This window comes from Talpa occidentalis, unplaced genomic scaffold, assembly GCF_014898055.3.
Source record: "Talpa occidentalis isolate TD23 unplaced genomic scaffold, MPIMG_talOcc4v2.1 talOcc4.14, whole genome shotgun sequence".
NCBI classification, from domain to species: Eukaryota; Metazoa; Chordata; class Mammalia; order Eulipotyphla; family Talpidae; genus Talpa; species Talpa occidentalis.
In genome coordinates, this window is record NW_023601433.1 from 26,049,385 (window position 1) to 26,116,684 (window position 67,300).

The window sequence follows — 67,300 nt, forward strand, 5'->3', positions numbered from 1 at the left end:
GTAAGACTGGTCCATTGAGAGCTTAAACATGATTGGTCCACCTCAATCTCAGTGTCATATTCAAAAAGTGCAACTGTGGCTGCTTGTCCAGACCTGACAAGCAAGCTCATTGGTGGTGGGCTCTGCAGAACCAGCTTTAGTGGGCTGGAGGTTTGATGAGTTAGCATGCTTCAGTGGGGCTGGTGAGGTCGTGCATGTGGCTCTGCAGAAGAACTGTTTGATGAGTCTGAGCTGTTGGAGAGCTGGCCACTGCTCAGAGCCTGCCGTGATGGCCATGTGCACAGTCTGTAGGCCTCTTCCCTCCAGCTCACTCTGGGCCTGGGCGAGCCTCACTGCCAGAGCCCCAGGACCAGCTGGTGAGGGGTAGAGCAAGGAAACCACCATTGCCACTGCAGTTGGGGCCTGCCAGGCTGGGGGCTGAGGGAGCATGGATGAGGTGTAGAGTGGGGAAAGGGCTGCCCCATGTGGCAGCATGCTGAGGCAGAAAGCCCCCCAAACCAGCATGCCTTATGGCATTTAGGTGCCATGGGGCTCCTGTATTCAATCCTCCTTATACAGTTTGCTAAGATTTTTATTGGGAATTTTTGCATCTATGTTCATCAGAAGTATTGTCAGACACAATACTTTGGATGTATTTTTCTAGTTTTGAGAAAAGTAACTTTTTTTTTTCTCTTTAATAGCAACTATGTCCATATAAGGAGTTTTAGAAATGATATGCCATAATATATACTCAGTGACAATTTATCAATAATTATGTTATTTCCACAAATTCTGCAGTGGTTTTCTATTTCACATTTATTACTATTTTAAACATTTTGAAGAAGAAATAAAACTAATTGCACCAGGGAATAATCTCATGATTTTTAAAGAGAGCATATAAATTTCACCTTACTTACCTTTAGTGCTTTGAAACAGAAGACTTCTTTTGTATCAATATATTTACTCCAAGGAAGCAGATGCAGTTTGGTACACTAGCGCTAGTAGAGTCAGAAGACCTGGGGAAATCCTGTAGCTTGCCTGTATTTTTAACTTCTCCCTTCCTGAGTTGACATCTAAATGAGTTCATTCATATGTGTAGCTTAGAACTTCAGGCATACTACCATGCCTGGGTTTACCAGTTAACAATAGATTGAATCCTTATAACTGACCTTAAAAATGCTAGAAAAGTACAATATAAATGGAAGCCCAGGGAAAAAGAAAACTTTCAGGAAAATTAATCAGTCCAAAGATATACACTAATCTTTTATGCCTTCTGCATTTGATGTAATTCATAGCTAGTCTCTTTCCCATTCTGAGATTCTTAATTTTCTCATGTTTCCTTTTTATCGTCGTCGACTCAGTCTTCAGGTAATTCCTGAACTTTGGGGCAGTTATGCTTATGTAAATTCTGATGTCCAACTGATTTTTTGTTGGATAGGCTCAGTTGCTATCTTTACATTTATAAGCATATCATTTGCTTTTTAATTTCAGAGAAATTGTAATTTCATTGACTGCTAACAAAATCTGTATTTTACTTAGGCTTCTGAGAGAAATGAAAGAGAGAAAGATCGAGTACATAAAAGCCACACTTTGCAGGATGAAATCAGTATGCTGAAACTGGAAATAAATACAATGAAAAATCAAAACCAGGAAAAAGAAAGACCATTGAAATTATAAAGAAATGAATGATTTTCTGCGAAAAACAATACGACAGAGTGAGGAAGGACTTGCAAAAACAATATCCCAACATTGTGAACAACTTCTTGTTCTAAAGAGTGAAAATAACTCGCTGAGCACTCAACTGGAACATGAAAAACAAAATCAGAAACGCTGAAAGCAGAAGTTGAATCCTGCCGTCGTAGACTGGATGCTGATGTACAAGATCGTGGTCAAGGTCACAAGTCTGAGAGAGACCTAGAACATCATTTCCAAGAGACAAGAGAGGAGCGGCTACATTTAGAGGAGACATTATCTCAACTACAGAGGGAAAACATGTTGCTTCAACAGCACCTGAATGAGGCTCACAACAAAGCTGACAATAAAGAGGAGACAGTAATGAATATGCGAGGCCAGTTTCAGGACACTATAAGAAGGCTTCGAACTGAAAATGAGAAACAAAAACGAAACAAACGATGAGTTAATTGATGAATGTAATTGTTTTAAAAAAAGAATATATAATTATGAAAAGAAGAAAGCGGCAAGAGAAGTAAGTATTCTATTCAGAAATATATTTTTCAAGCTTCCTGAAGGAAAACTCAAAGTAATAATTGGTTAGGGCTAAAGATTGACTCTAGTGAATGTGAGAAATATATAGATTCTAATCATATTTGCTTTGTCAGCTTAGAACCATCTATTGTGTCCAGTAAATAAAAATTAGGCCTGAGAGGTGCATTACACTATGTAAAGACGTAGAGTCACCTATGAAATTTTAAAAGGGCAAATAATAAGTTGTCAATAGGTACAGACTGATATTAATAACTTAGTCATACTGCTAAAATAAAAATATGAATCTTTAAACCCCAATTTTGTACTATGATGAGGCAGCTAGGTAAAAGTGCTCAATACCTAAAATGAATATTTTGGAATTAATAGTCAAGTAAGTGTATTACCTTGACAGTCAACTCCAGATTTTCCAGATGAACTAAAATGTAGAGGCTGCATCTCATAGAACTTTTCTTTCAGGAGACTTTACTATTTTTTTTTTTTAGTTATTTTAGATAACAGTTGATATAGCTTTATTTTTACTCATGTCAGTTTGAATTGAATTTGAAAATATTTTGGTCTCCAATTATGTGTTCTAAAGACCTGCTCAGCACTTTAAAGGCATCTATTTTTTCATGAAATTATAATTTGAGACAAATGTTGGTTTCAGCAAAATTCTGATTTAATCTTCTTACTGTGATTTATACTTTACTTTGAACACTTTTATAAATAATTTTCTCACAATTCTCATTTCAAGGCTCAATTATTATCATTTGGACCTAGATTATCCAACACTAACAGAATTGGATATCTCTGTGATGTGTTACTTTGGCCTTAGACCCTCATTTTCAGACAAATGAGGGGTGGCAGGATGCATGTGTAGCGGGCAGGGAGTGAGGAGGGAAAATTTGTAAGGGTTGAGGTCAGGAAGGTAGGTGGAGGCAGAGTCCTTAGGGTCTTGAAGGCCATTGGAATGATTTCACTTTTATTCTGAGACAGAAGGATTTGAGCCGAGAATTGAAGTTAATGTAAGGATCTAATACAGAGAGGAAAATGTTCCCCAGTGTGAAATTTGCCACCACTAGTCTTGCCTCCATCTCCACTTCCCTTTGAGACTTTCAGGGGATTGTCAAGTTTTGCAAATTGGTCAGGGAAGAATGGTTAAGGGGTTGAATCTGTTGTCTAAGCTACATAGCAGTTTAGGCAAGAGGATAACAACTTCTCTTTCTTCAACTGAATTCAGTAAACAGGAAGTTGTATGTTAAAGAAGGTCAATGGATGATATTTTTCAAAGTACATATGTTAGCATTGTATATTATTAACATAATAATGTGATATTGATATAAAATCAGGAACAGAAATATCTTATTTAGGTAGCTATGAGAAAATATGATGATTTAAAAGTAGTACCATGCTCTTAGGCTATTCTTAATTTATATTTTTTCAATTACCAACTTTTAAAAGGGATTTTGTTATTTGGACTATCAGACTACATGAGTACAGATACTGGAATGATTCAATTTTATTTTTATAATTCACAATAAACTTAGTTGATATTGATAGTTTTAAACTAACTTTCTCACATTTGAATTTTTTTTTAATTTTCAAATTTTAAATTAATGTTTGCTTCGAAGAACTGGAGTGTAGGGCAGAGGTGCAATTGGACGGGGCGGGCAGGGGGGTGATGGTTTAAGAGGACATTTAACAGAGTTGGGAGCAGAACAGGTGGATTTACTGAAATACATTGCTAAGGGGAACAGCAGGTGAGACAGGTAAGGTCTGTTGGGGCATGTGTGGGTTATCTTCCTGGCCGGGGATCGAACTCAGGTCACAGTGATAGCACTGAGACTTAACCCCTAGGCCACCAGGGAGGCCCTTCATGGTTGAAATTGCTCTCTGAATCACTGACTCAGAAAGATACCTGTATAATTATTCAGATTATAAGCATTAAAATGTATTTTAATTTTCTTTAGGCACAAATAACACCTCAAGACAATTTGAAACTGTTCAGAGGTACTCAGACTACTTCAATAAGTCAAATGGAAGTCAGATATAAAAATTTGGAAACTGAAAATTGCAGACTGCAAACTGAATTAGAGTCACAGAGAATAAAATTGGGAAAATACATGCAGCTCTACCTAGAAGAATCAAAAATGAGACAATCACTGCAAAATAACGTAAACACGTAAGCTGAAAAAACAGGAATCATAGAAAATAAACTTAGTTCATTTATTTACCTCTAAAGCATAATTGTTATAGATCCAGGTTCATGTAATTAGTAAGAAGTCATTATTTGGAAAATAATGTTAATAAGTGAATATTTTTTTTAAGATTCATTTTTTATTTATGCATACAAGAGCTGGGGCACAGGCCAGCGATGTGGGGGTGAGAAGATCCACCAGAGACAGAGTGGGGAACAGAACAGGCAGAAAGAATGAAATACACTGTTAAGGGGAGCTGGGGGCTAGTCAGGAGAGGTCTAATGTGCCATGTGGGTTTCTCCCTGGCCAGCTGGGGATCAAACCCATGCCTCAGAGGCTGTCGGTTGCTTCACAGTGCGATGCCCAAGCCCTTGCGCCACCAGGGAGGCCCAGTGAATATATCTTTAAAATGTTATTCCAGGACAGTTTGAATCTCCTCTCTTTTTTGTTTTTTGTTAAAGACTGATTTATTTATTTATACAATCACTGGGTATAGTCAGAAGCGCAGGACGGTAAGAGAATTCACCAGAGCCAGAGGGAGAGCAGAGTAGGCAGACAGACGAAATACACTGCTGAGGGGAGCAGCGGGCAGCAGGAGAGGTCTTCGCACCATGTGGGACCCTAGCCTGGCAGCTGGGGATCAAAGCAGCGCTGCAGAGGCTGAGGGCAGCTTCACAACCCAGCGCTCAACCACTGCGCTACCGCGCGGGGGAACTGAATCTCCTCTCTTTTGTTGATTTTACATGACTTAATTTTTAGCCCTAAATAATTTCATCTAGTTAACCTGATCGAATAGACTTTAAGATAAGGATATTTGAAACTTGTAACTTAGTGTTATTGTTATAAAATTGCTTGTCATAATTCCCCCAGTAGAAATATTAATGAGTTTATTTTTTTTTGAAGATTACAATTTCAATTCAAGTGGTCTTCAAGTATCACTACACTTAGCACAGTTTGGCTACTGGTGAATTAATTTTCTTGACATGGTCTCTGACACTATTGCTGGAGGGCACCCTGAGACAAACTGTCCTTCACAGTTTTAGATTTTCTGCTCTCCAGAAAGGCCTACAAGTGAAATGAGGAAAGCTGCAGGAGGTGAAGGGTAGTATCATTCACAGACTGACTACAAATAAATATTGGGTTCTGCTTCTGCTTGAGAAGGTGTGTGGAAGCCCACATGGGTAGATCTTAACACCAGTGCCTTTGTAACAGTGTTAGGGGCTTTCTTTTCCCTGGAGCTATTAAGTTCTCTTTAGTCACGCACCAGGCACCTCTCCTGTTCTCCCCTAGAAGTTGTTGCTCCAAGTAAATCTTCAGTGCCAAAGGTTTAACTCTCAGAGGTACTGAGTGAAATGTGTAAGGATAGTGAAAGGAAATGCTTGACATTATCCCTGAAGCCGCCTCCATCACTGCCCGCCCTCCCTGCTTTGAATTACTTATTAGGAACCTTCCCAGAAACATGGGCTTCTTTACCACAATTTTAAACCCCTAATTATAACAGTAAGTATGCGCCAACACATTTTGAGTGTTAAAACATTGTTTTATGGGAAATTCATGTTATGGCAACATTTGTTTTTAAAGTGCAAATTATTCAGGCCAAAATGAAATATTAAGGATTTGGGTTTGGCAGTCTTCACAGGACCATTGAGAAGCTAACAGAAGTCAATACTGAACGTCTTATGGGGGAAACACATCCCGAACATGTATTCAACGCTCCTCCTCTGAGGCCATGCCTACCGCTATCTTCTGCAACAAGCCCACTCAATAGTCCTAATAATCGTTTCATGCTTGATAGTTATCTTACTAGACAAAATTCAACAACTTTTCCTACCTTCAACCCACGACCTTAAAATGAAAGCATAGACACTTAACTATGACAAGGTTAGTTATATTACCTTTCTTTTTTTAAGATTTATTTATTTATTTATACAAGCACTGGGTACAGTCAGAAGTGTGGGAAGGTGAGAGAATTCACCAGAGCCAGAGAAGGGAACAAAACAGGCAGACTGACGAAATACACTGCTGAGGGGAGCAGCAGGTGCGGCAGGAGAGGTCTGTCATGCCATGTGGGACCCTCGTCGGTGGCGGGTGATTTAATCAGTGCTGCAGAGGCTGTGGGCAGCTTCACAGCCCAGTGCTCAACCACTGTGCCACTGGGGAGGCCCTACATTACTTTTTGACAAATTTTATATCACCTTGGTTTCAAATTTCTGATGCGATATTCATTTATACTTTGACAAAATTCTTAGTCATTCACTAACTTATTTATACATGCTAAGTAAATGTCAGTTACTTGTGCTAATAAAGTAGACAGAAAATTTAAAATTATAAGTCCCTGGCTCTCGCATTTTCAGAATCACTGATATAATTGAATTAGATGTAACTAAATCAACACATTTAAAATTTCTTGAAAATCTGTGTTTAATCAGATGTTAGAAATTAAATATTATTGCTTGATAACCAGAAGTATACTTTGAGATACTTTGGCTTACTTTATGATTGATTTCAGTTTGACTGTGGTTCATAAGAATTTTAAAGTTTCTCTGTACATTACCTGCCTCATTTTTCCACCATGTGCTAAGTTTATGACTGACATCCAAACAGATGTTTATCATTTACAGTAACTCCTCTTTATGAATTAAGCATAAATTAATTACTAAAAATTAATTTCCATTGTCACTATCTTATATACCCTGCTGAGGGGAGCAGATGGTGAGTCAGGAGAGGTTTGCCGCAACATGTGGGTAGCTCCCTGGCTGGGGTTCAAACTCATGCTGCAGTGGCTGCAGATAGCTTCATAGGTTGCATCTTAACTCCTTATGCCAACCAGGGAAGCCCTGACAAAGTATTTTCGATAAAGAATGCAATTCTTTGTTTTTCTTTCCAGCTGCTGCTGAAGTTGAATCTGGATCATATTGAGCTTTTGTAGGAATTTACAGATACATCTCATGAAATCAAGATGCACTTTTGAGGTCAAGGACCAGGAAAATGCATGCCACACAACTTCCAGAGCAAAGGGAATATATAAAGTGAAGGGTGAAGAACTAGGCCAATAATTTAATAAACCATAGATATGAAGATGGCAGCGCCAATTGAAACAGACACTTTGGTCACTTCGTGAATCTTCTGAGCCCTACAGAATTCCATTAAGAAGAGTCAGCTCTCAAGTCTTCTCTCTAGAAGGTGAGATAGGAATTTGGTCTGTCCTTTTCAATCAAATGTTCTATCCCAAATCAGCCATGACTCTCCAAAATCTTAATAAGAATCCTATATAAGCGGGAACCCACTGCCAGTGCTGACCAGGCGTGCAGGAAGTGCGTCCATGCATTGCCACTTTAGAACAGGGACATTTCTTCAGTAAAGACTGCTTGAAACCGGGAGAAGGCTTCCAGAGGAGCCAGAGGTGAGCTGGGAAGTTCGCCCAAACCAGGCCCCTTCTGGCCTGCAGTCCAAGCCCAGAGGGGGAGCGGGAACCCACCGCCAGGGCAGACAGGGCGCGCAGGGAGTATGTCCCCGCATCGCCACTTTAGAAAAGGGATGTTTCTTCAGTAAAAATTGCTTGAAACCGGCAGAGGGCTTCTGGAGGAACCAGAGGTGAGCTGGGAAGTTCGCCCATGCCAGGCCCCTTCTGTCCTGCAGTCCCAGCCCAGAGGGGGCAGCAGAGGAGTGTGAACCCACATTGCCTTTTTAGAACAGGGACCTTTCTTCAGTAAAACCTGCTTGAAACCGGCAGATGGCTCTTCGAAGAGCCAGAGGTGAGCTGGGAAGTTCGCCCAAGATGCTGGCCAAGTATCAGCAACACAGTATCCCAATGCATACAGCAAATTAGAAAACAGACAGTAGGGCCTCCCTGGTGGCGCAGTGGTTGAGCGCTGGGTTGTGAAGCTGCCCGTGGCCTCTGCGGCACTGGTTCAATCCCCGGCTGCTCCCCACCCACTGGAGGAGGGTACCACATGGCGCACAGACCTCTCCTGCCGCCTGCTGCTCCCCTCAGCAGTGTACTTCAGTTTCTGCCTGCTCTGCTCCCTGCTCTGGCTCTGGTGAATTCTCTCACCCTCCCGCGCTTCTGACTGTACCCAGTGCTTGATAAACAAACAAACAAACAAACAAATAAATAAAACATGCCTTAAGAAAAAAAAAAAAAAGGAAAACAGACAGTAGGGAGTAGAAAACCCCACGCAACCCATCAACTCCTCAGGAAAAAGCACACCACAAAAAGAAAACCACCCCCAGATTACAACGACCGTAACTTGGAAGAACTTCTGAGTCTTCCAGAAAGAGAATTTAAAATTGCCATGATTAAAAAAACTGACAGAAATCATAAAGGAAAACAATGATAAGGGAAAAATGATCAATGATCAGAAGAATGAAATTGAGTCCCTAGAGAGGGAAGTAAAAGAAATGCAGATCAAAGAATTAATGGAGGTGCTAAAGAACTGGAAAAACAATGAAAGCAGAATAGATGAAATGGAAGAACGAATATGTACTCTTGAAGACACAGAAATAAAAAGAACCAAAACAGAAAGGAAAGAGAAGAACAAAGGAAAAAGACCAAAGAGAGACTTCAGGAACTATCTGACTCCATGAGGAAAGGAAATATAAGAGTTATAGGAATCCCAGAAGGAGAGGAGATAGATGTAGGAACAGAGAAAATATTCCAGGAGATAATTGAAGAGAACTTCCCAAACATGAAGAAGGAGCTGAAAATTGATATACAAGAAGCAAGAAGAACACCAAACTTCTACGACGAAAGGAAAAATACAGCAAGACACATAATAGTAAAGCTCCCAAGAACCCAGGACAAGGAAAAAATAATGAAGCAGACAAGAGGGAAGAAACAGGTAACATTCAAAGGAAAACCAATCAGACTGACATCAGACTTCTCCAAAGAAACACTACGGGCAAGGAGGGAGTGGAGGGATAGTCAATAGACTCCAAGAAAACAGATGCCAACCAAGAATACTCTATCATGCAAAGCTCTCCTTCCTCTGTGAAGAAAGAATAAGGACCGTCCCAGACAAACAGAAACTCTGGAATTTCATTACGACTAAACCCCCACTCCAAAAAATACTACAAGGTATCCTAAAGCCAGAACCTCAGAGAGATGAATAACAACTAAAGAAGGCCAAAAAATAGTTATTAAAAGAATAAATAAAATCAAAGGAAAGACAAACACAATGGCAAATACAGATGCTAACATCATTATTAACTCTAAATGTAAATGGACTAAACTCTTTAATAAAAAGACACAGAGTTGCAGGCTGGATTAAGAAACAAAATCCAACCTTTGCTGTCTCCAGGAAACACATTTAGCTACAAAAGATAAAAATAGACTCAAAGTTAAAGGATAGAAAACAATCCTACAAGCATATGGACCAAAAAAGTAAGCAGGAACAGCTATACTTTTATCAGATAAAACAGATTTCAAACTCAAAAAGATAAAAAGAGACCCTAATGGTCACTACATTATAATCAAGGGGACAATACTTAAAGAAGAAATAACACTCATTAACATATACTCACCATACGAAGGAGCACCAAAATATATTAGACAACTATTGTCATCTCTGAAAACAGACATCAGAGAAAACACATATGTAGTGGGGGACTTTAACACACCACTATCAACAATGGATAGATCAATAAGACAAAAAATAAGTAAAGACACTAAAGCTCTAAATAAGGATCTAGAGCGCTTGGGCTTAACAGACATCTATAGAACACTAAATCCAAAAAAATCTGAGTACATATATTTCTCAAGCTCACACGGATCATTCTCCAGGATCGATCACATCCTGGGACACAATACAAACATCAACAGATACACCAAGATTGAAATCATTCTAACCATCTTTTCTGGCCATGAAGGCATCAAACTAGAAATAAACCATAAAAAGAAGGCAAGGAACTCTCCTACCTCATGGAGATTGAAAACCACACTTCTGGAAGACCACTGGACTAACGAGGAGATCAAAGAAGAAATTAAAAAATTCTTTGAGTTGAATGACAAAGAGGACACCAATTTCCTAAATGTATGGGATGCAGCAAAAGCAGTAATAAGAGGAAAATATATAGCAATAGAGGCTCACATCAAGAAATAAGAAAGAACTCAAAGAAACAACTTAATCTCGAAGCTCAAAGATCTAGAAAAGGAACAATAAAAAAAAAAAACCCAAAACCAGTAGAAGAAAAGAAATAATAAAAACCGAAGCAGAAATAAATGAAATTGAAACTAAAAAAACAATCCAAAAGATCAATGAAACCAAGAGCTGGTTCTTCAAAAAAATCAATAAAATAGACAAACCCCTAGCCAAGGAAAAAAAGGGAGAAAGCACAAATAAACAGGATCTTTCATTTATGATCCTATTTATCTGTGCTTTCTCCCAACGGACACAGCAGAATTCAAATATTTCAGTAACTACTATGAACAGTTATATGGAAACAAGTTCAACAATCTAGAGGAGATGGACAAATTCCTACAACTCTACAATCACCCAAAGCTAGATAAAGAAGAAATAGAACACCTAAACATGTCAGGCCAGCCGGGCAAATCAAGGGGGTACCCGGGGGAGGAAGCAGGGGCTTGGTATGGAACAGGGGTACGCGAGGAGTGGAGACAAAGCCAGGATCATCGCCAGTCTCATTTATTCAGGAATGTGTACAATGTTATATAGGGTTCAGAGGAGGAGGTCTCTCCTTATCTCTAGCAAGGAGAGACCACCAATGCAAACAAGCCACAGTAGCAAGCAGGGGGAAAGGATCAGTCGTCACAATAGGAAACTTGAAACCTTCACTTGAGCTAACATTCAGTACCTGCTTCAGGCAAGAACCCCGATGTTCAGGTCTGGGCTCAGGTCTGGGCCCCGACAGATCCTCCTTTTCTATTATTTCTAATGAGAGAGCGAAAAGACAAAACCCCTCGGGAACTGCGCCTGTCTTAGGTCTCAGGAGTCACAGACGTGTGGCGATTTAGCACCTCAAGCCATTTTGAGTCTGTCCCCGATCTTACCCGTCATTGGCTGACCAGTCCATCGCACAGGGAAGGGAGTCTTATTTCTTCAGACTGAGTGTAAGTCTGAGTAAGAGCCTCCCTTATCTAGCATCTCCAACTTATGGTAATGTACCTGAATGGGTTTTGCCTGAAGGGCCTGAATCTGTTGTCTTACAAAAGAGATTATCCTGTTAAAAATGTAAGGACCCACAACAACCAATATCAAAAGGGTTAATAGGGGACCCATGAGGGGAAGAAGGTAGGGTAGGAGTCCATTGAGACCGGTCCAGAGTGGATTTTCAGCTAGCTCCTGGCATCTTCTTTCCAGGTCATCTTGTAACTGTCGGATTTTATTGCGGACAATTCCTGATTTGTTGGCGTAGAAACAGCATTTCTCCTGCAGGACCAAGCAAATACCCCCTTTTCCGCTGTTAGCAAATCAAGGCCCCGTCGATTTTGAAGGACTACCTCAGCTAAGGAGTCAACCTGATCCTGAAGATCCTGAATAGTACTGGAAAGAGCATGAACATCATTAATAAGTTGTTGAGACAGTTTAGTATATTGTGAGAGAGATATGCCTAATCCAGCTGTCCCTGAGGCCACGGCGGCAGTTATACCCAGGCCTGCAAATAAGGGAATCAGGTATACTGCTCTTTTACTTCTACTGAAAAAATGGTCAACCGTTGGAATGGGCATGGGCTCACTTCCAGGAACCATGTTTATGTTGGGTAGAAGGAAACCCAACACGCATTGACCAGTCCAATTAGTCGGCAATGCGGTATACGCCCGGTTATTTCCACAAATGAAAACAGTGTCCTCGGGAGGACAAAGAGGAGAATTCACCTGAGAGGTGACATCAGTAAAAGTGGAACAATTTGAAAAAGCTAGTGCTCCCAAGTCAAGAGAGGTATTAAGATCGGAAGTGAAACAATGCGCCTCAAAAAACTGGATAGGCTGAACCAAGATGGGAACCGAGAAAGAACAATTATGGTAGGGCGCAAGTGAGGAATTGGTTGTTGGAAAGGCCAAAGGCACAGGGAAACCCATTTGTAAACATAGCCAACAATTATTGGCCAGTGAGGAATTTGTTGAATTAAGTAAATTGAACGAAGAGTTGAGGATATTAAAAGTATTGTAGTCAATGCCCAACTTTTGTCTTTCAGCAGGAAGGGCAAGTAGATGGTAGCTAAGCGCAGGGGGAAGGCGTGGTGCAAGCTGTTTTAAGACTGTACTGACAAAACGATATCTGGCTTTGTCTTGAGGACCTCCTCCATCGGTGACATGTACTGGGGCAGTAGTTGCCCAGCACACTGTGTCACCGACCTTTTTGTTAGCACCACAGGTGGTCAGCAAGGTAGAGGCCAGTGGCCGACTTGCAGGGGATGTCCTGATAAGAACAGCAGTATAATAAGTCTTATTATTATTGGCCATGCATTCAGAAAAGGTCTTGTAACATGAGGAGTGTACTGACTCAGCAAAGGAAGTGCAGGTACACTGCCCTCCATTTGAGGGGCCACCTATAGCTGTCCGGAGGCATTTATAGCGGGTCTTACGGCTGGAGCCTGCAACAGTGACCAAATATGCGATGTGGCCAGGGCAAGTAATGTAAGAGACATACCCATTAGGAGCGGTAGAGAAATAGCCCCACCTGTACTCACAAGGTTTACCATGAAGATGTTGAATCAAAGACACAATCTTGCCTGGATCCTTGAAGCCGGCAAAGGCCCAAGAGAAAAGTAACACCTCAGCATAGAGGATGAGCCAGGAAGTGGTCACCAATGCTGTAACAAATCTGTAACAAATCTGACAAGCCCTTCAGGCAACCATCGGGCTGCATCATGAGTCTGTGAAGAGAAACATACTGATCCCCTTCCCCAGATCAGAACTGGGTTAGGGCCATACAGAGATCCTGAAATTTAGTCCTCCAAAGTAAATGATCTCCGCCGTCAAGGACAGTCTTTACTAAAGTTTGCCAATCTAGGGGAGTGAGCCACCCTTCTGTGATAGAATCAAGAATTGTGAGAGTGAAAAGGGCACTAGCACCATATTGGGTAACAGCGGTTTTTAATTCCTTTAAATGTTGAAAATTATGTTTTTGGTGATAACGGCGGCATTGGCCTTGAGCATCTAGAGCTTTAATAACAGGAAAGACAGAAGCCATGGAAAAGGGTTTTTGGGAGGCGGGAAAGCAGACAAAGCCGCGGGAGCCGGGGGAGGAGTTAAAGTGGCTTCGGCGCTAACCCCGCCCCATAATGGTGGCTTTAAGGTGACGTCAGCTTCAAGCCCGCCCCTTAACCCCTTAACCGGCGGCTTTGAAGTGGCCTCGGCGTCTCCCCTCCCCCGTAATGGCGGAGCGGGATCTGAGTTGGTTGAAAAAGTTAATTGGATCTGTTGAAGTTGAAGGGAAAGTTGATGATAACGAGCCTGTATGCGCATGCGCTCCTCAAGGTGGGCGATTTTGGTTTTTAAGGTCGAGATTAGGGTCAGCAAGTTGTGAGGGCGCAGAGGCAACAGCGGCCTTGTAGTAAGGAGGAGAGTGGGGATTGTAACGTGCAGCCTCCTCCTCCAGGTTGCCCCAATCTGCTTCGCCCGCCTCAGGATCCTCCCCTTTTGCGATAGTGGGGGGAGGTTGCGAAGCAACTTTGATTTCCCTTTTGGAGTTAAGCAGTGGAAAAACTCCGCCCTCTTCTTCAGAGGAGCAAGGAGGGTTTGTAGCTACAGAAGTAAACTTGCTCAGAGAGGGATAAATTCTGTTTTTCTTTTTTATTTTGGGCTGGTCGGGAGAGGCCTTTCATTTTTCTCTAAAGGTTCTTTTTGTTCTTCTTTGGATGGATCATCCTCCGCATCACTGTGAAACGGAATTAAGTCCTCACAGTGATCATTGGGGGATGGGGCCCCAAACATAGTGGGGAAAGCACTTCTAAGCAATTGTTTGGTTTCCCCCACCCTTTTCCATCTTTTTTGATCTATTGTGCCCTCTTGAGGGAACCAAGGACACAGGTCTTGAACAGAATCAAAAAAGTGGAGTAGATCCTTTTTTGTGACCCTGACTCCTCGCGTCCTAAGTGCCTCTTTTAATTGCTTCACATATATCTCATGCTGGCTTATATCCTGTCCCATGATTCAGACGCTGTACCTGAGCTTACCTTATCCACGACGTAGCAGGGTCCCACTTCCATAAGGCTTCCTCCTGAGCTAGCTAGCTTCCTTTTCGGGCATCTTCTCCCTCTGTAGTTCTTCCTCCTACCTGGGCCCCATGCTGGGCTTCAAATGTCCGGGCCAGCCAGGCAAATCAACAGGGTACCCGGGGGAGGAAGCAGGGGCTTGGTATGGAACAGGGGTACGCGAGGAGTGGAGACAAAGCCAGGATCATCGCCAGTCTCATTTATTCAGGAATGTGTACAATGTTATATAGGGTTCAGAGGAGGAGGTCTCTCCTTATCTCTAGCAAGGAGAGACCACCAATGCAAACAAGCCACAGTAGCAAGCAGGGGGAAAGGATCAGTCCTCACAATAGGAAACTTGAAACCTTCACTTGAGCTAACATTCAGTACCTGCTTCAGGCAAGAACCCCGATGTTCAGGTCTGGACCTCAGGTCTGGGCCCCAACATAAACAGACCAATTACAAGCAGCGAAATTGAAATGGTAATCAAAAATCTCCCCAAAAACAAAAGCCCAGGACCTGATGGATTTACAAATGAATTCTACCAAAGATTCAGAGACGAATTAGTGCCTATCCTTCACAAACTCTTCCAAAAATTTGAGAAGGAAAGGATAATACCAAACACGTTATATGAAGCCAAAATTACACTAATACCAAAACCGAACAAGGACAACACAAAAAAAGAAAACTACAGGCCAATCTCCCTAATGAACACTGATGCAAAAATCCTCAATAAAATTTTAGCTATCAGAATCCAACAATGTATCCATAAGATAATTCACCACGACCAAGTAGGATTCATTCCAGGAACACAAGAATGGTTCAACATCCAAAAAACAATCAACGTTATCCAACACATCAACAAAAAGAAATATAAAAAACATATGATGATATTAATAGATGCTGAGAAAGCTTTCGACAAAGTGCAACACTCATTCATGAGAAAAGCCCTTAAAATTCTTGGGATACAAGGAACATACCTCAACATCATAAAGGCCATATATGACAAGCCAACAGCCAGTATCATTCTCAATGGTGAAAAGCTGAAAGCATTCCCATTAAGATATGGAACAAGACAAGGATGTCCACTCTCACCACTGCTTTTCAATATAATACTGGAAGTCCTAGCCAGAGCAATAAGAGAAAGACATACAAAGAATCCAAATAGGAAAAGAAGAAGTCAAATTATCACTATTTGCAGATGAATGATAATATACATAGAGAACCCCAAAAACTCCACAGAAAAACTAATTCAACTCATCAATCAGTTCAGTAAAGTGGCAGTATACAAAATCAACACGCAAAAGTCAGTAGCCTTCCTATACACAAACAATAAATCTGAAGAAGATGAAATAAAAAAAAACATCCCTTTTATTATCAAAACAAAAGAAAAATCAAATACTTGGGAATAAATCTAACAAAAGAGGTAAAGGACCTATACAGAGAAAACTATAAAACACTGTTAAAAGAAATAGAAGAAGACACAAAGAAATGGAAAGACATCCCCTGCTCATGGATTGGAAGAATAAACATTATTAAAATGGCCATCATACCCAAAGCAATATACAGATTCAGTGCTATTCCAATAAAAATTTCAATGCCATTCTTCAAAGAAATAGAACAATTATTGATGAAATTCGTATGGAATCACCAAAAACCCCGAAGAGAGAGACAAAGCTCTCCTGAAAAAAAAAAAAAAAAAGAAGAAGGGACTGGAGGCATCACACTCCCAGACTTCTTCAAACTATACTACAAAGCCATAATCATCAAAAATGCATGGTATTGGAACAAGAACAGACACACAGACCAATGGAATCAAATAGAAAATCCAGAAATAAACCCACAGATTTATGGTCAACTAATCTTTGACAAAGGAGCAAAGAATATGCATTGGAGCAAAGAAAATTTGTTCAATAAATGGTGCTGGGAAAACTGGGTCGCTACATGCAAAAGAATGAAGCTTGACTACTACCTCACAGCATACATAAAAACCAACTCAAAATAGATTAAAGAACTAGACATAAGACCTGAAATTATAAAATACATAGAAGGAAATATAGGCGAAACACTACGTGATTTGCACATCAAAGACATCTTTACAGACACATCACCCAAAGCAGTGATAGTGAAGGCAAAGATAAACAGCTGGGACTACATCAGATTCTGCACAGCAAAAGAGACAATAACAAAAACAAAGAGAAACCCCACCGACTGGGAGAACATTTTTGCACACAACACTAATGATAAAGGACTGATCACAAAAATCTACAAAGAGCTGATGAGACTCAACAAAAACAAAGAAAATAATCCAGTCAAAAATGGGCAGAATAGCTAAAAAGAAACTTCTCTGAAGAGGAAATGCAAATGGCCAACAGGCATATGAAAAAATGTTCAACATCACTTGTCATCAGGGAAATGCAAAACAAAACTACCATGAGATACCATCTTACACCAGTGAGAATGGCACATATTAAAAAAACTAGCAACAACCAATGTTGGTGAGGGTGTGGAGAAAAAGGAACTCTCCTGCACTGTTGGTGGGAGTGCAAACTGGTCCAACCACTATGGAGAGCTGTGTGGAGATTTCTCGACCTACTAAACATAGAGCTTCCATATGATCCAGCAATTCCACTCCTAGGTATTTACTCAAAGGACACAGAAACATCAATTCCAAAGAGCACCTGCACCCCTGTGTTTATAGCAGCACTGTTTACAATAGCTAAGCTTTGGAAACAACCCAAAAGCCCAAAAATAGATGACTGTATCAAGAAGATGTGGTACATATATACCATGGAATATTACTCAGCATTCAAAAAAGATAAACACATGCAATTTGCAGCAACATGGGTGGCGCTGGAAGGGATCATGCTCAGTGAAATAAGCCAGAAAGAAAAAGAAAAATACTGGATGGTCTCACTCATTGCAGGAATCCAGAAAACTTAAATAAGGGACCAAGAAAAAGAATAACTATAAGAAAGTAAAAATCAAAATCAACAAACAACTATGAACCAGAGACACTCTATGGGGAGTGGGGGGCGGGGTTGGGAGGGATTGGGGTCAAAATAATGGGGTCGCAATTGTATGGGAATATAGAAATAAAAAAAAATATATATATATACAAAAAAATTCACCTTTGAAGCATCCCAAGAAAATGTAAAGATTTTGAAGGTAAAGTACATGACCTGAATGATAAAATAATACAACTTGACTTACTGGGCTATTTACATTACATTTTAATTGTTTCCTATACTTGTGTAAATTTTTATTAGAGGACAATATTTTCATATCATTCTGATTTAAGTTTACTTTACATTTTGTTTCTTGGCATCTAACTAAACTTTAAGTAGATTTAGTGAATGAAAACTAGCACTATTGAGTTTTACACATAACAAATTGCCTAAATACCAACTGTTTCAATAGCACTCAAACAACCCAGTTGCGATTCATCTCTTAGTAGTGTTTTGTATTTTGAACGTTTATAACATAATTTTGACACCCAGCTGCTGTGACTGTTATAGGAGCAGGAAGACCACAGTGCAGGTTTTCTGATCCAGCAGAATGGGTAAAGGAGGGTCAGAGTCCTCAGTGGCTTTTGCAGGTATTTTATTTAGATTACCAGGTACACGGCAGGCAGGGGTGCTGGGGGTCCAGGAGGCTGGCAGGCCTCGGGGCCCCAGCAAGTCTTCACTCTGTCCAGGCTCCCCAGCGTTCTCAGCTTCTCTTGGCTTCTTGGCTTCTCTGCTTCTCTGCTTCTCTGTTTCTCTTTCAGTTTCTGCTGGCATCCCCATAATGCCGCCCTTAAAAGCTCAGTCTTAGCCCAGGTGAATCCCATCTACCTATGCCCACACGCTATTGTAGGTGCTCACCATCAGGCCTGCATTCAGGACCACAGGGTTCCATCATCTGATGGTTCCATCCTGATGGCGGGAGGGCAGAAAAGCCTGACATTTTTCCTTACCCTACAGTCCACCCTCTCAGGGTTTTCTGCCATACAGTCCATATATACAATTCTGTTTCTTAGCAAACAAACAATGTAGCCATGGCCCACAAAAGCAAATACATCACAATATAACAACAAAATACAACAGAACACAAATAAGTCCAGCAGGGCCCCAACCTAGTGGCAAAAGACAATTATTGGTACCAGCAGATGAGCCACCAAATCTGCTGTCAAAGGCACTGCTCATACAAGGGAGGGGAACCACTCACGGCATCTACTGTAACACACCAGGAGCCGTCAGGCTTCCTGGCCTTCCTGGCTATGGTCTCAGCCACTAGCCACACACCGCATCCACCCCCAGGATGCACTCACTCCTGGACTGGGGATTCTCTACTCTTTGGGGGTAATCGCCCAACCCTCAGAGTTTCTGTCTGTGGTCACTCCAACACTCGGCTTTCATAGCCACCAATGCGACACACAGACCCTTACACTCAGGCCAACCCATTACACAAGCACATGGGTCGGGATCCTTGGATACAAACTCTACATTCAGCTTGGGCTCCACCCCAAGCCACGTTCCCCACCCGTCCCCCAAGGACGGGTTCCTCAGTTCCTCACCCTCACTCGACAACGAGCAGGGCATCACCCACAGGTGATTTTACCAGACTCACTGGCCTTCCTCAGCTTACTTAGTGCTTAGCAGCCACTCAGGGCTTCCCAAACTTAGCATCAGTACCAGCTTTTGCCTTCTCAGTTGGCTTTTCTCCTCCGCCTAGCAGCTGGGCATCCAGGCAGGGCCCCAACCTAGTGGCAAAAGACAATTATTGGTACCAGCAGATGATCCACCAAATCTGCTGCCGAAGGCACTGCTCATACGAGGGAGGGGAACTACTCAGACATCTGTCACATGCCAGGAGCCGTCAGGCTTCCTGACCTTCTCTGGCTATAGTCTCGGCTACAAGCCACACACTGCATCCACCCCCAGGACGCACTTACTCCTAGATTGGGGATTCTCTACTCTTTGGGGGTAATCGCCAGCCCTCAGGGTTTCTGCCTGCAGTCGCTCCAACACTCGGCTTTCATAGCTACCCATGTGACACGCAGACCCCTGCACTCAGGCCAACCCACTGCACAGCACATGGGTCGGGGATCCAAACTCTGTATGCGGCCTCTCTTAGGTCCCCTCTTCGGCTTGGGCTCGACCCCAAGCCCCGTTCCCCACCTGTCCCCCAAGGATGGGTTCCTCAGCTCCTCACCCTCAATCAAGAATGAGCAGGGCATCACCCACAGGTGGTTTTACGAGACTCACTGGCCTTCCTCAGCTTACTTGGTTCTGAACAGACACTCAGGGCTTCCCAAACTCAGCATCAGCACCAGCTTTTGCCTTCTCAGTTGGCTTTTCTCCTCCGCCTAGCTGCTGGGCATACACAGGCTGCTTTCAACCATCAAGGCCCACTGGCCACGCCCAGATTCCCATTTTGTGGGGTGTACAAACGATAGTACCCTCCCCCATGATCCCAAAAACTTAACTTGCCAAAGATCCTCCGTCTTCTGGCGGGATTGTCAGTCCAAGTCCATCAGTCCAAGTCCATTGGCCTCTCCCTGCATCAGCACTGGTGAGCTCCAAATCATGGTCCTCTCTTGCCCAGCATGCCTCAGGGGTCGTTGGCTGGTCCTCTCGGGCATCTCCTCCACGCGAGGTCTCGTCCTGCAGCTCCCAGACCTTGTCCATCTGCTGTGCCGCCATGACGCCTCCAGCGTCGTCACAAGCAAACACAGTCTGTTACTCCTTAGTCCCTCCAGGTCTTTGGAGGGCTCCATACCCGTCTGCAGGGATCATCTTGCGGACTTACGCCAATTGTAGGGGCTGGAAGGACCACTGAGCAGGTTTTCTGATCCCATGCAGACCGGGTAAAGGAGGAGTCCGAGTCCTCAGAGGCTCTTGCAGGTTTTTTATTTAGATTTACCAGGTACAAGGCAGGCAGGGTTGCTGGGGAGCCGGGAGGCTGGCAGACCTCCCAGCCCCCAGCAAGTCTTCACTCTCTCTGGGTTCCCCGGCCTTCTCTCATTCTCACTCTGCTTCTCTTGGCTTCTTGGCTTCTCTGTTTCTCTTTCGGCTTCTGCTGGCATCCCTGTGACGCCACCCTTAAAAGCCCAGTCTTAGCCCAGGTGAATCCTATCTACCTATGCCCACACCCTATTGCAGGTGCCCGCCATCAGGCATGCATTCAGGACCTCAAGGATGCATCATCTATCCTGATGGCGGGAGGGCAGAAAAGCCTGACATTTTTCCTTACCCTACAGACTATTGTCAGGATTTGGATGTTTTACAATTGTTATAATGCCATAAAACTGACTCTGTATAATTGTAATGTAAACATGGATTCCTAGATCTTCCCTCATGGTAAAGTGGGACTTGCTTTTCTCCTGTTCTTGTTATTTTTTTACTTTAGGTTTACTTTTTGGAAACATTCTTAAAATTAAAGTTCCAAGTTGTAGTGGAAAAATATTTTTTTGACCCTGAACCATTTGAGTAAATTGGTAACATGTTATTTCCCGATCATTTAGTGTATATTTCCTGCAACTCAGTTCATTCTATAAAATTACATGTAGCCTTTCCTATAAGAAAATTAACACTAGTAATTCTGTTATTTAATCCCCATATTCTTTTCAAGTTTTGTTCATCCATAGTATCTTTCATAGCAAAAACAAAAAAACAAAAACATCCCGTCCATATCCATAAATTGCCTTTAGTTGTCATGTCTCTTAGTCTCCTGCAACTGGGAACAGTTCTTCAGTCTTCTCTTGACTTTCTTGACCTTAAATCTTTGAAGAGTAAATTCTAGTAATGTAGAACGTACCTCAGTATGGATTCTTATGTGTCTTTATGGTGAGATTCAGATAATACATTTTTAACAAGAGTATTAAAGAAGTATTGCAGCCCATCATAGGACCGACAATTTTTGTATGTCACCCAATGGTGATGTCAGCATTGGCCAGTGAAGGTAGTATCTGCTGAGATTCTCCTCTGTAATGCCACTTTATAATTTAAATAGTATTTCATGGGGAAGTACTTTGAGACAATGTAAATAGCTCTGCCCTTCATCATACATTTTGTTTTTTTGAATCTTAAAAATATTTTATTGTGATTTTTTTAAAAGTACATCAGCACGAGTCAAAAGTTCAATTGCCATTTACTCATGAAAATAACCTTTACTTTCCTCAATTAAGATGGAATGTGTTTTTCCTCCACAGACATGAGAGGATTCAGAAAAGCCTGAAAATCACTTACTCTACACATGACATTTGATATATTTGCCGAATTATGCACTGTATCCCATGGAGTTTATTCTTGGAAATCCCCACTCTGTGCTACCTACCTGAGCATCCTCTAATGCCCTTCACAGCTTCATTGACCATCCTCTGTGATACCTGACTTTTTGCACTTTGGGATGAATAATCTTGTATACTGTAACAAAAGAGTTGTAGTGTACATGCTTGTAGCTCCATGTGCAGGACTCTGGGAAGCAGAGCCTACAGTAATCAGTACATTATTCTGCAACTACAGCACTTGGGGATCAGAGCTGGGTGTGTGACTAGAGTCAGTGACCTGGTGACTGCAGACACCAGCTGGCCTCAGGCCATGAGGAGTGTGTGCCTGTGACCAGCAGGTGAGGCTGTGGGACTATTCTGAAGGCTCCACACAACTGTAGAGTGAGGGCCATTCACTCAGAGAAGACTGGTGCTGGTGGCTGTGCTTGGGCTTCCTGATGGGATTCACCCGCGGTGTCCTGTCTGGCCTGGGGTAGTCCAGGTACAGTTGGTTTCCCCAAGGACTTCCTCAAGAGGAGAAGCAAATATGCTTCCTTCTCAATGTGAAGTGTGAGCTGAGCTCCAGCACCAGGACTCAGGGAGGGGCTGGGCAGGCCCAGCTTGAAACACATTTGCATGCACAGCCCCTCCTGTGGCCCAGGGTGGGGAGAAAAGGAGGCCTGGGGCAGCCCAGCCCCACGTGGGGCCCAGGGGTCTGTGAGCACCATGGCCTGGACTTCTCTGCTGCTCCTGCTCCTCTTTCAATGCACAGGTGGGGGCAGGCCTCAGACACCCAGGTGTCCCTAATCTGAATCAATTTCTTGTACTTCTACTACACCAGCAGCTGCACCTTGTTCGTCCAGTTCATTCTGATGTGTCTGTGTCTGCAGGTTCCCTCTCCCAGCCTGTGCTGACTCAGCCGCTCGCCCTCTCTGCTTCTCCTGGAGCCACAGCCAGACTCACCTGCACCCTGAGCAGTGGATTCAGTGTTGGCAGCTATGCCATACACTGGTACCAGCAGAAGCCAGGGAGCCCTCTCCGGTACCTCCTGTACTACTACTCAGACTCAGATAAGCACCAGGGCCCCGGGGTCCCCAGCCGCTTCTCTGGAGCCAAAGACGCCTCCGCCAATGCAGGCCTCCTGCTGGTCTCTGGGCCGCAGCCTGAGGACGAGGCCGACTACTTCTGTCAGATCAAGCACAGCGGTGCTTCTCCCTGTGACCCACACAGATGGGGAAGTGGGACAGAAACCTCAGCCTGCTCAGGGACCAAGTCCTCGACCCTCTCCAGTTTCAAATTACCTCAACACACTCATTGTACTTAGAGGAGCTTCCAGGCCCCAGTGTCTGTCCTGCCAGTTTTCTGTTCAGTGTGTCTGAACTCTCAGGAAACACAAAAACAACAGTGCCGTGATGATACAGAAATCTTGCCTCGTTCAGTGTTTAAAAATTCTGAATAAAATGATCTGGGCTTTTTGTTTGTTTTGTTTTGTCTTTTTTACTCTTCTTTTAAATAGGCCTCAGCCTTTCTGAGCTTCTTGGTCGAGCCCAGGACCACGGCAGGTGGAGCGTCCCCACAGCATGGACGCTGCTGCCCAGGGCTCAGAGCAGAGCCCCTCCTCCCCCCAGCTCAGTGCTCAGAGCTGCCTGTACATTGTCCCAGGGTGAGTCATGAGGCAGGAGCTGTGGGGTGAGACCCCTGTCAGGGAGGAACCCCAGCCCAGAGCTGACCACCCCCCCCCACAGGCACCTGACCTTCAGTGTAAAGTCAGGAAGGGGCTAGACCTGGGGACAGGGGTGAGCCCCTGGGCTGAGGCTACAAATACTATGGGCGATGGTCAGGCCCTCACCCTCTCCTGTGGTCTTCGGGACTCACTCCCTCTCACGTGAGGGTTTGGAGGAAAGTGAGTGTGTTCTTGCTGGTCTTTCCATCCCCAAGAGTCTTGTCCCCAGGAGGAGAGTTCCCAGAGACCAGACCCTCTAAGCAAAACCTCATCTTCCTGTTCCTGATCATCCCACTCACTGGCTCGCTGCTCCTGCCACTCTCAACCAATCTCTTTAGCATGATAATGAAAGTACTAATTTTGCTGCAAATAATCTGTTCATGCAACCTTGAGTATGGGCATATCAAATGTGCTAATTTAACTGTTTTCTCCATTTAATTTAACTGGTGTCACACAGAAGTTGTAGTGAGCCTCAGAGCAAGGGTTGCTGCCTATTTTAGGAAGCACCAGTATATGTCTCAGCCCCATAATCCCCTTTTCCTAAGCCCTCTCAGGACAGCCCCTCCACAGCAGCAACATTCCCCCAGAATGGAAACATTATTTCTTCCTCACACAAAGGGAAATACTTGGGGACCACAGGCCTGGTTGTGGGTCAGGGGCAGGAGGAAGGCGGCCATGTGCTCACCCCCGCCCAGTGCTTCCTGAGATCTGCATGCCCGCAGCCGTGGGTCCTGTGCCTTGGGGAAAAAAGTAAGAAAATGGACAGATTTTTCTTATTCCTGAAAATATGAACTTCTGATTCTGGTAACAGAGGTGCTGTCCTCTCACGAGTCCTCACTACCTACAACACATCCTGCTCCAAGGTTAGTGTCTTCAAGACTCTCGTCCTTTCTTTACTCCAGCACCCAGGACAAGGGAGGGCCTTGGAGCTAATCAGCTTCCAGGGAGGATTTTCATGGCGCAAACAGCTCAGGGTGTGGAGAGAGCAGAGTGGGTCAGGGGCCCCTCAGCCTCGTCAGGTCACACAGACATACACACACACACACACACACACACACACCCCATTCTCTTCTTTCTCAGCATACATTGTCATGGGCAGAGGAGTCTGGGAGTTGCCTCTGTGCCTCCAGAAATCAGGGCTCCTCCTCTGCCCCCAGAGAGGTCCTCAGTGTCAGGATGTTCAGGAAGCTGACTTTCCCTCAGCAGGAGATCCCAGCCACATGGATGACACTTGTGCTGTATCAGGACCAGACAGAAAATATCCTGAGCAACAGTTCTGACCTACCGCCAGGTGACCAGAGACCCCAGAGTGGGGTCTGAAGGTGTGCAACTCCTACCAGCTTGCTTGGTTATTTATATTTTTTTCTTCTCCCTGTTGTTTGCTTTCTAAATAGTACTATGTGTTGGGATGTTGTGCCACTGGTGTTGGCGGGCATCTCTTTGGAGTGCTCCTTTAGGTGTGTCAGAAACTGTTTACCAGACAGAGCAGCACAGTTAGGCCAAAACTCCAACAAAGTGTTGATGCTGTGGCTGTGTTGCTGGACACTGTCCCTTACAGTTCCCTCCCTGCGTATTATTCAGTTCCAACGGGGAATCAGCTAGTTGGTGATTTTGTTCTGGTCACGAGGTAGCGCCAGAGACCCAAGCTTGCTGACCTGTGCTTTTTCCTAGTAGGTCTCTGAAAAACGAAGGGGGGAGGAGGGGAGCACCTCAACATAGGGGCTATTGCTCATGCTGGGTGCTATGTCTTCCCCGTGTTCACCTGGTGCTGTGCCTGCAGCTATATGGATCCCACGCCTTGAATTCTGCATCTAGGTCTCAGTTCCAGGGCTATCAGATCCAAAACGCTGGCTGTCACCCTGTGCAGTGCCCACTCTTATGGCATGTCTCACATCCCAGATCCTGCACCTTGCTCTCAGTTACAGAATGGGGTCTTGCTCCATGCTTTGTTTCCCTTCTTTCTCCCATTTGCATGGCCCACCCTCTCTCAGAGCCTCAGTATAGTTTTGGGATCCCTGGCTTACAACTATCAGGAAGTTGGTAATATTGTTCTGATCACTAGGTGGCGCCAGAGATCTTTGCTAGTATCCTTCTAGAACTGCATTCCCCGCCCCCCACCCCCCATAAGTCTCTGGGGAATAGACTGGGGGGGAGGGTGTGGGGGGTGTGGAGCACCTCAATGGCAATGGCGAGGGGGAGCTGTGTCTGCCCTGTGTCCTACTGTCATGGGAATCCCAGGCCCTAAATTTCATGCCCCAGTTCGCAGTTCCAAAGCTCTCAGATCTGGGACACAGGTGATAGCCCAGTTCAGTGTCCACAGAATGGTGCCTCCCAAGCCTGGGTGCCTGGTTTTTGATGGCTCCTGCGTATCTCCCCACAAACCTAGGTCTCGGTGCCGGGATTTTCTCGGTGCCGGGACCTTCACAGTCGTGATCTGCGTATGCTTTTCGAGTGCACATGTTTTTCCACACAAGCTTACTGGCTGGCCTTGTGCTATTTGCAGGTCTCTCTGTGGTGTTCTTATTTTCCTCTAATGGCACCTAGAGCTGTTTTCTCACCTCAGTGGCAATTCCCACAAAGTTCTCCACAGTTCCTGTTCGCGCGGTGTGGTACCTGCTGCAGTTCCTTTCCACTTACTGCCCTGCTTGATGTGTACTTTGTTCTTGTAGTTTCTTTTTTTTTTCTTCTTTCTGTTGCCAGCTTTGTTTGGGTGGGAGGGTAGCAGGGTTCTGAGCTTTCCTCTCTTCTCGTTCTCTTTTATGGCAACTTTCCTCTTGGTGTAACAGGGTGGTCCCCAGGAAAGAGAGAGGTTCCCTGCCCCACCCAAGGGAGGGTGGAGCTGAGCAGGAAGAGGAGAAGCTGCAGAAGAGACTGAGGAAGGAAGGAAGAGGGATGGAGCCAGGAGACCTGGAGGAGGCGCATGGAGCCTAGAGACACGTGAAGAAACTGTGCTTGTCTTTTGGTCGTGGACTGGGTGACACAGATGTGGGTGAGACCCGTGGCGAGGTGACAATGGCAGCTTTTATCTTGATGTTGATTTTGCTCTTTTCCTTCGGCCTTGTCTGGTTGTTTCTGACCCTTTTCTGTGGGTCCCCACTGGAAGATGCTTTAGACTTGTGGCAGGCTTTGGGGCCTTGTTCTGGGCCGATCCCATATGGATGGAGTTTTACCCACGAGGGGACGGGTAACTTTGGGTGCTTCATTTAGAAACTAGACTCTTTGCCTTACCTGTATTGTTTCCTAGTTTTATTAAAGTTCCTTCCCATTAAAGTCTCCTATGTTTTGTGTTGATGCGGCGGATGGCAGAACCCATTTAAAATAGGCAGGTTTGCGGGGTTTGGGCTGCCCCTTTCCCTGCCCTATAACATTGGGGCAGTTTGACAGAATCACCTGTTTATCTTCTGTGTCCTGGTTCTTGCAGGGACCTGCCCTTTTCCTCCCTATAACTTTTTTTTTTGTTTTGTTTTATGGGAGGACTTATTCACAGTGTTTCCCCAACACCACCATATTGACCTCCCTCTACTACCCTCCACTTTTTTTAAGCAAAGTAAAATAGTGATGCCAACTCTTCTTAAGGATAATTTTCTGCCCTCTAATCTGAATAAATAGTCCATAGTCAAGTACTTTGAGTTTGTTGACTTGAGACATCAAAAGTGACCAATCGTGACTTTAGTTTGGTGTGACTCCACCTCTGGAAACCAGGACTTCAACACCCACATATGTTTAAAACAGCCCAGGACCAAAAGCCAGTGCACCTTTTTCACATGTATCTCTGCTCCATGTGCCTCCTCCAGGTCTCCTTGCTCTCCTCCAAGTGACTCTTTATAGCAACTTTTTCATAAACATCAAACACTGAAAACAGCCCAAAATCTGCACAAGGTGTTTATTACAGATTTGCATCTAATCACCAAAACTGGAGTCACAAAGTGGCATTTGTGTACTTTATTTTTTTTTCAGAGATAAGATTAACAATGCAGTTACTTAAGGAGATATATGGTGATATATTATGTTGCTTAAGAGGGAAAAACAACTGAAAAGTTAAACTGAACTGGACCTCCAAAGTGAGCTCAGCCCACATTCTGGCTCCACCAGCTGGTCTCAGTTGAATTGTGTTTACTCCCTGATGTCTTTATAGTAAATACTGTTTTAAATATCAGTCCCTGTCACCCTTCAATCAGTGTTTCTGTTTGTGGAAACAAGCTGAGGGCAGGAAAGTAATGTGGACCCCTGCTCTGGCTGAGAGTGAAAGTGGGGAGCAGGAGCCTAAAGGTTGAGGCGGGGGAGTCCTCAGGGGTCTGTTTTTATTTGAAATACCCCTGCATCTCAGCCATTTCCACTCCCCTGAGGCTTCCAGGACACAGCGTTTGTGGTCTGTTCCTGGGCAGGAGCCATGGGCACAACTTTTCAGTGATAAGATGAAGGATTCCTGGGATCTAACACCCAGCTTGCTCACTATGAGCAATCATACTCTACAGAGCACGTCAAACTTGCCAAGTTAGCATGTGTGTGTGTGTGTATAGATATAGTTATATGTATATATATATATATATATAAAGTTAAAGATGTGCTAATTGACTTAATTGTGGAATCTTTTTACATTGTGCATGTATATTAAATCATCCTATTCTGCACCATAAATATTTGTCAGCTGCACCTCAGTGCATATGGTAAGCATAAAATATTGAAAACACAAACATACTTGATAAATAGATCACAGATGAGAGATAAGTAGATAGATCTAGAGGGAGGGAGGGAGGAAGTGAGATAGACAGACAGACAGAAAAAACAAACCAGGAAACACACATTCTGAATGTTTCCGGGGAAGGGTCCTGGTGGGATAATCAAGACAGCTGCAAAGACATCCTGAGCTGCTCAAACAGTCCATCACATGGTCCATCCAATCTAATGCATTGTTCGTTGTCACCTGCTGCAGGGAGCCTTGTTGCCCCAGCCAGATAAGATACTGGCAAGCAGCTAAGAAAAAGGGCCTCACACCATGGGGCCAAAGCTAAAGAGCCTCATGCCGTGGGGCTGAAGATCTAACATCCCTTTGTTTTTTGTTCTTGGTCATAAAAAGAGAAAAAATTGTCAAAAAGTACATTAAGCAATAAATTATACATATCAGCATACTGCAAGCAAATGGCATGGAAAATTATCTGTTTAGAAATTAGTTATTAAACAATTTGGCCCACTTGACAATAGAGGACAATTTATTGAACATGCCGACTAGCAATCCAGCACAACAATTATAGTAAGTCCTTCTTTTGCTTTTTTAGAAGTTTCTTAGGAAAGTTTTTAAATGAGAAGCAGCTGGTCTCCGGCTGAAGGCCATATGAATAAAAAAATCTTTTGATGCTTAGGCTTTAGCTGATAGGAATGTACTGGCGGCTATCAACTGTCTTAGGTAATTGTCTAGCTGAAATAATAAGTTTTAGTGTAAGGCTTAGTTTTTTACCTATTAACCTTGAAGGCTACCGTCTAGCTGAGACCCGTAGGAACCAGTAGTCCATGGGAATAAAATACACTAATTGTTTCTGCTTTGCACATGATGATGTAATTTCTCTGCTTGCTAAAAATGAATAAATAAAGACCTGCTAGGTCTCTTGGCAGAAGATACTTGCACCTCCTCCAGTGTCAGTGTCTCCTCACTACCTCATCCCCTTCCCCTCAGCCCCATAATGTGTCGCCTAGGCCGTCTCATCCTTTCGGGAACCCCTGACATGACATTTTGCCGAGGCTGGTCTGCGGCAGTCACCTTCTGATTCAAGTGTCCTTCCTGGACCAGAGAAGTGTGTGACACTCACTTTACGTGTCACTTACCATAAGTCAGTCCCTCCAGTCCTGCCCTTCTTATCTCTGGGGATCTCATTCCTCACCCTCTGTGCTCATCTCTCCCTCCCATCCTGCCCTTTCACACCCTGCCCTCAGCTCCATCATGGGGATCCACCATTCAGTTCCAGGGCCTCAGGGTCAGCTGGGACAGCAGCGGTGACAGGTGGGTCTAGAGCAGCAGAAGATGAAGAACAGCCTCTTGTCAATACCATGTCCCTGTTACTGTCCCTGTTACCCACACACCCCATGAGGAATGGATCTGACAGGAATAAAAGGGGATGGTCATGCATGGACTTTGGTGGAAAGTAGGGTGAGAGAGGAGGAGCTGTTCTTTGTTCCCAAAAAACAAGACTGTGCTGCCTAAATTATGGTCTTAAATGAACAGACGATCTTCTACAGCACATCAGAAAGCTGCTAAGAACCTAGGTGGGCTAGTGAACTTGAGAACAGATACTGTGCTAATAATCTCTGCAGGTGCTTCTGTCCTGTGGGGATTTCCTGAATAATGATATTGTCTCATTGTTCAGGTGTGCAACTATAATATAGGTGGATGAGACTGATTAAGGACATCAAGTAACTATCTACAGAATTGATCTTAAAATTTTATGGAAAACCTATAGGACACCAGCAATTTAACCCACAGACTGTGGGAACTCCCCGTCTCCCCATGAGGCATGAGGATTCACTGTTTCCCGTGTCTGAGTCATCTTCCTCCAGGCATCCCCCAAAATCCTCTTGCCAGGGGTCTCTGTGCAAGTTCTGTCCTAGAACTTTCCAGCAGAGCTCTTTCCCGTGTGCAGCATGGGGATGTATAGAGATTTCTCCAGACATGGAAGCCCACAGGCTCCCTGTTGTAACCTGCCCCCTCTCAGTCCTCAGGCCCTGGCATCCCTAGGGTCGGGGTATCTCCTCTCAAGTCTGCTCTGGTAAGGACCAGTGTCTGCTTGTTCTGTATCCTCCTCTGGATCATTTCTTCTGGCGGAGTCCTGTTCACTCTGAACCAGAGCAAAGCTGCCTCCTCTGAGCTGCCTTATGGACAGATCCCTCTGTTCCAGGCAGCATGTCCTAGTTCCGAAGTGGTTCCTAGCGTCTCCCAGGATATTCTCCCCTCTAGTGGAACACCCCTGGAAGGGCAGAGACAGTGAGGGTACACTATAAGAATACCCCCTTCCTTTTCTGGATAGGTCACTCTCACACGATGGAAACACAGGAAACTGGTAGATTTGGAAGCAGTGAAGGAAGGAAGGTTCTCCTGTCGACCAGCATCGGGCAGCAGGGGGCCATACCTGAAGCTTCCTGCAGGACAGAGGCTCCTGGCTGGGCAGCCCTCCACTGAGAGCAGGACTCTTGGCATCTCAGGAGGGCCCTGCAGATGTGTCCTCTCTGGGCCTGACTGAGTCCCCTAGACATGAGTCTGTGTGTGGACCCAGCAGTTACTTCCTCCCAGGCCCATTCATGGGGAAAACTAGTGCATCATCTCCTCTTCCCTGTCCAAGGACCTCAGGGAGTTCACGTACACTGGGGAGAGACAGAGGGTGCCACACATTTGCATGAGCAGCTCCCGTTCTGAGATTTCTGTGGGGAGAGGATAAGAGAGGCCTGGGGCAACCCACCTCCAGCTCTGTGGCCTAAAAGGGCCTGTGAGCACCAAGGCCTGGACCCCCCACCTTCTGCTCCTCTGTCACTGCACAGGACCGAACAGAACTCAGAGACCCAGGGCGATCCTTCACCCCAGTCACTTTCTTTTTGCTCACATCACCCAGCAGCTGCATCCTGGTCCTGATTCTCTTTCTGAGGGGTCTCTGTGACCAGATTCCCTCTCCCAGCCTGGGTTGCCTCAGCCAACCTTCTTCTGAGCACTCCTGGGAGTAACAGCCAGACTCACTTGAGCAGAGGCTTCAGTGTTAGACGCTGCAGGATTTCCTGACACCAGCAAAGCCAGGGACTGAGACATACAGCAGGAACCTGGGCCCCAGGGGATGATGGGCCACTGTATAGTAGCCACTCACTCCTGGGCTGCCGCCTGAGGGCAGAGCTGGTCATTGTGAAGATGGTGCTGAGCAGAGTGACAAACATAGGTGAGGAAAAGAGACAATGCAAAACTTTGCCCCCATGAGCTCCCCAATGCTGACACATTTTCCAGGATGAATAAACTTTACTGATAGTAGTAATATACCTTAAACATTGAGATTTTGTTTTCCCTCCCATTGCTAGTTCTTTAATTCAATGTTTATAGAAATTCATCACATTTGTTTATTAATTTTAATAAAATTACATATTTTAAGCTACACAGAATGCTACTTAGATATACCTGAGCACGGGAAATGATGCCTCGCTTATGCGTGTGATCTCCATCCACTCGTCCATTGTCAGACACGTAGGTGCTTCTGTAGTTTGGCCTTTGTGGACCAACGGGATACAAATACCTCCTCCATTCAAGGTACGGATCCCACCGCCTTTATGATGTCCCTCCAAAAATGGTTCTGGATGACATGTTGGTTCTATTTTCTTCCCCATTGGAGGAGAATCTGTAATTTTTCTTATGATGACTTAGTCAAATGAAATGCCCACTGGCTGGGTATCAGGCCCTGCCTCCCCACTCCTCAACAGTGCTTGTTATCTCCTGTCTCTTTTATAGGAGCCATGTGAACAGGTGTGAGGTGAGATCTCAATGTTGTTTTGATTTGCATTTCCCTAAGGATCAGTGATGTCGAAATCCTATTTGTTTATATCTGGTGGCCACTATGCATGTCTTCATTATGCAGGGGTTTTGTTTATTTTTTAATTGATTATTTTTATTGAGTTGTATGAGTTCCTTATGTATCTGTATAATAATCTATATCACATGAAATGTTAGCAAACATGTTTTTTTTTTCCAATGTGTACTTTCCCTTATACTCTGTCGAACTTGCACGCAATTTTAAAAAAAATGACTGCTAAAACAGAATCCTGACAAGAAATAAATGACACCACTATGGAGAAAAGACATTAAAATCTCGGGATGATTGCTCACTTCATGGATAAAGGCATATGGAACACCATTCTCACCATTCTGGTAAACAATTCATTTTTCATAAATTAGTGTAATCTCTATTAAAGTGCTGGAAACTTCTGGACTTTTCATACAGTTCCTGAATTTTCCTATTTTTTTTTTAAGATTTATTTATTGATTTATACAAGCACTGGGTACAGTCAGAAGCGCAGGAGGGTGAGAGAATTCACCAGAGCCACAGTGGGGAGCAGAACAGGCAGAAGGACGAAGTACACTGCTGAGGGGAGCAGCGGGCGGCAGGAGAGGTCTGTGCGCCATGTGGGACCCTCCTCTGGTGGCCGGGGAGCAGCCGGGGATCGAACCGGTGCTGCAGAGGCTGCGGGCAGCTTCGCAACCCAGCGCTCAACCGCTGCGCCACCGGGGAGGCCCGATTTTCCTATTTTCACTATGACAACTCCCATTTCAAACCCTAATCAGGATTTACAAAGTTTTCACACCAGCCAAACTGTCCTCTTGTCTCTTAGTACTGTCTTGATGAACCCAGGGATCACTGACCTTTTCTAGAATATGCACCGAGGAGCAGTAAACGTAAGTAGATTTATACATGTGGTTTTGTACCATCCATGAACCATGGCATATGTACAAGTGAAAACTACAGATCTCTAGCACAGTGTATCAAACACACATAGCTAGGAATGAGAGCAACAGTGTGTGATCAGAGACAGTGACCAGGTGGCTCAGTCACCAGCTGGACCATCAGGGCTTTGGGCCATGGTGAGTATGTACCCTAATACTAGTAGGGCAGCTATGGTACAGCCCAGCAGGCCCTACACAAAGGCTCAGTTGGACTATTCACTCAAAGGCACTTGGACTTGGGTATTGGGTCCTGGATTCCCTAATGGAGCCTAAGCAGCTGTATCTTCTCTGGCCTAAAACAAACCCCTGAATGGAGACCATTGTGTGTAATTTGCAGATGCTCCTAACCCCGGGCTCTCCCAAGGGGTGAAGCAATCTTCCCTCTTCTTCTGTGTTAACTATGAGCTCAGTTCCAGCACCAGGGCTCAGAATGGGGATGGGCAGCACAGCTTGAAACACATTTGCATGCACAGCCCCTCCTGTGGCAGAGGGTGGAGGAGAAAAGGAGCCCAGGGGCAGCCCAGCCCCATGTGGGCTCAGAGAAGTGTGAGCACCATGGCCTGGACTCCTCTGTTCCTCCTGCTCCTCTCTCACTGCACAGGTGGGGACAGGCCTCAGACACTCTGGCGTCCATAGACTGAATCAATTTCTTGTACTTCAGCTATACCAGCAGCTGCACCATGTTTGCCCAGTTCATTCTGATGTGTCTGTTTGCAGGTTCCCTCTCCCAGCCTGTGCTGACTCAGCCGCCCGCCCTCTCTGCTTCTCCTGGAGCAACAGCCAGACTCACCTGCACCCTGAGCAGTGGATTCAGTGTTGGCAGCTATGCCATATACTGGTACCAGCAGAAACCAGGGAGCCCTCTCTGGTACCTCCTGTACTACTACTCAGACTCAACTAAACACCAGGGCCCTGGGGTCCCCAGCCACTTCTCTGGGGCCCAAGATGCCTCAGCCAGTGCAGGGCTCTTGCTCATCTCAGGGCCACAGCCTGTGGACGAGGCCAACTACTACTGTAAGATTGGATACAGCAGTGCTTCTCCCTGTGACACACACAAATGGGGAGCAGGACAGAAGCCTCAACCTGCTTAGGGTCAGGACCTTGACTCTTTGCAATTCAAAATTAGCTGAATACACACTCATTGTACTTACAGGAGCTTCCAGATCACAATGTCCATCCTCCCAATTTTCTATTCAGTGTGTCTGATGCTTAGGAAACAAAAACCAAACATCTGATATATTATAGAACTTTGCCTCATGACCAAAGTTTTCACACTCAGAACAAATTGATCTTTTCTGTTACTTTTCCCTCCTGAAATAGGCCTCAGCCTGTCCAACTGTTTTGGTCAGGGCAGGTGAGGGTCCCCACACAAGGACACTGCTGCCTTGGGCTCAGAGCAGAACCCCTAGGCCCCCCAGCTGAGTGCTCAGAGCTGCTGACACATTGTCCAGGTTTGAGTCATGAGCTTGGAGAAGCTAGGTGAGGACTCAGGACAGGGAGGAACCCCAGCCCAGAGCTGCTACCCCATAGGTGCCCGACCTTCAGTGTGAAGTCAGGACAAGGTTAGAGCTGGGGAGGGGGAGCACTGGAGAGAGGCTACAATTGCTGTGGGGGATACTCAGGCCCACATCTCTCTCCTCTAGGCCTTGGCTCTCACCCACTCTCACATACGGGTTTAGAGAAAAGTTCCTCATCCTCTATGAGGGAAAACAAGGACCTTCTCAGAGATTAGGCAATGGTTCTAGGACAATATTGAAAGGATTGGCGTGGTAAAGAGGAGAGCCAGGCCAAGTTTCTCACAGGTAGGGAAACTTTATCGCGCCCCCGGGTGAGATTCACAGACCCAAGGTGGGGGGTCAGTGAAGTCGCACCCGTTGTCGGGGGTGGGGGAGGGCAGGTTTAGGTGGAACAAAGTTGTTTTTCATGGAGCCGAGTTGTTTTTCTCCTGTTTATGGCTTCAGTTTTGGTTTGATGGTATCAGTGGTACTGGTGTCAGGGCCATCCTGTTTTTTTCTATGTGGGCTTCCTCATTCCTGGCCCCTGCATCAACCTTTCAGATATTTGGATATTTCTCCTTATTGGTGAGGAGCCACATTGCAGGCATTATGCTGAGTCTCCCTGTTTATGAGTCTCTGTATCACTGGAATAAATTATACATATGATGGCACATCAATTAATTAATCTGCTATGGAAATCTCTTCTAATATTTGTATTAAACCAGTTACATCCATAATGAAAGATAGCAGTCTATTAATACTGCTTGTCTGTATAACTTATTGGTCAGGCATAGTTATCACTGTTATAATTTCTTACAAAAGAATTTTGATTTTTACGTTATGGGAACACCACCTATGAAAAAATAAATTGGACCAATGTGATCCCTTAGGTTTTGTTACTGTGTCCTGTGAAATTATGCCCTTCGGTGGAATTGTTCCATAATAATATTTCCTGCTCTTTCAAATGAAATAGGAGTTTTCTATTTTGTCTCTATGGAAGCATACTTCCTATGCACCTCTTGATTAGAGCAGCTCTTAGATTTTTTTTCATTATCTCCACAGGTAACCACTAGGTGACGATGTGGAGCATTTTATTTTGCTGCAAAATGGTACATTTAAAAGGCAAATAAATTTATGTAACACTGATCAGAGATTCCTATTTGAACGCATAATACTTTGAAAAATAACCTCTTATGCATACCTAAAATATATACTAATGAAGATATGCCATCTTAACACTGTATTATTTTCTGGGGATAAAAAACTTCAGTTCTTGGGCCTCTCCTAGTGGTGCAGGCCATTGAGCGCTGCACTGTGAAGCTCTCCGCAGCCTCTGCAGCACAGGTTTGATTCAGGCCAGCTGGCGAGGGTCCTACATGGCGTGGCACACCTCCTGTCATGCCCGCTGCTCCCCTCAGCAGTGTATTTTGTCAGTCTGCCTCTTCTGTTCCCCACTCTGCCTCTGGTGAATCCTCTCACCCTCCCATGCATCTGGCCTGTACTCTGGTTCTTGTATAAATGAATAAATAAAATCTTTTAAAAAACAAAACAAAACAAAAAAACCCTTCAGTTATTATTCATGCCACTGAGGGTTTTTTTTTTTAACCTCCTGCAGATCAAAACTCTGTGAGAGAGAGAGAAATCAGCATAACTATGTGCAGCACTCTAGGGCCACACTGTGTATGAGTTAGGGCATGGGTGTGAGTAGAGCAGGCAATCTGTGAGCTGCAGCAAAAAATCATGCTCTCAGGTTTTTGGTCCTTGGTGAGTGTGCATCCTGTAACCAGCAGGGGGCAGAGTGGTACCATCCACAGCTGAATAATGAGGTCTGTTCTCTAAGAGGAGCCTGGGCCTGGGCCTGGGCCTGGGCCTGGGCCTGGGCTTGTGCTGGGACTTCCTGATGGAGACACAGCAGCTGCTCTCTGGCCTGACACAGTCCCCTGAGCAGGGACCTTTGTTGATGTCAGCAGGTGCTTCCTCCCAGGGTTCTTCCAAGGGGTGAAGCAAACCCTCTCCTCAGTGTGGGGTGTGAACTGAGCTCCACCACCAGGGTTCAGGAAGGGACTGGGCCCTGCTCTCTCATCCATAAATGTGTGTTTGCAGTTTCCCTCTCCCAGCTTGTGCTCACTCAGCCCTCCCTCCTGTTCAATGAGAGCATCAGCCAGACTCATCTCATCCTTAGAAGTGACATCAGTTTGGCAGATGTTTATGCTGCACCAGCAGGAGGCAGGGAACCTTCCTTTCTCCTGTCTACTGACACTCAACACAGCTCTCAGGATCTGGGTGCCCTGTCCCTACTCTGATGCCTCGGCCAATGCAGGGCTCTGCTCATGTCTTGGCTCCAGCCCCAAGATGAGGCTGACTGTTCCTGAAGCACATGGCAGGACAGAAATGTGCCTCCCCAGCATCTCAGCCCCGTGAGAAAGTGAGTCAAAAATCTCCTTTTATCTGGGCCTGGGCTCCCAACCTCAGTGGCTCAGGTGTGACTTCTGTTGTCAGATCTTCTACCAGCACCTGATTTCCCTGGATCCAGTAGAGGTGTCAATGTCATAGCCTTTCCTTCTGTAAAGTTTGACTCTGCTAACACATTCTCTCACTGTTGATGTTCTCAAGGGCAAATCTAGCTGCTTCAGCATCAATATTCCTCTGTGGAGATGTCAGAATTGCCTCGATCAGACTGTGAGTGATTCCCAGATGCTCCTGGTCTACATGCTTCAGTCTGGGCCTCTGGTAACAAAACCAGCAGCAGAAATCAATCAAGTCTGTAGATGAGAAATGAGTCACCAACACTTTAAACACAAAAAGCAATCAATGTAAGTTTAACTGCGTAATAAGGAATATTAAGGTAAACATGATGTAGTAGCAAGCCGGCATAGGGCAAGTTCTCTGCTGACCCAGGCAGACAGGAAAAAGAGAGTCCTGGAGCCCTCAGTGGCTTTTTCAGGCTTTTAATGATCTTTCTACACTATTAGAGGCAAACAGGTACAGGGCAGGCAGGAGGCCCGAGGGTGGGGGTGTTGAGAGGCTGCCAGGCCTCTGCGCTCTCTCTGCTGTCGGCTTGTGCTCTCTTCCTCTCATAGCCATTCTCTGTGACGCCGCCCTTATATGCTCAGTCTCTCGGCTCAGGTGGGTCTACTTACACATGCCCACACATACTACAGGAGTCCACCATCAGGCATGAGTACCCAGAGCCCATGCTCCCAAGTGCCTCCTGCATGAGGACAGGGGTCATAGCCACAGAGGTCAAAGGTGCAAAAGCCTGAGTAATCTTCACATGAGAAGCATGAAAGGCTTGTACCTGAAAAGCTACAAAATATTACAAGAGGTACTGAGTTAAGAAATGAATCAATATTCCAGGGACAAAAAAACCAACAAAACACCACTCAGAGGGGCCTCCCACTGGCAGCAGTTGAGCGCTGGGTTGCAAAGCTGCCCTCAGCCTCTGCAGCACCGGTTCGATCCCTGGCCACGGGGCGAGGGTCCCACATGGTGCGTAGACCTCTCCTGCTGCCCGCTGTTCCCCTCAGCAGTGTACTTTGGTCCTTCTGCCTGTTCTGCACCCCGCTCTGGCTCTGGTGAATCCTCTCACCCTCCTGCACTTCTGACTGTACCCAGTGCTTGTATAAATAAATACATCTTTAAAAAACACTCAGAAATATAAACACAAAATTCTTAAGAAAAATCAGAAAATAGAATTCAGTAACCTTTGGCAAGAAGTACCCATGATGATAAATGGGGTTTTCAACTGGGGGCAAGATGGCTCCATATGGAAAAGCATCCATAATCTACATAATGAACAGGCTAGAGAAGGAAAATCACATGATTTTTATCAATCAATCAAGATGGAAAAGACATTTATAAAAGTCAACCCCATTCATGAGAACAACCCAGAGAAAGAGGCACCAGGGCAGCATCCTCAGTTGTTAAAGGGAACTAGGGGGCTCCTGCAGCTCAGGTCACACCTAAGGTGAAACCAAGAAGACGCTCGCCCTAGAGCGGCACGAGGCGAGCACGTCCACGGTCACCACTGCCCTTTAACGTGGACTGGACGATCCTGCAGGACCACAGGCAAATTTTTGAAGATTTATTTATTGATGCATACAAGACCTGGGGTACAGACCAGAGGTGTGGGGGGTGAGAGGATTCACAAGAGACAGAGCAGGGAGCAGAACAGGTGGCTCTACTGAAATACGCTGCTGAGGGGAGCAGCAGGTGAGACAGGAGAGGTCTGCTGTGCCATGTGGGCCACCTACCTGGCCAGGTAGCGAACATGTGCTTCAGTGGCTGCAGATAGCTTCATAGTGCTGCGACTTAACTCCTTGAACCGCCAGGGAGGCCCAGACCATAGGCAATTAAAACCATGAAGCCCTCAAAGAACAAGATGCAATTGTCCCATCATTTCTGATGAGATGATGCAACGCATAAAATATGTAAAGGAAACTACATATACATACATGAATTCCAGTGTCATAGTGTAGGGTAAAGAAAATATCAGGCTTTTCTGCCCTCCCGCCATCAGGACAGATGATGGATCCTTGCGGTCCTGAATGCATGCCTGATGGCGGGCACCTGGAATAGGGTGTGGGCATAGGGAGATGGGATTCACCTGGGCTAAGACTGGGCTTTTAAGGGCGGCGTCACGGGGACGCCAGCAGCAGCAGCAGAAGTCAAAGTAGAAGCAGCAGCAGTAGCCGAAAGAGAAGCCGAAGAGAAGCCGAGAGAAAACCGGAGAGCCCAGATAGAGTGAAGACTTGCTGGGGGCTGGGAGGACTGCCAGCCTCCCGGCCCCCCAGCACCCTTGCCTGCCATGTACCCGCTGAACCCCAATAAAAACCTGCAAAACCACTGAGGACTCTGACTCCTCCTTTACTCGGTCTGCATGGGATCAGAGAACCTGCACTGTGTCCTGTCCTGCCCCTACACATAGGTAATTTCAAGGTTTTATGATGCATGAGCATTAGAAAGACCAGTTTGGTGTGTGTATACCATCAAAGAATAAGAGAGAACTGTTGGGATTTATATGGTTAAAAAGAGTCCCTGCTCCTTGTTCAGCAGAGAGAAAAGGAGATTGAAACAGATAAGGGAAACTAACTTGAAGTTACCATGGGAACCAGGTATTTAAACCTTCAGCAGAGGAGGAAACCAACTGATTGTTGTTGAAACTGGCACATGAAGTGTATCTGTGTCCATTAAAGGCTGATGGGAATTCTAAAGCAAAGCAGGGCCTGCTCTGGCCTGACATCCCCTAAAAGCCAGTGAAGGCAGGAGGCCTAAATGCTAGAAAACCGTCAAGCAGAGTATAAGAGGTGTCTCACACACCTCTCTTTTTAGAGGGGCACTCTCTTCTTGTGCCCCCTGCTCCCTTCATAGGGTACTCAATAAAGCTGCCTTTTCTAACCTCCACTCTGTCTCTGCAAATTCCTTCACTTCCACAACAAAAACCAAATTGAATAATAGTTAAATCTGTCTAACCGTAATATATAGGAGCTTATGTATCAGAGCAGGGACAACTTGTCTGTGGTGGAAAAGAGAAAATGGAGTTAAAGGCATCAAGATGATCAGCATCAGTGGAGACATATCCTGCTCGTGGAGGGAAGACCTGGTGTAGTAAAGATGCCAGTTCTTGCCAATGGACAAAGTTTTAATCCATTTCTAAACATGACAAACTATTTTAGATAGACACATAGGTCGGTGTAACAGAACCAAGAATACAGAAAAAGATCCATGGAAGGGGATAATTGTAGAAAAGTTTGTAAAAGCTTTCTTGGAAGGACAGTCTTCTGCACAAAAAGTGACAGACACCCATCGGGATCAATAGATATCACCTACATCTCACACCTTACGAAATAGTCACTTAATAGTTCAAAGAATAAACTAATGTTTTTGAAAAAAATAGGTGAAAATAATTGTTAACATTTCCTGATAAACATTTATAGACAAGACACCACCAGCATAGTCTTAAAAATATAAATTGGACAGCATCAAAAATAAATTCATTGTTCTTCCTTCACTTTGTGAAACAGTAAGAAAATTGAACTATCTAAAACTTGAAGATTCAGATGCAAATTAATTCATAGGACAGTAGTAGGAATCCATTCCTTTAATGCATATGAGTGTGGGATAGTGAAAATGCATCTGAGCTCTAACTTGCAGACCGGTGGGGAATGGTGTAATTGAAGTATCTGCTCTGGGAAAACCAAATTTAAGAAGTTATTTATGAACTGCTCTTTCACACCAGGACTCCATCGTGCAGCACTAGGGGTCACACAGCCTGAGTCAAACCCTGGGTGTGTGACTAGACACAGTGGCCTGGTGATCACAGGCAGCAGCTGGGCTCCTTGGGCTTTAGTCCTGGTAAGTGTGTGCCCTTCAGCCAGCAGGGGGCGCTGTGGAACGATCCTGTGTGCCCTACACTCTTGCTCAATGAGGATATTTATACAGATGTGCCTGGACCTAGGGGCTGACCCTGGCCTCCAAGATGGGGACTCAGCAGCTGTGTCCTATTGACACAGTTGCAGTACTGAGCAGGGACTTCAGGGTGGGGTCAGCAGGTGCTTCCTCCCAGGGTTCTCACAATCAAAACCCCTCCTCCTTGTATGTGGTATGAGCTGAGCTCCAGCCCCAGTGCATAGGCAGGGGCTGAGCAGACCCTGTATAGAACCCCATTTGCATGAACAGCCCCTCCTGTGGCAGAGCGTGAACAAGAAAAGGAGGCCTGGGCAAGGCCAGCTGAACTGTGGGTCTCAAGGGCCTGTGAGCACCATGGCCTTGTCCCCTCTGCTCCTCATGCTCCTCTTTCATTGCACAGGTAATTGGCTATGGGGAGCAGGAATGGAGCCTGGGAAGATGCTTGGGGTCCTGCCTCCACTTCTGGTCTGTAGATCCCAGCAAAAACCAACTCCTTGTCTCTCCCCCTTCCAGGATCCTGGGCCCAGTCTGTGCTGACTCAGCCACAATAGTGTCTGGGAACCTGGGCCAGAGGGTCTCCCTCTCCTGCACTGGAAGCAGCTCCAACATTGGGACTTACAGTGTGGCCTGGCTCCAACAGCTCCCAGGAACAGCCCCCAAACTCCTGATACATGGTACCAGCAATCGACCTTCGGGGGTCCCTGATCGATTCTCTGGCTCCAAGTTAGGCAGCTCAGCCACCCTGACCATTGCTGGTCTCCAGCCTGACAACGAGGCTGATTATTTCTGTCAGAGCTATGACTACAGTCTCAGTGGTCCCACAGTGCTCCAGGCCTGTGGGGAAGTGAGACACAAACCCCCTTTCTCTTCAGCCAAGAGCAGGCACCCCTGGCAGCTGCTCCTGAGGCTCAGCTTGGGGCTCTGCTTCTTCTCTGCAGCTGTCTTGGCCCAGGCTCCTCCAGGGAACCCCTGGGGGCAGGCCCCTCCCTCGCTCTGTCCACAGAGTCACTCCCAGCAGCACATCCCTAGGTGAGGGGTCTCCATGAAGACAGAGTCCTTGTCCTCTCGGGTTAGGGCTGGTTGCTTTCAGCTGGTTTATATTCATTTCTTTCCCATTATTAAAACAAAAGAATCATTTTCTGTGCCCTTGAGTGTATCACTGGATCTCACACCCTCCCTGCTGTGCCTGCAGGACAGTCAGCCCTGCTGCAGCTGCCATCTTACTCATCTAACACTAACCAGTGGGGAGTAGCTTTTCGAATTCTATGACTTTTGGTGAAAAGGAATCAGCTTCAAGTTATACATTTATAAATATAACTCTAAATATTTTGTCCAGGAAAACCCTCAAATGACTGTTTATAACAACCTTTTCATAATCATCAAAAAATGAAAATCAACGAAAATCTGCACAGGTTGTTTGTTAGAGCTTTAGATCTAATCACTAACACTGGAATCAATTGGGATGGCCTCACAAAGTGGCATTTGTGTACCATAGGATTATTTTCAGAGTTAAGACAAATGAACTATACAGTTACAGCATTCATTAATATATAAATATATATATGTGTGTGTATATATATATATATATATATATATATATATTTGACCAAGATATTTAGGATTAAAAATATGTCTTGGGCCTCGCTGGTGGTGCAAGGGGTTAAGATGCAACCTATGAAACTAGCCTCAGCCACTGCACCACGAATTCAATCCCCAGCCAGAGAGTAACCCACATGGTACAGCAGACCTCTCCTGTCTTGCCCGCTGCTCCCCTCAGTAGTGTATTTCATCAGTCTGCCTATTCTGTTCCCTGCTCTGTCTCTGGTGAATCCTCTCACTCCTCACACCTCTGGCTTATACCCAGCTCTTGTATGAATAAATAAATAAATCTTTAAAAAATATATATGTCTCTATATTTTCTTGATCTGTGGAGGAGAACTAGCCATGGGGAAGAGGTTACCATGCACAAAGTTCATGGAACAAGCAAAAAAAGTTAGGATAAAGTGAAGGTCTTGCCAAATTTAAAACATCAGAGTTATTCATGGTATGGAATGCTACAGCGCACATGCCCTCCAAAGCCACTCCACTGCAAATATCAACAGAAACACACATACACATGGATGCTCACACTTGATAAAGGAACCACAGATAGGTAGGCAGCTACATGAGAGATAAGTAGGTAGGTAGGTAGGTAGGTCGATGGAGAGGAAGGAAAGGCAAACAGGAAAAATCACGTTTCCTAAAAATTTCCTGGAAAGTTTCCTGGTGGGACAATGAGAGGCAGCTGCACAGAGGCCCTGAGCACCTCAAATCAGACCCTCACATGGCTCATCTGATCTAATGCATTGTTCACTGTCACTTTCTGACCCAAGGGTATCCCATGGAACAGAGGATGCTGTGACACTCCCTTTGCTGTCACTTAGCCATGACTCAGTGCCTCCAATCCAACCCTTCCATCTGGGGGTCTCATTCCTCACCCTTCAGTTCTCATCTCTCCCTCCCACCAGGTCTCAGCTCCATCCTCACATGCTGCCCACTTCTGGAGTCCCACCACTTAGTTCCCAGATTTCCAGCCCAGTGTCACCTGGGACAGCCATGGTGACAGGTGGGTCTAGAGCAGCTGAGGATGAAGAACAGCCTCTTGTCAATACCTTCTCCCTGTTACTGTTGATGGACCCACACAGCCCACCAGGACTGACCTGGCAGGAATACAGGGGAGGGTCCTGAACCCTCAATTAGCCTCAATAAGAAAGTGAGTGGTGAAAGAGCAGAGCACCTCCTCCTTCCCAAACAATGAGATTGTGCTGGTCTCAGCCCTTTGTCCTTCTGCTGAGCTTAAAGCAGGACAAATTCTCCCTAAGGGATCAGTTTTCAGGGCCCAATCTCCACAATGTAAACTAGTGAATGGGCAGTCAGGAAGCCCACCATCTGAGGACGCCACTCTAGGGAAAAACAACAATAAGGTTTTTTAGTCAACAGGAGAAACAAAGAGATTCTAAGGCCACAGAGGCCAGCTCTCATCCTGGATAGCGCATCCATGTCCGGATTCCCAAACAAAAGGCCGTTCTTGCAAGATGGTGCAGTTCTATCAACAAGGGCCTGGAGCTAGTGTCACACTGGCCAGAAGCGGGCCAGGATCTGGAGATGCTCACAGGTAGGGTCGCTGAGATGATGCCACAACAGCCCACAGCAACAGTCTGAAGGTCGTCACTGGACGACCTAGTCACTGGACCAGACAGCCATGGAGGCTGGGAGGCAGCGCTGGACGATGAGATACACTGTGTTAGCAGCTCTCAAAGGATGCCCAGACACAGAGAGCCAGTCACCTGTCAACAGTGCTGGGTAGCACTGGCCAGTAGTGCTGGTCACCACCAGTCAGTAGGGGGCAGTGTCAGGTCTACCAGTGTTAGCAGTTCTTTGTGAGTTGTTGGCCCACAACAACAGCAAACAGCTCTTTTCAACACCAAGCCCAGGGCCTTTGGTGTTACTGTCAGGTGATGCAGGGCTGGAGGCAGTTGCCATAGTCCAGATTCTGTGGAGATCTATGGATTCTCTTCTGTCTTTGTAGGTTGGCTATTTATCCTTCTTTCTTCTTTCTTCTAAAGCCAGGGACAGAATGTTTCTTCTTTCTTTGGAATCCAGGAGCAGAGTGTCCCCCATGCTGGCCCCTGCCCTTCCTTATATGTTCTTTCAGGGTCCCCCACCCATAAGTTTGATTGGACCATTTTCAATCCTACGGCTGATTGAACCATTTAGCACCAACCAGTTCATAGATCGCACTCGATAGATCCATTCTATGAAAAAGTCACCCAATATAAAAGGGAACATGGTGCCTGCATAGAACTGGCCTGCCTTGACCTCTGGACAGGCACATGGACTTGTGAGCTCCAAGGAACCACAGCCAGAGCGGGTCTCAATGGGGCCAGAGATAGCCCTTCAGTGGGGCTGGGAATTACAAGTAAAGGGGGGAATCCTGCAGCAGCACTGCAGAATGGGCTCCACTGGGACCCGCCATGCTGGGCCAGACTCTATGCCTGCAGCTAGAGGGAGCCAAGAAATGGGGCTGGCCCATGAGGCTCCATGCTCCTGTCTGAGTTCCTGAACCAGGGGCTGCATGTCCTGGACTGATGTGGCATAGGAACCACTGCAGCATGCCATCACTACTGGCATCTGCCTGCAGGCGGAGCCCCACTGGGGCCATTGGTAGCAGGCAGTAAAATACCTGTAACCCACTGCCACTTGCACTGTCCACAACAGCTTCTGGGGCCATTCCTTGGAGCCCTGATGAGGAGCTGCCTGGTGTTCAAACCTGACTAGTGCCGTGCCAGCCATCAAGCTGGACAAATGCTGGGAGAGGGGCTGCCCGCAAGCAGTAACTCTGACATGGCAGGAGACCTTCACCCCTTTTTCAAATGCTCTCGAAACTTTGTTGGTGGTGGAAACAGACAGTCTTGTCCTGCAGTTTGTGCTGCGGGGATCTGTTTTCCTCCTGGTGCTCCTCTCTACTGCACAGGTGGGCATAGCTCTCAGGACACAATACAGCACTGAGCCTGCGTCAGCCCCTCTGAAGCAGGGTGCTGAGCATTTTCACGTTGGTCCTGCCCCTTCATCAATAAGTATCTGTATTTGCAGGTTTCCCAGGCCTCCACTACCCTCTCTCTCTGCACCTCTGGGAGCAACAGCCAGGGTCACCTGCACCCTGGGCAGTTTCTCCAATGTTGGGATTTGTAAGACATACTGGTACCCACAGAAATCTGGGACCCCTCCCCAATGTATATGCTAGTGCGCAGATGCAAGTTCACTTGGGTTCTGCAGTCTCCAGGCCTTACTCTGGAGCCAAAACGCTTCTGCCACCACCGGCTCCTGTTCATCTTGGGGCCGCAGCTCGAGGATGAGGCCGACTGTGATCAGCACGTGTGAAGGCAGCAGTGGGGCTCACACGGTGCTGAGACCCTCAGGGAAGAGAGACCAGACCCTCTCCTGAGCTCCTCCTGTCTGGGGCCAGCTCCCTACTCTGCCTGGACCAGTCCAGGTCCCGGTGATTTTATTTCCCATCCTCAGGCGCAGTTTCTCAGACCGTGGATCTGAGCTCATATGAGTTTGTCCTCCCCTCTCCTCATGGACAGACACTTCTGGTAGGCTCTCCCTGCCCCTGCTCCTCAGGCAAACTCCTGCCCACAGATGAGCCACGGCACGTGCAGAGGTTGGGGTGGGCACAATGGGTTTGGCCTAACTGCCCAGAGTCTAGGGGTGATTGGAGATGCTTCCTGTCTCAGGGCTTCATCTGGCTCTGAGATACTAAGGCAACACTGAGAAAAAAGATTTAATGTGCCAACAATAAACCATCAATATTGAAAATAGCTGTTTAAAATGTGGCTTATAATGGCTTTTAAAAATACCAACTATTTAAGAGTACTCTAACAAAAATGAAATGAGAATGGAAATATTTTTGGCTAAATTAAAGGAAACCTAAATCTGTGGACATGTGGACATGTGTATCTAGCTGATGGTCCAACAACAGCATCAATTATCTTTGATGGATCCATTTGCTCATTGCAAGGATGGGAGTGGCCTACACGGGCAGTGAGGGACCAGGTGGGAAAGGTGAGCAAAGACATGGAGAGTGTGAGGAGAGCCCTGAGTGACAGGAGCAGGGGCGGAAGACTCTCTGGGTCATGTGACCTTGCTGCAGTGAGCTTAGGGAGGCCCAGGAAGTTGCTTTGACTCAAGGCAACTCCATCCAGATCCCAGCAGACACTTCCCTTTACTCTCAGGCTCCTGGGCTCAGAGCTGCCAGGTGAATGTCTCCCAGGGACCAGACACTAAGGTGTGAGATGCTGTGTGAGGATGCACCCAGGGAGGAATCTCAGCACAGACATGCCTGTAGCCCAGACTGGTAGCTGAGCATTCAGTTGTGAAGTCAGACAGGAGGTTAGGCATATTGCGATTATGGCTTGGGGGTCCTGTATCAAGAAACTCTCTTATGCTGTCATGAAAAGTGAGGGGTGCTCTTTACCTAATGGAAAATGTTAATCTTGCTCCATGGAAGCAGGTGAAGTAGGTGTCCAATGAGTTGCTCTTACAGCTGTCAACACACAGGACCCCTTCTGACACAGGCACTGACCACATGCCATTCTCCTGCCACAGTCCATGGAATTTTCTAACAATGCAAGGTGTCTATTGCATGTGAATATTAGGAGGAACTTCCCTCCTTTAGAGTCAGTGATGAGCCCAGACTGCAGGTCACTTCCTGCCCAGGAATTGAGGGAATAGCAGGGCTCGCCAAGGCAATGGCAACATGGGCTCTCAAGCAGAGGATATAGAACCATGACCTGAGAGAGCAGAGAGGGTCCTCCCTGGATTCCATGTTGGGCTTTTTTGCCAAGTTTGTTTCTAGAAATTCTTTGACCCTTTTTCAACTTCAGTCTAATGATGAAGCTGATTCTCATTGGTACAGTTGTGAACAGAAGCCCAAAGCCACAAAGTGCTCCTGGGCCATAGGGAATGTGAGGAGACTGCCCATTGCAGTGGATGCAGAGGATGGAATTGCCTCTACTCCTGGGTGACCATCACCCCCTCCCTGGCCCTAGCAACATAACTTGAGGTTTCTCTGCTGTCTCTTGTCCTACTGACCAGTGGGCTCCATGCTCCTGACTATCTTTATGGGATCAAAGAAAATGCCTCCTTTCAAAGTGATTCCTCTTCCAAATCAACCAAAATTATTTTGTTTCCAAAAGCACAATAGTCCCTCTGTCCCTAGATGGAAGTGACAAGATGGGGCCAAAGGCAGCACGTGTGACCCAGGGAAAGTGGCCTCTACCAGCCCCATTGATGCCACCTGGGATCATCCTGGGCTTTACTGAGAACTCCCTGAGCTCTAAATAGAGAACAACTTTCTCTTTCATGAGAGGTTAGATGTGTGTGGAGCTCCTGTGTCCTCTGTAGAGAGCAAAGCCCTCCCCCAATTGAACAGAAGAACAGGCACCTCACATAGGAAGAGGAACAAATGGTAAATGAACGTAGAAACACCCCACATTATAAGGGGAGGGCTGGACTCTGAGCCCCAGTTTCAGTGGAAGGGTACCATGTTGCCACTGTACTCCAGAGGGCGCTGGTGCTCCCCAGTTCCTGAGCTGTGAGCTCCCCTCTTTGCTGCCTCTTGCAGGCGTTTCTGTGTATCACCTGGAGTAGCCCTCCCCAGTCTTTTTTATTCAGCTGGTGCCCAAGCTGAGCTAGCAGAAGGGGCTGTCTCAGCCCCCAGAAGGGGAAGATTTACATAGAGACCTCCCACCTGTGAATTGGGTGATCCATAAGAAGGGTTGCTGGCCTCAGTAGTGGCTGTGAGGCTCAGGAAGAGGACCGGGGAGAAATCTCACCGTGGCCTGGGCTCAGCCTTTCCTCACCCTCCTTGCTCTCTGCACTGGTGGGACCTGCAGGGAATTCTGGGAGGACACCTGGATGTCACCCCAGATAATGAACTCTCTTTCCTCCCTGGGAGAGAGGTCATTTCTGTCCTCATGACCTCTGTGTTCTGGTCTCCTTGCAGGGTCTTGGGCCAGTTTGAGCTGACTCAATCCCGCTCAATGTTGGGATTTCTGGGGCAGGAGGTCACCATCTCCTGCAGTGGCAACATTGGAAGCCACTACATTAACTGGTACCAGTAGCGCCCGGGCAGCGCCCCCACCATGCTGATCTATGGTGATGACCAAAGACCCTCAGGGGTTCCTGATCGGTTCACTGGTTCCAAGGACAGCTCCTCCAGTGCCGCCTCCCTGACCTTCTCTGGGCTGCAGCCTGAGGGTGAGGCCGACTACTACTGTCTGTCTAAGCTCACAGTGCCCCAGACCCACAAGGAGGTGAGACCAAAACTCCCAGAGCCTCCCCGACCTGGGTCTGCCCTCGGCCAGACCCCCCAGGGAGGGTTGTTCTTCCCAGTGCCTCCTGCTCCAGTGTCTGTATGGGATTGTTTGAGTCCTTCTGTTAGCTTTCCTCTTCCCCCACACCCATGTCTTGATGCATGCTTCTATATTTCCTTTGTGATCACTTCGTAAAGGTACCTTATTTCAAAACAGCATCTGTTCTCCTCAAGACTATTGACAGTGGGGGCTCATTGCCTGTGGGGGCTGCTCTGTGTCAAGAGTGTGTTTTCAAAAATACTGTGGCTCCACACACCACAGGCCAGTAGCCCCCTGGTCCCCCAACACAGCTCAAGACATTCCAGAATCCCCTGACTGGCAGAGAATCACTCCATTTGAGATCCACTGCATTAAAAGGACACTTTAACACCTTTAGGCTCCTTTGACTTTGCTTCAGTTTGTGCTATTCAGCGGCACAGAGGGGCATGTGTCATCTCTGTGCTCTGTCCCCCTCTATTAGACAGACAGTGACATGGAACTCAAGTGAGGTCAGAGCATCGTGACCCTGTCACATGGATACGCCTCTCAGCTGGAAGGTAGAGGCAAGTTTTGGTTAATGAGTGAGCTTCAATATTTACATAAATCACATGAAAATATAATGGATGCCCTTGTTTTGTCCTCTAGCAAGTATTATACACACATGTGATACAAAGATGAATAAAAAGCACAGGAAGCCTCAGAGGCATGGGGTTTGCACATCAGTGGGGTTGGCAGACAAGAGACTTGCAGGAGAGGGAGAAACTATGAGACAGCAGACACAGCCATGAGCAAATCAGCTGCCATGAAGAAGTTGTTGCTATAACACCTGCCCTCCTTCCACTGCACTGAGAGCCTATAAGATACTGTCACACATATGGAATAAACAGATTAAAGTTCAGCATGTGATCCTAGAATTTTAATATTTTATTTTTAATACCAAATTGCCCAAAGGAGATGGTGAGAAAATTCATGAAGGAATATTGACAAGTTTTAAATCTGTGTCCAGAGAAGATGTGACCCCTCCCAGGGCCTGTGGCTGAAGGAAACCAGCACATAGTGTGTGAGGGCACGTGCCGGTCTGGGCCTCGTACTACCCCAGTGTGTCCACCATGGACCTCCTGCCCCAGACTTGGGCCCTGCTCTCCCCTCACTTTCCCATCAGTCCCGCCACCCAATTCGATAAGCACTTGGGAGATTTCAACACAAGTTATGAGAGAGCTGATGACATATGTTACATTAATGGAATATGTTACGTAATGCACAGTAGTTTGTGGACTTTAAACATGTAAATACATGCCAGATCATAGGCCAAGCAAACTGTGAAAAGTTGTGTCCCTCAGACTTGACACCCTGTGTCTTCACTATGATCCCGGGTGTGCACCCTCTCTTCCCCCCCCCCCCACAGAGAACGTGTCACCTTGGGGATTATAGAAAGGACAGGAGTCAGGTTGTGAAGCCACAAGAGTGAGGGATGCTGGAGATCTGAGAACAAGGAAGGGTGTGAGGTGTGTGAGGGGACAGGGCAGACCCTGCAGCTCCTGAGGGGAGGCAGGGAATGGGGTTCATGCCCAGAGCAATGAGGATCCTGAAGGGTGTGAACAGCTACTGACCTGCCTGAGGTGAAGGAGGAGGATCCTCTGAATGACTAAGGAGAGAAAGTGTGATCACAGGTAATTTCTCAATACCCCCGAGTCAATAAATATAAGGAGATTTGCAAGGTGAAAGAGAGTAGGAAAAGGTGTGTTGAGAGGAGGGCATGGTTTCTGCTTTCAGTGTTCAGACGTTCCTGACCACCTGAAGAACATTAAATCCTCACATTTACTTGATATTCATTTCAGATAATGACTAAAATAGTACAGGAAGGAAAAATTTAAATACAAACAAAATATATGGATATGAATCAAAATTCTGACAGAAATATATGGCACAGTTACACAGACATTACATATGTAAAAATATAAAATCCATTTGCAGTTGGAGAAATACATTACTGTATTCACAGATTAAAGTATAAAGTCTTCCAATGCTTATATTGTAATGACTCGCTAAATTAAATCTACTCTGCACAGAAAATTAAATATTTATAAATAGTTACTGAATTGTTTCCTTTTGAATATGCCATTAGTTTATCCCTGGAACTTTCCATTTTGTGCCACTTACCTAAGGATAGTCCAAACCCCTTCACATCAGCTCAACTGTCCCATCATCTGTGACTCCTGACTATTTCACACCTGGATAATTTTTGTTTCTTCTAAAATTCACTCAAAATATTTCTGTATGTACATGTTTGCATGGACTAGGACTCCTCTGAAGAATGACCCTACAGTAACCAGCACAGTGTTATTAGAACCACAGCACCTGGGAATCAGACATGAGTGTGTGACTAGAGACAGTGACCTGGTGGTGGAGATACACCTGGGCTCTCATGCCCTTGGAAAAGGTGCAGTGTGACTTCATACCAGTAGGGGGCAATCTGTTATGAACCTGTGTTCCCTGCCAAGCCTCTAGGTGAGGCCTGTTCACTCAGGAAGCAGGCTCTGGGGCTGAGCCCTGAGTCCTTTGATGAGAACTCAGCAGCTGTGTCCTATCTGGCCTGACACAGTCCCCTGAGAGGGCACCTTTGTTGATGTCGGCAGTTGCTTCCTCCCTGGTTCTCCCAAGGGGTAAAACAAACTCCCCTTTTCCTCAGTGTCAGGTGTGAGCTGAGCTCCACCACCAAGGTAGACGGAGGTGCTGGGTAGTCCTCAGTGAACCGCTTGCATGCACAGCCCCTCCTGTGGCAGAGGGTGAGGAAAAAAAGGAGACCTGGGGCAACCCAGCCCCATGTGGGGCTCAGGGGTTGTGAGCACCATGGCCTGGACCCCTCTGTTCCTTGTGCTCCCCTCTCACTGCACAGGTAGGGAGAAACCTCAGAACAAGGATATTTTTCCTGCTTGTTCTCTGAATTCTATTTCAAATCCTGGGGAAATTTACCCAGAGTCCTGCTGCTATAACTCTGCATGTTTTTGTCTGCAAGTTCCCTCTCCTAGTCCCTGGTGACTCAGCCACCCTCCCTCTCTTCTTCTCCTGGAGCAACAGCCAGACTCACCTACAGCCTGAACAGTGGCAGCTATACCATACACTGGTACTGTAGGGGCAAAGGATGTCCTGAGCTAATTCCATGCAGTCTTTGTGGACTCCACCCCCACTCCAGACCAAAGCCATCAAGACATTGGAAAAGACAAATCCTGTCACCACCAAAGGGAAGGTGGCTGGGACCTGAGGGTGGAGTTAAGCAGCCAGATTGGGTATAAAAAACCAAACACGTGGGCCTTGGGGCTTGCTAGCTCTGTCACTCGCCTCCTGGCTTCAAGGTTCCTGGCTTGTGGCCAACTCTCAGAGTGCAGTTTGGGATTCCAGATTGGCGGATTGGGTAGGATGCATTATAACTTTGTCTCCCACTTTTCTCCCTGAGCTGTACATTTCCTCATTTCCCCTTCCCTTGTAAATAAACCTTTTATTCACCTTTCGCGTATGCCTGCAGTAGAGTATTGGTAGGTCCTTTTAAATGAGCGGGTGAGGACCCACAGTCAGGCACCCCGTTTTGTATTGGGGCTGCCCTATAACAATGTGACCCCTGCCACCATCAGGCAGAGGCCCTGACCAGGCCCTGTGAGGGATCAGTAAGCTATGTGAGCTCATTGGCATGACTCACCCTCCCTCCCTCCGAGTATGAGGGAAAGAAGAGGCTTAGGGAAGCTCTGCTTCAGCTGTGGGGACACAGAGAGCAGGCCTGGGAATGATTTCCACCAGGCCTGGTCCCTGCTCTTCCCGGTGCTCCTCTCTCAGCACAGGTGACAGGATTTGGGCAGGGACAGGAGCCTGGGAAGATGCTTGGGTTCCTGCTTCCTCCTTTTGTCTCTAGACCACAGCAACACCATCTCCGTGTCTCTCTCCTTTTTGGAATCCTGGGTGGGATATTTTTCTTTTTCTTTCTGGTATATTTCATGAGCATAATCCCTTCCAGCTCCATCCATGCAGCTGCGAATGACATGAGGTTTTTTTTTTTTTTTTTTTAATTGAGGAATGGGATTCCATTGTGTATATATACCACTTCTTCTTGACCCAGTCATCTATTTTTGGGCATTTGGGTTCCAGTAAGGGAATCTTAATACAAATGTGGAAATTAATGGTTATGGATTGTGCCATAAACCCAAGAGTTCATGTGATGAATTCCTAAAACCCCAATCACTTGAATGTGATCTTAACTGAAAAAGAGTGGCATAGATACACTAAGTTAAGATGAGGCCGGTAGGGGGAATCCCTGGTGCAGTGTGACCACCGTCCTTCAAAATGGACACTTGAGCAGAGACTTGCACACAGCAAGACTCTGGGGGGAGGAGGGAGGTCTGCTGCCTCAGGTGAAAGAACTCCTAGCAGCCAGGCCAGAGGTCAGGATCAGATCCCCCCAGGGCCTCCATATGGACCACAGGTGCACCATTGCCCAGGGCAGAGAGCTGTGCTGGGTGCCTGGGTAGGAGAGGGGTGGTGGGGAGGCCAGGGGAAATTATGCCACGTGAGGGAGGGGATCATGAGCCCCCAGACCTTGATGGAGGAGTGACAAGGAATCAGCCTCACTCTCAAGTGTCACTGTGCTGGACCAGGTGTGCACAAGTTCAGGAAATCACCTGGCACTCAGCCACAGAAGGAGGAAAGAGAATGGCTGAGGGTAAGTCCTCCAGGGTGATGGGAGACTCCATGACCTTGTATGTGTTGGTTCTTCCCAGGTGCCTCCTCCTGGCCCCCAGGCTCTGTCCATCTCCAGTGTGACTCCTCTGAGACTGTGCCTGCTCCTTTCTCCCCTCCATTCTTATGATGACAGGGAGGGGGCCCAGCTCCAATTATGTCACCCCTACTGTGACTCAGAAAACTGCAGCTTTCCCTGGAAGACTTCTTATTCAAAGAGCACTAACAGCTACACCCTCTGCTATAAATTAACCACACAGAAAAATGAGCATTTCCTCTTGGGGATGAAACGGGAGCTTCTGGAAAATCTAACCCCCTCTCAAACTATTGAGCAGAATCCTGTGCTGTGAGCCAGGTTCAGTTTTACCCCGCACTCTGGGAGATTTGTGTGAACCTGAAAGATTATTCAATACCTCTATCTCTATTGTTATCAAAGCAATGCTTAAAATGTTGTGAGGGTAACATTCCGTGATACAATGGCCCCCAAATTATCCTTCAAAAATCCAAGAACCTAGAAACAGCTTTAAAATCTGAAGTCATCACTGAAATTTTGCTTGCTGTCAAACCACAGCCAGGAATTGAGGGATTTCGCACACATGTTTTATTAGGATCTAAGAGCCAAGAAATTCAAAATGAAAAGAAGAGAAAATCAACAGACACCAGCCGTGAGATGATTCAGATTCTTATATGAATGCTAGATATTTTTATTCAACAATTATAAAATCCATTTTATGATCAAACACAGAAACTTGGTACAAGAGATAAAGGAGGGCAGAGCAACATGGCGGCGAGAAGACGCTGTGAGTAAGATCTCCCATTAAAAAAAAAAGTTAATAGGGAGGAAAAGCGGCAGGTCCCAGTGAGAACTGGGACACGGAAGATAAACGGACGACTCCGACTCCAGCAAACTACCCGAAGAAGAAAGTTTGCAAAAAAGAGGACTAGAAGGGAGGAAAGCACAGAACCCTGCTCCCCTCCCCCACCCCCAGAGTCGGCACTCTCCGACCAGCAGAGAGGAGGAAAAAAACAAACTAAAACGACCAACAAGAACAAACTACGCAGCAAGCGGGACTGTGAGTGGAAAGGAACTATTGCAGCCACCACACCCCGTGAACAGGAGCTGTGGAGAACCCTGCAGGATTCGCCGCAGCGGTGAGCGAACGGCTCGGGCGCCATTAGAGAAGAACAAAGACTCTGGAGACCCGCACACAGCCCCAGGCTGGCCAGTAAGCTTGCACGCTTGGCACCTTTGAAAAGCAAACGCGGAACAGGATCGCGGCTGCCCAGGTCCCTGCGCCTGCGACCTAGGCTTACGGGGAGACACGCGGAGGCCCTCACAGGGGTGAAAGTGCCTCACTGAGTAAGCAGGAACCAGGCGCCCAGGCACGGGAGCGGGGTGCAAAAGGTACCATTCCTGCGCCACTGACCTGGGCTACAGCCCGCGTCCTGGACCTGAGGGCTTTGGAACTGAGACCCGGGGCACGAAATTCGGGGCGTGGGTTCTCCACGACGGTGGGGCACAAGGCAGACACAGCACCCCAAAGCTGTTGAGGTTTACCCTACCATTCCCACTCTGTTCCCTGTCCCACTGGGTGGAAAAATCAGCTCCCCAAGGGCTCTAGGAGAGATCTCTGGCGCCACCTAGCGACTTGAAACGAGCAGAAGGCTCCTGGAGGTGCCAGTGGCCAGCTGGGAAGTTAGCCCACGCCAGGCCACTTCCGACCAGTAGTCTGAGCCCACAGGGGGAGTGGGCACCCACAGCAGGGCAGACCAGGTGCGCAGAAGAGTGTGCCTGAGACGGGAAGTGCAGGGAGTGCACCCCGCATCGCCATTTTAGAACAGGGACATTTGTTCAGTAAAGACTGCCTGCAGAAGGCTCCCTCAGGAGCCAGAGGTGAGCAGGGAAGCTCGCCCACGCCAGGCCCCTTCTGGCCTGCAGTCCAAACCCAGAGGGGGAGCAGGAACCCACCGCCAGGGCAGACCAAGCACACAGGGGAGTGTGTCCCCACATCAGCATTTTAGAACAGGAACCTTTCTTCAGAAAAGTCTGCTTGAAACAGACAGATGGCCCCTGGAGGAGCCAGAAGGGAGCGGAGAAGCTCACCCAAGATGCCGGCCAGTCCCAGCAACACAGTGTCCCAATGCATACAACAAATTAGAAAACAGACAGTTGGGAGTAGAAGAACCACACGCAACCTAACGACTCCTCAGGAAAAAAGCACACCACAAAAAGAAAACTACCCCCCAGGTTGCAACAACAGTAACTTGGAAGAACTTCTGAGCCTTCCAGGAAGAGAATTTAAAATTGCCGTGATAAAAAAAAATGACAGAACTCATAAAGGAAAACAATGATCAGAAGAAGGAAATTGAGTCCCTAAAGAGGGAAAACAATGGTCAGAAGAATGAAATTGAGTCCCTAAAGAGAGAAGCAAAAGAAACGCAGGAGATCAAAGAATTAATGGAGGAACTAAAGAACTCTGGGAAAAGCAAAGAAAGCAGAATAGATGAAATGGAAGAACGAATAATTACTCTTGAAGACACAGAAATAAAAAGAACCAAAACAGAAAAGGAAAGAGAAGTACGAAGGAAAAGAACGAAGAAAGACTTCGGGAACTATCTGACTCCATGAGGAAAGGAAATATAAGAGTTATAGGAATTCCAGAAGGAGAGGAGAGAGATGTAGGAACAGAGAAAATATTCCAGGAGATAATTGAAGAGAACTTCCCAAATGCGAAGAAGGAGCTGAAAATTGATATACAAGAAGCAAGAAGAACACCAAACTTCCACGACGAAAGGAAAAACACAGCAAGACACATAATAGTAAAGCTCCCAAGAATCCAGGACAAGGAAAAAATAATGAAGCTGACAAGAGGGAAGAAACAGATAACATTCAAAGGAAAACCAATCAGGCTGACATCAGACTTCTCTGAAGAAACACTACAGGCAAGGAGAGAGTGGAGGGACATAGTCAACAGACTCCAAGAAAACAGATGTCAACCAAGAATACTCTATCCCACAAAGCTCTCCTTCCTCTATGAAGAAAGAATATGGACCTTCCCAGACAAAGAAAAACTCCGGAATTTCATTACGACTAAACCCCCACTCCAAAAAATACTACAAGGAATCCTAAAGCCAGAACCTCAGAGGGACGAATAACAACGAAAGAAGACCAAAAAAAAAAAAAAAAAAAAAAAGATATTAAAAGAATAAATAAATAAAATCAAAGGAAAGACAAACACAATGGCAAATACAGATGCTAACATATCAATATTAACTCTAAATGTAAATGGATTAAACTCTTCAATAAAAAGACACAGAGTTGCAGCCTGGATTAAGAAACAAAACCCAACCTTTTGCTGTCTCCAGGAAACACATTTAGCTACAAAAGATAAAAATAGGCTCAAAGTTAAAGGATGGAAAACAATCCTACAAGCAAATGGACCAAAAAAAAAAGCAGGAACAGCTATACTTATATCAGATAAAACAGACTTCAAACTCAAAAAAATAAAAAGAGACCCCGATGGTCACTACATTATGATCAAGGGGACAATACTTCAAGAAGAAATAACACTCATTAACATATACTCACCAAACGAAGGAGCACCAAAATATATCAGACAACTGTTGTCCTCTCTGAAAACAGACATCAGAGAAAACACATACGTAGTGGGAGACTTCAACACACCACTATCAACAATGGATAGATCAACAAGACAAAAAATAAGTAAAGAAACTAAAGCTCTAAATAAGGACCTAGAGCATTTGGGCTTAACAGACATCTATAGAACACTAAACCCAAAAAAAAACGGAGTACACATTTTTCTCAAGCGCACACGGATCATTCTCCAGGATCGATCACATGCTGGGGCACAAGACAAACATCAACAGATACACCAAGTTTGAAATCATACCAACCATTTTTTCTGACCATGAAGGCATCAAACTAGAAATAAACCATAAAAAGAAGGCAAGGAACTATCCTACCTCATGGAGATTAAAAACCACACTACTGGAAGACCACTGGACTAACGAGGAGATCAAAGAAGAAATTAAAAAATTCTTTGAATTGAATGACAAGGAGGACACTAATATCCTAAATGTATGGGATGCAGCAAAAGCAGTAATAAGAGGAAAATATATAGCAATAGAACTCACATCAAAAAACAAGAAAGAACTCAAAGAAACAACCTAATCTTGAAGCTCAGAGATCTAGAAAAAGAACAACAAAAAAACCCCAAAACCAGTAGAAGAAAAGAAATAATAAAAACCAAAGCAGAAATAAATGAAATTGAAACTAAAAAAACAATCCAAAAGATCAATGAAACCAAGAGCTGGTTCTTTGAAAAAATCAATAAAATAGACAAACCCCTAGCCAGGCTCACAAAGGAAAAAAGGGAGAAAGCACAAATAAACAGGATCATAAATGAAAGAGGAGAAATCACAACGGACACAGCAGAAATCAAAAGAATAATCAGAAACTACTATGAACAGTTATATGGAAACAAGTTCTACAATCTAGAGGAGATGGACAAATTCCTACAACTCTACAATACCCAAAGCTAGATAAAGAAGAAATAGAACACCTAAACAGACCAATTACAAGCAGCGAAATTGAAATGGTAATCAAAAACCTTCCCAAAAACAAAAGCCCAGGACCTGATGGATTTACAAATGAATTCTACCAAAGATTCAGAGACGAATTAGTGCCTATCCTTCACAAACTCTTCCAAAAAATTGAGAAGGAAGGGACAATACCAAACACGTTCTATGAAGCCAACATTACACTAATACCAAAACCGAATAAGGACAACACAAAAAAGGAAAACTACAGGCCAATCTCCCTAATGAACACTGATGCAAAAAATCCTCAATAAAATTTTAGCTATCAGAATCCAACAATGTATCCATAAGATAATTCACCACGACCAAGTAGGATTCATTCCAGGGACACAAGGATGGTTTAACATCAGAAAATCAATCAACGTTTTCCAACACATCAACAAAAAGAAATATAAAAAACATATGATAATATCAACAGATGCTGAGAAAGCTTTCGACAAAGTGCAACACCCATTCATGATAAAAGCCCTTGAAATTCTTGGGATACAAGGAACATACCTCAACATCATAAAGGCCATCTATGACACGCCAACAGCCAGTATCATCCTCAATGGTGAAAAGCTGAAAGCAATTCCATTAAGATCTGGAACAAGACAAGGATGTCCACTCTCACCACTGCTTTTCAATATAATACTGGAAGTCCTAGCCAGAGCAATAAGACAAGAGAAAGACATCCAAGGAATCCAAATAGGAAAAGAAGAAGTCAAACTATCACTATGTGCAGATGATATGATAATATACATAGAGAACCCCAAAAACTCCACAGAAAAACTAATTCAACTTATCAATCAATTCAGTAAAGTGGCAGGATACAAAATCAACAAGCAAAAGTCAGTAGCCTTCCTATACACAAACAATAAATCTGAAGAAGAAGAAATCAAAAAAACCATCCCTTTTATTATCGAAACAAAAAAAATCAAATATTTGGGAATAAATCTGACAAAAGAGGTAAAGGACCTATACAAAGAAAATTATAAAACACTGTTAAAAGAAATAGAAGAAGACACAAAGAAATGGAAAGACATCCCCTGCTCATGGATTGGAAGAATAAACATTATTAAAATGGCCATCCTACCAAAAGCAATATACCGATTCAATGCTATTCCAATCAAAATTTCAATGTCATTCTTCAAAGAAATAGAACAATTATTGATGAAATTCATATGGAATCACCAAAAACCCCGAATAGCCAAAGCTCTCCTGAAAAAAAAAGAAAGAAATGGAGGCATCACACTCCCAGACTTCAAACTATACTACAAAGCCATAATCATCAAAACTGCATGGTATTGGAACAAGAACAGACACACAGACCAATGGAATCGAATAGAAAATCCAGAAATAAACCCACAGATTTATGGTCAACTAATCTTTGACAAAGGAGCAAAGACTATGCATTGGAACAAAGAAAGTTTGTTCAATAAATGGTGCTGGGAAAACTGGGTTGCTACATGCAAAAGAATGAAGCTTGACCACTACCTCACACCATACACAAAAATCAACTCAAAATGGATTAAAGAACTAGACATAAGACCTGAAACCATAAAATACATAGAAGGAAATATAGGTGAAACACTATGTGATTTGCATATCAAAGACATCTTTACAGACACATCACCCAAAGCAGTGATAGTGAAGGCAAAGATAAACAGCTGGGACTACATCAAATTAAAGAGCTTCTGCACAGCAAAAGAGACAATAACAAAAACAAAGAGAAACCCCACCAACTGGGAGAACATTTTTGCACCCAACGCTAATAATAAAGGACTGATCACAAAAATCTGCAAAGAGCTGATGAGACTCAACAACAACAAAGAAAATAACCCAGTCAAAAAATGGGCAGAAGAGCTAAAAAGAAACTTCTCTGAAGAGGAAATGCAAATGGCCAACAGACATATGAAAAAATGTTCAACATCACTTGTAATCAGGGAAATGCAAATCAAAACTACCATGAGATACCATCTTACACCAGTGAGAATGGCACATATTAAAAAAACTAGCAACAACAAATGTTGGCGAGGGTGTGGAGAAAAAGGAACTCTCCTGCACTGTTGGTGGGAATGCAAACTGGTCCAACCACTATGGAGAGCTGTGTGGAGATTTCTGGACCTACTAAACATAGAGCTTCCATATGATCCAGCAATTCCACTCCTAGGTATTTACCCAAAGGACACAGAAACATCAATTCCAAAGAACACCTGCACCCCTATGTTTATAGCAGCACTGTTTACAATAGCTAAGCTTTGGAAACAGCCCAAATGCCCAAAAATAGATGACTGGATCAAGAAGATGTGGTACATATATACCATGGAATATTACTCAGCATTCAAAAAAGATAAACACATGCAATTTGCAGCAACATGGATGGCGCTGGAAGGGATCATGCTCAGCGAAATAAGCCAAAAAGAAAAAGAAAAATACCGGATGGTCTCACTCATAGCAGGAATCTAGAAAACTTAAATAAGGGATCAGGAAAATGAATAACTATAAGAAAGTGAAAATCAAAATCAACAAAAAACTATGAACCAGAGACACTTTTTGGGGGGTGGGCTGCGGGAGGGGAGGTATTGGGGTCAGAATGGGGCATGTGCAGTTGTATGGGGGAATATAAAAATAAAATTTATTATTAAAAAAAAAGATAAAATAAATAAATAAATAAATAAAAATAAATAAATAAAAAAAGATTAAAAACAAACAAAAAAAAGAGATAAAGTAGAAAATCTCAGAATTTAGAATTCTTAAACAGAAACTAAGAGAAAAAAATAAAACTGGAAAAATACAAGTGATCAAATTTCTGAATGAAAACTCTCTTCAGCAACTCAAGTATAGGAAACAATTATTCATATAAAGTCAAAGTATCAAGATTTCTTTGCATTCTTCCCCACATCGCAAATATTCTCCTGTGTGTGTCACCAGGAGGCACTGTGGGACTTCGCAGAGTTGTCAAGGCTGTAGTGACACTCATATGGTTCTAAGTGACTGATCCCTGGCTGTGCTCATGACCCCGGTGAGAGGTGAGAGCAGGAACTTCCTCCCAAGGGACAAACTCAGACACCCAAACACTCCAGGCCTCCTCCTGAGAGTGAAGCTACAAATTAGCTGAGGATCCAGAAGTGAATGGTGGTATAGACACACAGTTGCATAATGTACCCCCAAAACACTCTTTACCCAGGAAGCTGAGAGAATAAAGGGACATCACAGACACCAGCCACAGCTGTGAGTTCAGGGGACCTTTGGAAAGTCTCTACTGTGGCCTGGACTCCTCTGTCCTGCTCCCCCTCCTCACTCACTGTTTAGGTTCATGGATTTCAGAGACAAGACTTTGGAGGTATCTTTCCCGTCTTTTTACTTCTTTCTGATGTAGTTGTTTCTTTTTCAGGATCCAGTTCTCAGAGTTGGTGACGTAGGACCTCTCACTGACTGTGTCCCCAGGAGGTACAGTCATTCTCATCTGTGGTTCTGGCACTGGAGAGGTCACCAATGGTCACTGTGCATACTGCTTCCAGCAGAAGCCTGTCTAAGCCCCATAATGATTTACCAGACAAGCAACGACCTTCCAAGGTCACAGCCCAAGGATGAGGCTGAGGACTGCTGCTCTCTGCACTCTAGTAGGTATAGCAGTGAGGTGGGCGCACTGACCTGCACTTCCTTGAGTCTGGCTGTGAGTGTGATCACCGATATCAGCATGACACTCCACACAGCTGAGCTCCCAGGTAGCCTGAACGTAACTAGCTAGGGAGGACTAGGTATGAATTGATTTCCATTCCCAGTGAGTCCTACTGTGGAAGAATTCTTGAGAATGACTTGAGAGACACCTTTCCAGAAAGAGTAGAATCCAAGTCTTCTATATTCCTGGAAGAATTGTAACTTCACGGTCAAATCTAAGGGCTGAAATCAAAAGCATATTCTTCAGAAGAATCATCTTCAATGATTTCCTTCCTCACTGAAGAGTTAGCAAATACAACAAAACCAAAACAAACAGACACAAATCTCTCCTATTCTGTGTTACTAAACCTTGTTCATTTTAATGCAATGCAACTGTGTTGCATTTTAAACTATAAGGTCTTGGGAAGGAGTCTTCTTCCCAAATGTGGTTGTTAAATTGCTTACCCTAGGAAGATATGTTGAGGTGGAAATATCTAGAACTTCAGAATATGGTTTTATTTTAAATATTGTTTCAAAGATGACGTCTTTGAAATCTAATCTAATAGTGCCCCTAGTGACAGGGAGACACAAGAAGATCCCTTTGAGGCAGGAATTGTAGCTGCTCAGCAGTAGATAAAGAAAATCCAAAGATTTCAGGTAAATCACTAGTAACTCTGAAGAGGCAAAGAAAAATTCCACTCACCATTGCAGATGGGACAAGACCCTGGTATTCAGATTTTGGATTGTAGACTCCTGAGTTATAAGACAAGAATTTTCTACTCTCTAGGTTACCCCGTGTGGTGCATTGTTACAGCATCACTAGGAGGCTAACACACCAGACAATGTAACCATTATGAATTTGCAGCATTTCTATCATCTTCATCCTCAAAGTTTTCAAAAGTGACCATCATATTTCTGCTTGCATTCATACCTTTCAAGGATTGCTGTCATTATTTAAGGTAATTAAAAATAAATCTCCATATTTAAAAATGCATAGCAATTTATAGTGATAGTATTGTTTTGTGATTAGTATTACTTCATTGTAGTATTGTGAGTAATACAATTTGTTGTATTACTTTAATGCAAAAGAATCATTGTTGGGCCTCCCTGGTGGTGCAAGGGGTTAAGATGCAACCTATGAAGCAATCCTCTGCCACTGTAACTCAAGTTCGATCCCCAGCCAGGGAGCAACCCACATAGCACAGCAGACCTCTCCTGTCTCGCCCGCTGCTCCCCTCAGCAGTGTATTTCAGTCAGTCTGCCTGTTCTGTTCCCCACTCTGTCTCTGGTGAATCCTTTCTCCCCCCACACCTCTGGCCTGTAACCCAGTTCATGTATGTATAAATAAATAAATCTTTAAAGAAAAGAATCATTGTTAAAGAATCAGTTGCTTATTACTATCAATCAACAAGTGATAATCACCTTGTACTTACTGAACCACTTCAGCCATTTCTTTGGATTTTTGTGTGGCATTGAGGAGATGTCTTCCATTGTCAGTAGGGAATCTGGACTCATGTAGAACACGCAGAACAGGGAGGCAGGGAGGTAGTTGCCTGGGCAGGGTGAGGGTAATGTAAGAGGAAGTTAGGAAAAGGGTATAGGTAGGCAGTTAGGAACATGGTGCCCAAGCCCCAGGTGCATTTATTAGCCCAATCCAGAAATACTCACAGACCAAGAGCACCCCACCACCGCCGCCGCCTACCGGCCCAGTGCAAAGTGGAATGTCAGAACACCAACACAATAACACAATGCTAAAGCAAGAGGCCAAAGCTAGTTTGGGAAAGGTAGGCCAGATGATGTGGGCAAACTCAGCGAGCCTCAGGGACCCTGCAGGCCCAGCCAATCAGCAAGAGACACAACAGAGACACCCAGTGACCAACCCCCCATTGCTTGCCCACAATACACACATAAGCACCTATTTCTCCCCTGTCAGAGGCTGCCCACTCTGGACCCCTCTCCACTAGAAAGGCTTTCCTGTCCTTCCTCTTATCTATCAATACATCTCTTTGGTCTCAACTTTGAATTGTTTCTCCCCCAAAGAGAACACCCAAGAAAGATTAAAGCTGGGGTCCTCGGTCCCGGCCTGCACTTAAAAACCCCTGATTCAGAAAGAATAGACTGAAGAGTGAGGAACACTTCACGAGAGAGCCACCAGGGACTCATGCTATAGACACCAGTGTTCCTCCAACTCTAACCTGTGATGTGCTCAGGAGATGTTGAGGGTCTTGTAGAGTGTGGGTTCTGCCTCAGAGAATCTAGGATAGGGCCTAGATTCCCTAATTTAAACATTCCTCAAAAACTTCACAGGCATTTTTTCTATTTTCAGCAAAATAGAAGAAAATCAAGGGGATTATGCAAATTGAATAAATTAGAAGGAAAAGGAGAAATGTTAGAAGACGTCGTTCAACAATGTGGAGAAATTTAAGAAAACAAGCAGCTGAATACACAACTCAAAACGAAAATATAAAAGTTGACTTTGATGACAGAACTGAGGTTGCAGAGGAGAGGAGGGTGGGGATGGTCTAGGAGTCCTAGATGGTGGTTTCTCTTTTCTTTAATTAAAAAAAAAATGAATTAAACAACTACACAGACAAGGAAAAACTGACTTCTTGACTGAAACAATGTAAAAGTTGAAGACAATGAAGCAAAATTTTAAAGTAAAAAAAAGAAAATATACTACCAACCTAAAATTGTATGCTCAGTGTCTCCTTCACAGGATTCCTGGAGGGTTAAATTCCCTCTTCACTTGAATATTTCATGTGTGGCCCCAATCAGCTGCCACGTTCATCTGTTCTAGCAGCAGATACTCCAGGAATTTTTCCTCCCAATTCTCCCTGAATCCTGTTTCTGTCCTTACTTCTATGCCCATGATTTAAACATCAAGGCAGGGAATTGAAAGAGAATTTATTTTTCTATAGAAACAATCTGAGTTGAAAACCAGGATCTTTCAAATACTACAGAAGCGTCGTAGACACAGCTTCAGAATTTCTGTGTATGTGGTGTATGATCCCACTAGTCCACCAACTACCACTAGGATCAAGTCAGTGAGGGTCCAGGCTCACACCCCCCACTTCCCAGTGAGAATCACCCCCAGGAGTTGCATGCATAGCAGTCTAGCAAAGAAGTGAGGTGTTTAGTTCCCACGAAGGAGGGTGGTTCTCCTCCGGACCAGCAGGGGGCGCCTGGAGACCACCTCCAGAAGCGACTGCAGGACAGGATCTTGCAGCTGAGCATCCTCCACTGACTAGAGGCCCCAGGACTGGGTCTTTGGTTTCTTGTGGGAACAAGGCAGCCCCATTCTCTGTAGTCCGGACAAGTCATCTGCCAAGGTTCTCTGTGTAGACCTGGCAATGGCTTCCTCCCTGGCCCGCTCCTGGGGAAAACTACTCATCACACCCTCCTCCCTGTCCCAGAGCCTCAGATGTGGAAGGTGCAGTGGGGAGAGGCAGTGAGTGGGACATATTTGCATGTGCAGCCCCTCCTATGAGGCATGTGGAGAGGGGATAAGAGAGGCCTGGGGCATCCCAGCTTGACCTCTGTAGGGCACTAAGGGATTGTAAGCACCATGGCCTGGATCCCTCTCTTCCTCCTGCTCCTCTGTCACTGCACAGGTAGAGACAGGACTCAGAGACCCCAACTAGCCTGGTCTGAATCATTCCCAGTATATTCTGGACTCGTCCAGGACTGATCTTCATTTGCATGTGTCTGTGTCTGCAGGTTCCCTCTCCCAGCCTATGCTGACTCAGCCGCCCACCCTCTCATCTTCTCCTGGAGCAACAGCCAGACTCACCTGCACCCTGAGCAGTGGCTTCAGTGTTGGCAGCTATACCATATACTGGCACCAGCAGAAGCCAGGGAGCCCTCCCCAGTATCTCCTGTACTACTACTCAGACTCAGGTAAACACCAGGGCCCAGGGGTCCCCAGCCGCTTCTCTGGAGCCAAAGACACCTCGGCTAATGCAGGCCTCCTGCTCATCTCGGAGCCGCAGCCTGAGGATGAGGCCGACTACTACTGCAGCATATGGGATGGTAACTCTAATTCTTCACAGTGCTCCAGACCCAGGGGGAAGTGAGACAAAAACCTCCCCACTGCTCTGCTCTGCTCACAAAGGGAGCCCGGAGGACCTTCCACACCCACATGGGTGGGCTCTCACCCTGCACAGACAGAGCCTCATACACTTTCCTCAGCCTGGGAGACCCTCAGGGTCTGGGCCCGTCCATGTCAGCAGGGACGTGGGCCCACAACGCTCATCCCTTGATGCCCAGGTTCCGTTCCCAACTTTGGGGAGCACTTAATCTTTCACTGTTCACATCTGAGTGGGAGATTAGAACATTGTCTCCTCGTAGGGTTATGAGAAGATTAAATGTGTCATAGGTGTGTTTTCATGTGTGTCTAATCCAGCTGCCACGTCATCTGTTCTAAGAGCAGAGTCTCCAGGATTTTCTCTCCCTAGATATCCCTGACTCCTGTTCCTTTCTTTACTCCTATTCCCATGATTTAAACATCAAGGCAGGTAACTTAAAAAGAATTTTTTTTCCACTGTAAACAATCTGATTGAAAAACCTTGACTTTTCAAATACTAGACAGCGTCATAGGCATCACTTCTGAATCTCTCTCTGTGTAGTATCAACACCGAGTACTCACCTCTCTTCCTGATGAGTAGAGCACATAGGATGGGGACACAGGACATGGAAACACAATTGGGATCCTGGTGGTAAGATCGGACAGTGCTGACCCCCATCCTGGCCACAAATGCCCACTGAGCTCTCCTCTCACCCAGACCCTGGCCCCCTCTATTGTGCCGAGAGCCTGGAGGTGGATCCCAACCACTCAGATAATGTGGACTCAAGGGAAGAAGCCCTTTGTGTGGAGATGTGAGCAGAGCTGGACATATTTACAGAAATCAATGATGTTCTCTTCCACCCCATGGGCCACTAGGGGTTGCCAACTCTGGTAACTGGGTAAGGGCAGGTGAGGACCCAGAGACTGTGCCTCTTAAAAAAGAAGGTAAAAGTAATGGGTCCTTCAAAATCTTGTCCTCAGTGCCTTCCTGTGTATGAATGTGTGGAGGGGGGCTGGTGGGTGGGGAGCAGGAAAGTCAGGTTTTGTAGCCTCATGAGCAAAGAGGCTCTAAGATTGACTGACATGGAATATTCTGCACCAAAAAAAAAAAAAACAGATTTCTTAAAATTCTAGAGCACCTGTTGCTGCTTTATTTTATGTCTAATTTCAATCTTCACGGCATTGTTTTTTATAGACAATGAAAAATCTTTCCCCCTGACTCATACTCACTCAACTCACCAGCCTCCTCAGAATAATTCCATTTTGTGGTGACATTCAATGAAGAACTCTGGACTGCTCCCCAGGGCTCCTCTGTGACCTGCCTGAATTGAAGGAGGAAGATCCTCTGAATGACTGAAGAGAGAATGTGTAATCTCAGATATTTGCTCAAGATCCCTGAGTCAAGGAATTTACAAGCTGGAAGAGGAGATGAAACAGAGTTGTTTAGGAAATGGGTTGTGGTTTCTGCATTCAACTCTC

The 67,300-nt window shown here is 45.4% G+C and overlaps 3 gene segments (V, D, J or C); all 3 read left to right on the plus strand.

Moving 5' to 3' along the window:
- Positions 1 to 1,971: 1,971 nt before the first annotated feature.
- On the plus strand, positions 1,972 to 23,254 carry LOC119244016 (immunoglobulin lambda variable 5-45-like). The segment is given in 3 exon segments: positions 1,972 to 2,031; positions 7,469 to 7,565; positions 22,680 to 23,254. Coding segments are annotated over 3 exon segments (591 nt in total).
- A 10,273-nt stretch (positions 23,255 to 33,527) lies between these two features.
- On the plus strand, positions 33,528 to 34,063 carry LOC119244017 (probable non-functional immunoglobulin lambda variable 5-48). The segment is given in 2 exon segments: positions 33,528 to 33,573; positions 33,690 to 34,063. Coding segments are annotated over 2 exon segments (420 nt in total).
- Positions 34,064 to 65,323: 31,260 nt separating this feature from the next.
- LOC119244020 (probable non-functional immunoglobulin lambda variable 5-48) lies at positions 65,324 to 65,831 on the plus strand. The segment is given in 2 exon segments: positions 65,324 to 65,369; positions 65,476 to 65,831. Coding segments are annotated over 2 exon segments (402 nt in total).
- Positions 65,832 to 67,300: the final 1,469 nt, after the last annotated feature.